This window comes from Neoarius graeffei, chromosome 13, assembly GCF_027579695.1.
Source record: "Neoarius graeffei isolate fNeoGra1 chromosome 13, fNeoGra1.pri, whole genome shotgun sequence".
Taxonomy (NCBI): domain Eukaryota; kingdom Metazoa; phylum Chordata; class Actinopteri; order Siluriformes; family Ariidae; genus Neoarius; species Neoarius graeffei.
This window is the reverse complement of record NC_083581.1, coordinates 36,015,302-36,087,390: the sequence shown is the minus strand read 5'-3', so window position 1 is coordinate 36,087,390 and position 72,089 is coordinate 36,015,302. Positions and strand designations below refer to the sequence as shown.

Below are 72,089 nucleotides of genomic sequence, written 5' to 3'. Positions count from 1 at the left end.
ATATTCCAACTAAAAACATTAATATAGAACAATATATGTAATCAATCACTTTAATATAAAAGCACCAATTGATTTATAATTAATTCTCGCCTTGGAATCTGCCTGTTTTCAAAATACATCGATGGTAAAATCAAAGGATCGCTGTCTGTCAGAAAATAACGTACACAAGACTGTATCGTATATCTCCGACCGGCATAGCACCGCATGATACACAAACCTCCAGGAAATCCACACTACCACAAGTTTTGATGACATCATCGCTTTCCGAGAAGATGGAGAAACTGGCCGCCTGAGCAGCGTGTGTTTGCAGTCTGTCAAGAAAGCTAACGTGCATAATACGTAACGCACGTAAGTATAGATTTGTTCTTCACTCACTAAAAATGAACCGTAGCGATCGGGGAACTGGCTGAAATACTTCATAATGGATGTAAACAAAAATTGACGCCAGTGCAACTGAAAGAATTTGCCGGGAGGGTGAATGATCGTGTGGAATGTGTTGGTCCCTGACGGAAGCAGGAAGTCGCACGTTGCAATCTGACGGACATTTCTTATGCACGTTATATTTTGACGTCCCCCAATTGAAGATAAATAAAATTTGTTTTGGGTGTACTTGTCACCATGTCAGACAGGTCTCCTTCTGGAGTCAGAGAGCTTTAAGTGGACTTGTTGGAAAAAGGAAGAGATTGATGGCCCAGAAATATGTTTCCATGGCTGTAATCCAAATTTTAAGTCTCATTTATTACTTTATGGTGCATGCATATTACTATCAGACAGTTCCGGCTGTGTGCAATACTCATGTTGTAGTCTTCATTTATGAATTTTACTATATAATTTTAGTCTTAGTCGTGGTGAAGAAGGAGCTGAGCCAAAAGGCAAAGCTCTCAATTTACCGGTCGATCTACGTTCCGACTCTCACCTATGGTCATGAGCTTTGGGTAATGACAGAAAGAACAAGATTGCGGATACAAGCGGCTGAAATGAGTTTCCTTCGCAGGGTGGCTGGGCGCTCCCTTAGAGATAGGGTGAGAAGCACAGTCACTCAGGAGGAGCTCGGAGTAGAGCCGCTGCTCCTCCACATCGAGAGGAACCAGCCGAGGTGGCTCGGGCATCTTTTTCGGATGCCTCCTGGACGCCTCCCTGGGGAGGTGTTCCAGGCATGTCCCCCCGGGAGGAGGCCCCGGGGAAGACCCAGGGCACGCTGGAGGGACTATGTCTCTCGGCTGGCCTGGGAACGCCTCGGTGTTCTTCCCGAGGAGCTGGCCGAGGTGTCTGGGGAAAGGGAAGTTTGGGCTTCCATGCTTAGACTGCTGCCTCCGCGACCCGGTCCCGGATAAGCGGAAGAAGACGAGACGAGACGAGAATTTTAGTCTTAGATTTCTCCTGTTACTTAAATATTCATATTCCCCTTTCCCTAGTCAGATCTTATAGTGCAACTAGAGTACATTTCAATGAATTCATCTTTGGTAATTTATGTCCGTCAAAAGTAACATGCATAAGTATACTAACCCACATGTGTTTTAATATTGTATTGTTCCACAGAGTCCTGTTTCCAATCCTTAATGTTAATAGTAAGTTACTACTGTTATGTTATGAGGATTTCTTCACAATGAATTCTTGTGTTATGTCGGTTCATAAGTGATAACAGAAAAGTTATCACCTTGGCTCTTGGTCGTGAATCTTTTCACCTGTTTCTTGAATAATTATATTCTCATTTTCTGGAAAGATCTTTGATATTTTCCATTAAGTATTGTAAAAACCTGATTTTTTCATTCTTATATGCATGGAGTTTTGTAAAATAAGGAGAAAAAAACTAAAAATACTTCATTTTTTTCCGTCAAAAAATAACATGCATAAGCGTAGATTTGATAACTTCGCAGATGATTTTTTTGAAAATCCAGTGTGATTACTATCTTTTCAATTGTTAATATGTTTAATAAAATAATAAAAGTTTAATATGATGTAGTTTAATTTTTCAATAAAAGAATATGAATTTTGACATGATTTGTTACATATTATTACCCATTAGCAGATTTTCATCCATATATATATATATATATATATATATATATATATATATATATATATATATATATATATATATATCTTGAAACCTGTTGTCTCAGGTCCGTTGGACGAGGCCACACCCGATGTCGAGCCCCCACCTCTGGTGTACGTAGAAGGTACCCTGGTGTATGCTGTCTGCCAGTTGCTGGACTCCAGGAGGAGAGCAGGGACTCCGCAGTACCTTGTGGACTGGGAGGGCTACGGGCCCGAGGAGCATAGCTGGGTTCCCGCACAAGATATCTTGGATGTGGGGTTGGTGGAGGATTTCCATCAGCATCATCCAGAGAAGTCCACGCCTCGGCCTAGGGGCTGTCCCAGGTGCTGTGTGTCCAGCCCTCCCGGCAGTCTGTGCAGCAGTGGTACCAGAGGTCGTCTGCGGGGATGACACTCTGTCCAGCACAGCGGCAGTTCTGATGGCTCACTCAGGAGTGTTCCTGGCAGCATAGATGGTGGTCATCCTCAGCCTTCTTGGACTCCTTGGGGGGGGACTGTCATGCTCCTGGGCTCACCCAACACTCAGGACTCCACTTCCCACAATCCCCCTCACACACCAGTCACTATCATGTGCACTCCATCAGCCAACCCGGAGCCACTTCCTAGGAGTGGCTCCCCTGAGTTCTAATCACCATCACCTGTACCTTTTTTTTGTTTTGTTTCCATTTGTATTTATATCCCTTTGTTTTTGTTCATCGCACAGTATTGTCTCTACAGTTCGTGAGCCTACTGAGCATTATTATTCTGATTGTATGTATTCCTGTGTATGACCCTTTTTACCTTCCGTTTTTTTCCCCCGTTTTGCCTAGCCTGTGTGTGTTTGCGCATCTGTTTCGACCTCACTCTGACCGTCACTATGGTCTAAAAAAGAAATGATCACCTTCATTCTGCCTATCACCAAAACCATATGTCAACAAAGTCATGTCCATGACCTCCGGAAGCAGAACGACTCGCGTTATAAATAGCAGAGATTGCTCCCGGTTCAGTCTCTCACCTTGATCGCCTCGTATGAGACCGTAAGAAGCCCGTAAGGTAAGAAATCCTGATTTCTTTGCTTCACATTCCACTAATTCGTTACCTGCGTGGTACGGGTGCCTTGTGTCCCCAAGGATTGTTGTGGTTTATATATTTCTGAGCTACGTGCTTAGCTTAATTTGCCGGTAGGCTGTAAGCTTGTTTTTTCAGGTATCCTTTTTTTTTTTTTACATTATATGTGCTAGATTTCCGGGTAATCTGAGTTTGTTACCACTGTGTGCCTATACCGCTGTTCGCAGCTGTGGGCTTAGTGCGAGCCCACTAAGTGCGTTCGCGCGCTGGTGTGGGCTGCTGTAATACCTATATTCTGTGTTTTTTTTACTGCTGTTGTCACATCCAGAAATTGTGTGAGCCTGTCAGACTGCTGTTACAGGCCACCTAGCACTATATTTGTTTGAATTGTCCTATATCGCCACGGTAAGTGGATTTCTTATTTGAGTTTCATACTGTGTTTTGGTGTGCACCTGCTATTGTGTTTGTGCCTTTTTTTGTTGTTGTTCACTGGTGTAGCCTGCTAGGTGCGTTTGCACGCTGTGCAGGCCTCGGCAGTGTTCCCGTGTCACACCCTATACCCCTGTCTGCAGCTGGTGGGGCTAGTGTGCACCCGCTAAGTGCATTGGTGCACTGGTGTGGGTCTTCATAATACTGTGTGCTGTGTTTTTTCCTCTTTTCATCAGGTGCATCCAGGTGCAGGCCACAACAGTGCACCTCGGCGACGCCCTTCTCTGCCACGCCACTATACCCCTGTTCGCAGCTGGTGGGGCTAGTGTGCACCCGCTAAGTACATTCGTACGCTGGTGCGGGCCACTATCATGATCCTGTGGCATACCCTATACCACTGTTCGCAGCTGGTGGGGCTAGTGTGCGCCCACTAAGTGTATTCGTGCGCTGGTGCGGGCCATCATAACACTGTGGGCAGTGCTTTTCCTATTTTCATCAGGTGCATTCAGGTGCAGGCTGCGACAGTGCTCCTCTGCGACGCCCTCCTCTGCCATGCCCTATACCCCTGTTCGCAGCTGGTGGGGCTAGTGTGCGCCCGCTAAGTGCATTCGTGCACTGGTGCGGGCCACCATCATGATCCTGTGGCATACCCTATACCGCTGTTCGCAGCCGGTGGGGATAGTGTGCACCCGGTAAGTGCGTTCGCACGCTGGTGCGGGCCACCATAATACCTTGGTGGACTACTCGAGGAGGACTCCAGACTTCAGACTGCCTAGGCCTCTGTGTGGCTACGATGGCTTCCCACTACTGCAGTATTTGCAGGGCCTCAGTGAGTTCCAGAGATGGGCACAGGGAGTGCATAATGTGCTGGAGGACGTGGACAACCCCTGGAGCACGGCCTGCGACCTCTCCAGGGGGGAAGACAGCGCCGGGCCAGCCAGGTGGGCGGCCATGTGCGCGAGAGCCGGAGAGAGAGGCGACGCTCCCCTGACCAGCCGTCCCTCTCCAGTAAGCACAAATGCAAGCATTCACCTGACTGGCAGCGGGAGTCCCCCCACAGGCCTGCCCAGGGAGAGGCGCCCAGACCTGCTAAGCGCCCTGCCTCAGCTACGGTGACGGAGAGTGGTAATGCGGAGTCGCTCCAGATCCTCTCGGTTCTCCAGGCTCTGTCACAGAGGATGGACAGGCTGGAAGGTCACCAGGGCTCGTCATCTACTCCCCTGCCCCCGGGCCAGGGGGATACCCTCAGAGGCCTGAGAGCTATGGTGAGGAGGATGGGCGGGGTGATGTGGATGTGCTATCCCTCTACACTCCCCACACAGCGACAGACAACACAACAGATAGGGACGGCCTCGGGGGAGACCTGCATTCTGGCTCTGCAGAGCCAGCTGATGGCTCCATGGGGATGGAAGAGGCCCCTGTCAGCTCCCTGGTGTCACGGGTGCTGAGTGCTGCCAAGGTCCTGGGCCTTCAGGCGCCTGCACCTGCCCCGGCTCCTTTGGGAGGAGTTTGGGAGGGCGTCTCTTGCGCTACCCCGCCACCTCCTATTGAGGTATTTCACCCACGTGACCAAGTCATGTGATGCTGCCATTTTGGACGGCACGGCTCGAATCAGTTTGAATGTGAGGAAGGCAACAAACGAAAAACATAAAAGAAAAAGGAGCGAGATGCAGAAAACACCTTCACTATCCAGCGATGTAGGGCATTTACAGGGCGAGCAGAGGGAGAGGTATTTGCAAAAATTGAGGTTAGCAGGCTTAGAGAACGACGTTTACCTGCTTCCACCAGGATTGTTCACTGAAGTACGGAAGTTCACAAAGCCCTCGTCTTTACCTGACTTCGGCCCACATGATCTGTATACCTATGTCGTTAAAAACCCATCGCCATACATAGGTATTGATCTGAAAGCGTATAAGAGTTTGGATACCTACAAATATTTTGTGTCAGGCTGGGTAACATGCCTACATCAGCGGGTCGTCCCTGGAGCCGGTGGTCGCCATCTTATTACAGCTAAGGTTTGTTCACATTTTCATTTACTTTTGGTCCTCAGGATAAACAAAATGTTATTAGATGTCATTGAAATAACTTCTTAGTCTGTTGAGACATGGCCCGTTATAAATTTGCTGTTACCAGACAATGACCAAGAACTGTATTATTAGGGTCGGTGTAGTTGTAGCAGTGTATTAGCAACTAGCTGTTACCACTAGCTAATGTCAGCAACATCATAGCTGGTATGTTACTGTAGCAATGTTTACGTTCAATCATTTGGATGACTGTTAAAACCTTTCAGTCTCAAGTTTTTCCTTTACTGTATTTAATAGTTTACTGAGCTAGCACGCTCGGGCAAGCTGGGAGCTAGCGCGCGCTAGCCTGCCAGCGGCCGGCATGCTAGCTCAGTAAACTAGTAAATCCAGTAAAGGAAAAACTTGAGACTGAAAGGTTTTAACAGTCATCCAAATGACTGAACGTAAACATTGCTACAGTAACATACCAGCTACTGTTGTTGACATTAGCTAGCTTGACGTTCAAAATGGCGGACACCGGGGCGTCACGTGACCCTGTGATGTCAGGTGAAATACCTCGATACCTGTGGTGGATGATTATGCAGGAATGCTCAAGTCAACAGGGGGTGTCATCGCAACGTCCCCCGTTCCATGAAGGCTGCTGCCAGCTGGCAACAGCTGGTTACCTGGTTGAGACTGGACTGGGGGATATGCCATCAGTTGAGCCATCAATGGCCGCATTGACCTTGTCCGTGTATCCTCCAATCCACGTTGCCCTCGTAAGGAGTGTGCCAAGATGAACCGCCTGGCCACTCGCTCTTTTAATGCATCGGCACGAGCGGCACGAATGGGTAATGCTCTAGCCATCACCCTGGTGGCTCTATGGAAGACACTGAACCCAGACGATCAGGACGCCAGGGCCCTGGTGGATGCACCTCTTTCTTCCCACTCCCAGCTGACACAAGACGTGGGGGATGCTATGGCCTCTGCGGTGCTGTGCCGCAGACAGGTTTGGCTGGCGCAAACCTCCCTGCCAGAAGCCATCAAGCAGGAGCTGCTGAGCCTCCCCATGGCATCTGGGCACGTCTTTCACCCAGGATCCCAGGAGGTGCTTGATCGTGCTGAGCACACTGCATCATCTAGGGAAGCTGTCCACTGTGTGTGCTGTAAGTTGGCTTCAACTGCTAGCCGGGCGCCTATGGGTAGGTATAGGCTGCGGCAGCCCACCCAGCCTCCGCCGGCAGGCAATGACCCGGTGGCCCCACAGGACTGGCGATTTCGTGCACCCGACCGAAGTACAGCCCCAAATCCCCAACCCAGGGGAAGAAGAGGACTGCAGCGGGGCACAGGCAGGGGTGCAGGCCACGGCGGCGGTCCTGCATAGGAGTCTTGGGTCACCCGATTGTCCTTCCCAGCTGTCACGGACCTCCTGGGAGGGGATTGCGCCAGACCCTTGGGTTGTGGCTACGGTGGCACGCAGCTACTGATTGCAATTTTGACGGCAACCCCCTACGTTTTCAGGGGTCAGGGCAACATCCATAAAAGACCCGGCTTTGATGTCCGTACTCATTAAGGAGGTTCAAGAGTTACTTATAAAAGGGGCCATCTCAGAAGTACTGCCCAGTGCACAGCTCACTGGGTTCTAGTCCAAGTATTTTATTGTTCCCAAAAAATACGGCGGTCATCGGCCTGTTCTTGACCTCAGGCCCTTGAACCGATATCTCAAGGTACTGCCTTTCAAGATGGTCCACACAAGAGTGGTGATGCAGTCGATCCGGCAGGGGGAGTGGTTCACATCTCTGGACCTAAAGGACGCGTATTTCCACGTCCCAATCTACCCAGAACACAGGCCCTTACTGCGCTTTGCCTTCCAGGGCAGGGTGTTCCAGTTCCAGGTCCTTCCTTTTGGCCTTTCCCTGGCCCCAAGAGTTTTTACTCGCGTGATGTCAGCCGCGATGTCCCCCCTCCAGGCTCGAGGTCTGAAAATCCTACCCTACCTGGATGATTGGCTCATCTACACCCTTTCCCGAGAGCAGGTAGTGCGCAACACAGACACAGTTCTGGCCCACATCCAATCCTTGGGCTTCACTGTCAACCACAAGAAGAGCAACCTGCAACCCCGCCAACAGGTGGAATTCCTTGGCCTCTTCCTCGACTCAGTTGGCATGACAGCATCTCTCACTCCACAGAGAGTGGACAGCTTGATCGAAATGCTGAAGTATTTCCACTTGGGCTCTTGGCCTGCTGAGGGCACGCCCCCTGCAGTGCTGGTTCAATGTGTTCCATCTCCATCCGAAGGACGACAGGCAGGTGAGGCTGCGTATGTCTCAGGCTTGCATCCAAGCTCTACGTCCTTGGAGGGACTGGGAGTTCCTGCTCTGAGGTGTCCCACTGGGGGCCTTCCCCACAGGAGACAGGTCATCTCGATGGATGCATCCCTGACAGGCTGGGGAGCTGTCTGGGAAGGACGGTTGGTGAGGGGCATGTGGCAACCCCCATGGATGTTGGAGCACATAAACGTCCTTGAACTGAAGGCCATCCATCTCACTCTTCGAAGATTCCTGACGGTGTTGCAATACCAACATGTTCTTGTGAGAACAGACAGCACCTCGGTGGTGTATCCTGTGAATCACCAAGGGGGCACGAGGTCCCGGTGGTGCCTCCAGGTGGCGGAGGAGTTGCTGACATGGGCATGGCCACGACTCTCTTCACTGAGGGCAGTGCACATCCCGAGTGTGGAGAACAGAGTGGCCGACATTCTCTCCAGGACGGGGCCAGGACGGGGGAGAATGGAGACTGAACACGGACGCCATCAGCCAGATCTGGATGCGGTACGGTGTTGCACAAGTGGATCTCTTTGCGTCAGCAGAGAAAACACACTGCCTGGAATGGTACTCCCTCACAGGGCAGGGGGGCAGTCTGGGCCTGGATGCTCTGTCACAAGAATGGCCAACAAGCTTGTTGTATGCTTTTCCTCCACTCCCTCTCTGGTCCTCTGGAGGATCGGAGAGGGCCAACACTCAGTCCTGCTGGTTGCTCCATGGTGGCTGTCGAGGCCTTGGTTCCCGGACCTGCTCCGGCTGCTGCAGGGTCAGCCATGGCAGTTACCATGCAGAGCGGATCTTCTGTCACAGGCGGACAGAACCCAGTTGCCCTACATCTATGGGTTTGGCCCCCGCAGAGTCCATTGCTGAACTGCTAGATGAGTCCGTTCAAGAGACACTCGATAACGCCAGGGCTCCATCTTCTAGAGCTTGCTATGCACTCAGATGGAGAATCTTTCCAGATCGGTGTGCCGGCATGGGTCTTGAGCCAGCAGTTTGCCCTGTGCCACATGTTTTACGCTTCTTGCAGTCCCATTTGGATCAAGGCAAGGCAGTCAGTACAATAAAGGTCTATGCTTCGGCCATTTCAGCCTTTCACCAGGGCACAGACAACAGACCCCTGGGTAGGCATCCATTGATTGGCCAGTTCTTGAAGGGAGCCCACCGGTTGCGTCCAGGTCGCACCTTGCGGGCACCGAGCTAGGGATCTGCCCACAGTCTTAACATCGCCCACTGAAGGTACGTATGAGCCTATTTCAGATGCAGATTTGCAATCTTTGTCCCTTAAGACTGCTTTTCTCTTGGCACTCTGTTTAGCAAAGCAGGTCAGAGAGCTGTGTGCTCTCTCCATTAGCGACAACTGTCTAAGGTGGCAGGCAAGAGGCACTGGCATGTCGCTTTGGCCAAATCCAGACTTTCTGCCAAAGGTTCTTAATCAGCAGTCCATCAACCAGGTTCTGGAGGTGTCCCAATTCCAGCCTTCCTCTGCCTCACAGGCAGAGCAGGACAAGTTGCTCACTTTGTGCCCAGTCAGGGCCTTGAGGGCTTATTTGGCCCATATAAAGTCCTTGAGGAGAACACACTCTCAACTTTTCGTCCGTTATGGGGCGGCAAAGCGCGGGCTGCCACTTTCCAAACAGAGGCTGTCTCATTGGCTGGTGGAGGTTATTTCCCTACACTTACAGGGCTCAGGGGATACTGTTCCCTTCGGGTATGAGGGCTCACTCTACCAGAAGTGTAGCTACGTCTTGGGCTGCCCTTAGGGGTGTGGCAGCAGGCGATATCTGTGCAGCGGCTTCATGAGCTACGCCATGCACTTTTACCAGATTTTACAGGGTGGATGTAACTCGCCCAGCTCCGGTCGGCGACACTGCCCTCATGCCCGTGACCAAGCGAGGTTCTAATGATTAATTCTGGGTTCCTCGCGACTCTTTTGGTATGTGTCATCCCTTTTTTAGACCGTAGTGACGGTCAGAGCGAGCTCGAAACAGATCATAAGTTACGAAGATAACTATGGATCTGTGAGACCGAGAGATGACCGTCACTATCCTTGTCACTTGGACCATCCTGAGGCACTCAAGGTAGGAGACTGAACCGGGAGCAATCTCTGTTATTTATAACGCGAGTCGTTCTGCTTCCAGAGGTCATGGACATGACTTTGTTGACATATGATCTCAGTGATAGGCAGAACGAACGTGATCATTCCTTTTTTAGACTGTAGTGATGGTCATCCCTCAGTCTCACAGATCCATAGTTACCTTCATAACTTACGATTTCTCTTGCTTTCTGTTTTCTCGATCCTTGCCTGTTTTCCAATTACAATTTACCTAGACCTTGTGTTTAGATTGCCTGTGTTTTTCTGATTCCTGGTTCTTGGACTATTGCCTGTTTCCTGACCACGATTTTTCTAGCCCTCGTTACTGTTTTGGCTCTCTTGGTATTGACCTGGCCTGGCTTTTGTACATTGTCTTTTCCCATTGTGTTCATTATAACCTTGTTCATTCATAATCCACAAGCATCTGGTTTGTTACAGCCTCATTACAATAACACAAGTGTTGCCAGGCAAAACAAGCCTTGCCCAGTAGGACTTATGATGAACATGAAGGAAGATATCATGAAAAAAATATGTACCCTACGGGTACATGTGGCTAATGCTTATAAATAAAATTGTTTTCTGATCCCATGTCCTGTGTGTGTGTGTGTGTGTGTGTGTGTGTGTTTATTTTTTAACTCTGAGGCAGTAGCCACAAAAATGAAGCGTAATCCAAAAATGATCAAATTAAAAATCACAGAAGTAAAATATACCAGGCGTCTGTACTTTATATTATTCTATTCTTACCTCTTACAGTTTTTGAAACTGAAACCTCTGAACCAAGGTTGACATACATACGCTCTTGCCATGGCCGAGATTCTTATTTCCTGGAAATGGCCCGGCACTAGAGCTCAGTGGAACGCACTTTCCCTCTGTAACAGTGGTCTCAAAGTTTAGGGGAATAAAAGGGTATGAGGCAGAGAATAGGAGGGTACAATTAAAAAAGCTAAAGCCTTTCACCGTGAACCATAGGCGAGAAAAATGGAAAACTGGGGTTATCTGAGGGACAGTTTCGAGGCTTTTGGGGAGGAATTTCCAATTTATTGTAAGCAGCAAAACCGTCCGTTTCTATTCGAGTTATTGAATAGACCGGGGTCTCAGTCCAGTTTTCCTGAGGCTTGTATTTTTTTAAGGGAGATTGGCATAGAAAGATAGGCGAGGTTATATCTAACTTTACAATAAATAATATCACCCACACACATTCACAGGTTATGACATCTTTATCACTGATTTTTGCACTGCTCTTTTTAAATTTGTCTTTCACTTCAGTTTCTGACACTATTAGTAAGTTATCAACACCCATAATGTCTCAGGAAACTGAGGCACACGTCCACTGACTTATTGTCACTAGTAAAATTAATCGTCAGTTTAATAAAAATAAATTTCTCACTCAGATCTCTCTCCTTTAGGATCATAAAGACACCCATTCTAAGCTACGTTATTATAACATTCAAATCCCAGATGACATCCAAGTCAGTTGTTTTCCATAAATATCCTACGTTTTTTGAGGATGACACACAATCGTCACTGTGACAACTGCTAGTAATTTTCACTTCATCACTGATGGATTATGTTCGTCAGTGATGAGTGCGACGAGTGCTAGCGGGAACCCTGGCTATTATTTAGTTGAATGAAACTTAGTTTCACATCATGTGCTGCTCAGTTTTGTACAGATATGTAAACAAAAATTTTTTTTGTTACTCAGTGAAAAATAGACCATGGCAAATCCTACTACAGACAGCGATTTGCCGCCACTGACCGGCTACTTTTGAGACCTCTGCTGTAATAAGCATAAACATGTCTGAAAGCGATTTATTTCATCTAGTCCATATCGGGTGAGGTAGTAATAATAATAATAAATCAACAGAGCAGGGAAGTTTTTATCAATGGCAGTTTAAAAGTGGGTGCGGCCAGAAACCCCTTCCTTTGCGTATGTAAACGAACCAAGAAACCAAAGGTGCTGCTTGCTTTGGCCAGTCTGCTGTCAATTTCCTTGTCCAGCTTTGTATCTGATGAAATGGTACTCCCCAGGTAGGTGAACTGGTGGACTGTTTTCAGCTCTGTCTGACCGATGGTGATGTGTGGGGCATGGTATGCTTCTGGGGGTGGGGGTTGGTACAAAACTTCAGTTTTTTTCAAGCTGACTTCCAGACCATAGAGTTGTGAGGACTCTGCGAAGTAGGTTGTTATGCGTTGCAGAGCAGCCTCAGTGTGGGCTCCAAGCGCTGCATCATCGGCAAACAGTAACTCTCAGATTAGTTGTTCCATTGTCTTTGTGTAGGCCTGTAGTTGTCTTAGATTAAATAGACTGCCATCAGTACGATACCGGATGTAGACGCAGTCCTCATCATCCAGATCCTCTGTGGCCTGCTGGAGCATCATACTGAAGAAGATGGTGAAGAGAGTGGGAGTGAGGATGCAGCCCTGCTTGACACCATTGGCAATGGGGAAAGGCTCTGAGAAGTTGTTGCTGTGTCTAATTTGGCCACGCTGGTCCTCATGGAGTTAGATGACCATGTTGAGAAACTTTGGGGGGCAGCCAAGTCATTCCATGATTTTCCAGAGACTTTTCCTGCTGACAGTATCGAATGGTTTGGTGAGGTCGACAAACATTACGTACAGTCCCTTGTTCTGTTCTCGACATTTCTCTTGGAGTTGTCTGAGAACAAAGACCATGTCAGTGGTACTCCTGTTATCTCTGAACCCGCACTGACTCTCAGGCAGATGTTGTTCTGCAACTGCGGGCACTAGCCTGTTTAGCAATATCTTTGCAAGGATTTTGCCGGCTATGGACAATAGGGTGATCCCACGGTAGTTGGAACAGTCAGACCTCTCCCCCTTGTTCTTGTATAAGGTGATGATTATTGCATCTCCAAGAGCCTGAGGTAGTTTTCCCTGTTTCCAGCAGCAGACAAGGAGTTCGTGGAGTTTGGTGTGCAGCGCCGGTCCCTCGTATTTCCATACTTCTGGTGGAATGCCGTCAACTCCTGCAGCCTTTCCACTTTTCAGCTGGCCTATTGCCTTGATGGTCTCTTGGAGTGTTGGTATGTCATTCAGTTCTGTCTTCAGTGGCTGTTGTGGAATGCGGAGGATTACGGAGTTCTGAACTGTTCGGTTGGTCCTGAAAAGTGTCTGGAAGTATTGTGGCCAGCGAGTCAGGATAGATGCCATGTCTGTGAGCAGTGACTGTCCATCAGTGTTGCACAGAGGGCTTTGGACATGATGTGTAGGGCTGTATACTGCTTTGAGGGCTTCATAGAATCCTCTGTAGTCCCCTGTATCTGCACAGAGCTGTGTTTTCTCTGCGATGTTTGTCCACCATTCGTTTTTGATCTCTTGAAGCTTGCACTGTAGGTTTCTGTATGCGAGATGGAAAATTGCTTTTGTTGTGGGACAAGATGGCTGTGGTAAGTGAGCCTGGTGTGCAGCTCTTTTCTTTGCTAGAAATTCCTGGATTTCTACATTGTTCTCATCAAACCAGTCTCTGTTGTTCTTTGTACTGAACCCAAGTATTTCCTCTGAGGTCTGTAGGATGAAAGTTTTCAGATGTTCCCACAGCACTTCTCCCCAGTCAGTTTGACAGTGTGTTTCCTCAAGTCTCAATTGTAGGCTTGCCTGAAAGTTTGCCTTTACTTTGGCAGACTGAAGGCTCTGAACATTTATTTTTTTCCTTGGGGCTCCCCCTCTTTTTGATTCTGGCTTAAAGGGCATATTCTGGACCAATTTCGTTTTTTTTTATATAAAAGTATGTCACTTTACACACTCATCCAGAAGGCTAATTTTGCACAAGGCCATCTGTCTACAGCAGAAAAAAATAAAATAACAAAACACATCTGGAAAAATCCCAAGGGAGTCTGGAGCCAGAATCTTGATGTTATCTGCGGAAGTGCCAGCAGGCTGCGTGAGCTTTGCACAGTTTCAGTGCACAGCCTATGTAGACCAAGCACTCCCATTTTTCTCTCATTGTCCGGTCTTTTGGAAAATGATGAGTACTAATCCCATCATGATTGGTGTTGCTACACTCTCCTACGATACATCTGTTAACCATTGTAATAATTACATGATAACGTTGAAGAAATGTGCAGAAAACCACCAGGTTGTTTTCTCATAAACAAACCAGCGCTGACGTAGGATTCAGATGGAGGCGTCCCGCAGATGATGTCACGAAAATCAATGTTTCCTGGGAAATTCAAATGGCAAGATTTTTCAGAGGCGGACCAATTCGCGTCAAATGGCTTGAATTCAACTGAATTTTTCTGGTATTGCGCAAGGTAAAAAAATTGCCCAGACTGCAGAATGTTACAGATATTTGACCAAAGTTTAATATAAAATAGGAGAATTGCATTGATCTTGCTCCTGAATTTACCCGTGACATGCCCTTTAAACTACAGGTGAAGACTGCAGCAAACTCAGCTGTGATCAGTATGGCACTCTGCACTTGGCATCACTCTGGTGTATTTGTTGTTATTGTTCAAGTCTTTCTTTAATAAGTTGATGAATGTTGAGGTTTTTCTCACTGCATTGCTGATTACTGTATTTACTGTGTTTTCTATTAAATTGTCACAGCCAAACAAACAAACAAACAAACAAACAAAAAAAAACACTTAATGGATTTCTTGCAGTGCACCATGTAATCTTCTTCTATCAATTAATAGTTATTCATCAACCTCAAAATGCAGTTCTTATTTATTCTTTGTTCTGTTCCCTCTCTGCTGTGAGGGAGCTTTCAACCAACACCAACCACACTTGTAACACCAACCCCACTCCCCAGCTTCTGAGAAAGAGGCTGTGAAAAGTCAACATACACAGTGTGTATGTTGCAGGTTAAATCTGTTCTCAGGTTAAACCTGTGTTCAGCCTAGGTTGAATTGGCGAACCACATTTTACCTGGGTTAAATATATAGACAGCATTCAATCCAAGTTAAATTTATAATTTTTGTATGTTTTGAGACAGTTATCTTTTTGTTAGGGTTTGAGTGAGTTTTATTTTAGAGTTTGGGTTAGCTTGTTGTTAGGGTATGGGAGAACTTGCAGTGTTAACCTTTTGTAGTGTAGTGGTAAACAGTGTGGACTGCAGAGTGTGAGTTCCAATCCTGATTAGTTCAATAAAATTCTTTATTTCATTGTGATTTGTTGAGTGTTTGTAGCAGGGCTTTGAACCGGTTCAAAGAACGAAAACGAAAACCGGGAACTTTTCTATTTCACATGGAACAGAAACGAAACCAGAAACTTTATTATTTTTTATGTTCCGGAACAGAAACGCTTATTAAAAATAATGGTAACCGGTTAATACCGGTTTTTATTTCGTTCCTCAAAGTTTCTGTAGCCTACAAATAGTCATTCTTCTCCTGCGCAAGTTTCTATGACCTGCTGGGGTTCACTTCCTGTGTGACGTTCGCTGATTGAATGGAGAGCGCGGGAAGGTGGACTACTAGTGAGTAAATGCATTACTGAGTGTCTCTGAGCAAAGAAGAGCCTGAACGATGTAACCTCCCTATTGGCTGTTTATTGGCTGTTTGTAAAAATGTATCAATTGTTGCCCTTCCCACGGGAATCATCGCGGGCTCGAGAGACGAGACCTGACGAGTTAGTTCGTTGGTAGCAGAACAAAATGTCTGGACACAAATCGGGTTTTCAGAAAAGGAAAGAAAATAAACGGAGGGTCGAAAATACAAAAAAGGAGGCAGAAAATGCAAAACGAGTTTTAAGGTAGGACAAATGGTTACTTTTCTGAGGCAGCCCGCCGTGGCTGCCTGCAGGCTTATTTATTATAGCCCATTTAGTTAAAATAGTTGATATAAAATGTTTATAGTTATAGTTATGTGATGGTTGTCCTGATTTAGACTGGTGTTTTTTTTTTGGGGGGGGGTTGCGCGATGTTGCACCCGGGTCCAGATTAGGGCAGAACCGGCCCTGGCTACATTTCAGGTGTAGTTTGTTTTATGTATGTATGTACTTGCATAGATGTGTACTTGGTCTTCCAATATGGCGCCTAACAAAATCTTGCGGCGCGGTGACGTCATGCGGTAGCCCTCTATAGGGCCTGACTAGCCTTTGGTAACACACTAAACGAATTCTCTTTCATTTTTGGCACTTTTTCTGTTTGTGTAGATGGGAAGACATACTGAGAATCCAAATCACCAACATTTGAAATAATAATTGTTTTGAATTATTTCTTGTCTTATTTAATGAAGGTTGTAATAGAATTAGCCTACATTTGACTTAAGCTGGATGAGACAGAGACATAATTTTATAGCCATTTGTTAAACAGCTGACAGGGAACGTAATTAACCGTTCCGGGAACGAAATTTTTTTGTTCTAACCGGTTCGGGAACGTCTATTTAATGGTGGAACCCAAAACCGGAAACGTTAAAATTCCGTTTCTGTTCGGAACGAACCAATAGGAAAAAAAATTCCGGTTCAAAGCCCTGGTTTGTAGAGAAGGTATGACATCAAGGGAAGGGAGTCCAGGTGATGAGGACCAGAGAAGGGAGGTTAGAGAGAGTGTGTGAGAGATGATGATGATTTCCATTTTCTTCTCTTTTTTAAAAATTATTTCACCCCCCCCAAAAAAAAATGCCCCTATTTTTTTATGACACCCCATAAAAAATCCCTTTTCAGACAATTGAACCTAGGTTGAATATACATTTTACCTAGATAAAATGTGGTTCACCAATTCTATCTAGGTTGAATACAGGTTTACTGTCACGGAACAGACAGGAGAGGAGATCAAATGCGCTCAAACCACAGTTTATTAATAATAGGGGAAAAGGGAGTTGGGAGAATGTGAAGTCCAGAGGCAGGAGAACTGAGAGGCAGGGATGGCTGGTGGTGACGTCTGAGGTCTTCCATCCAAGTACTAACCAGGCCTGACCCTGCTTAGCAGCTGCAATCTGACAGGATCTGGCATAGTCAGAGAGCTGTGGGTGTAGGCTAACAGAACTTGGGTTTCAGGCAGTCTCCAAGCGAGCAGTCCCTCAGCAGGCAGGAGTTAGAGAGCAAACTGGAACACAGAGTCAACGGGACAGAAGGCAGATCAGGTTACCGGGGCTGGAGAGCAGACAGAGTCAAACGGAACAGAAGGCACGTCAGGGTACCGGGGCTGGAGAGCAGACAGAGTCAAACGGAACAGAACAATTTCAGGAGTCAGAGTGGTAGGAACACAGAGCAGGTTATCAGGCTGAGAGTTGCAGACGATCTGACACTGAGGCTAGGGAGAACTGCAGCTTAAATACACCCAGGGGGAAGCAGGTGATCGGCAACAGCCAATGACAGTCACTGAAAGTTAATAAGAGGAAGTGAGTGCGGGCGTGGCCGGTAATGCTGAGTGGAGATGTTACCTGAAGAGAGAAGCCCACAGGTAGGACCATGACAGTTTACCCTAAGACCGGATTTAACCTGCAACATGTAGGCTCCCCCTGTCTGATCTACACACACATTTCCTGCTCTGGACACCAGTAACTCCACAACAGAACAGACTGATTTAGCATACTTACGTATTGACTTCCCTTACATTAGACATAATATATTCATACTTAGTAATTATCAGTGTTCATTATAACAATGATATAAAAAGAAAATAGACATTGATTGTGTTGTTATAATAACATTACGTCATTCATTGACGACAATCCGTTCTCATGGCCTTCTTCTGATCTATGATTGTGATAATAATTTTAAAAAAAATCGCTCAAATGCTGTTTCTTTACAGCCCATTGATTTGACAGAAGGTGTAGCAGAGTTTGTTTAATCTGTTATGTTTCTGTCTGGTGTCTGCCCCTTTCCTGCTCCACTCCTGCCCTGTTCCTACACGGTTCTCTACACACACACTAAGTGATGATGGGGCTGGAAAACCATCAGTCTCCGAAACTCATGAAGTGCAAGAGAATTGGGGACGATAATCAGAGGTTCACAAAATACTTATAAATCAACGTTGAAATTTTAACAAAATCTGTATGTTGAATCGAAATAATATTTTCAACAGCATACAAAACATCTGTCTTTTAAATTATTATTATTATTATTATTATAATTATTATTATTATTATGTTACATTTTCATCATAAGTCCACTTCAAACATCTAATTTATACGTCAGAATTATCGGTCTAATTATTATTATCAGCATCACTGACTCATGGTGAAAACAACATCGCGGGATCAACGTTGACTGCCTTTTCAAAGTCAAAAGTTTGTTCAGCACTGATTCAGCCTCGGGCCATGACACTGACTCACCCGTCAACAAACACTGAGATTCCAGCTGGATCTCTTTAAACAAGAACCAAGTCAGACTTATTTTCCCCAAGTGGAATCCACTAAAGCTTGGGAGTCGTCTTAAACCTGATTCAGATGACAAACAAAGCCTGATCTGTAAAGTCTGCATGCACTTGGTGTCACCAACAGAGCTTACATCAACATTTGTTTTCACAGATTTTATGGATTTTTGGCCCAGAAAATATAACCAGACAAAATAGCCTTATAGTTAAAATCAACATGACATTAGATTTCCGGGTCGCACCACATAGATTTTAGCAGCATATAAAAAAGTGTAGATTTTATATATATTTAGCAGTATATAAAAAGTATATATTTTATACACAGATTTTAGCAGTATATAAAAGCTGCTGCTGACTCGTGCTTTAGGAGAATTCAGTAACTGTCGTAAGCCGAAAAATGCGTCAATTGTGAGACGAATGCATTTCTTCCATTCTATATCCAATAAATTATTTAAACTGATGAGTGCTTGAAGAATGAATATGACCTGACCCACTTAGCACATCTGTGACGGTAAGATAAATCTTCTTGGTTCTTAAAAATCACACACATGGATAAATGATGCAGCAGGTTTGTGTTTATACACACACACACACACATGCCGTTAAAATGATAGGTTTTTCTGATGTAAAAAAAATTAAACCACGATAAATAATATCAAAACTTTCCTACCTTTAATATGACCTATAAACTGTACAATTCAATTGAAGAACAAACAAATCTGTTAGGGGGAAAAACATAAAAAAATAACATACAATAACCTGGTAGCTTACATTACATAGTTATGTCAGTACACACACACACACACACACACACACAAAATTATTGCTAAGATATACAGTAGGCTGTCCCACTATCATGATATTTATGTTGCCAGATTCCAGACTATCCACACAAGTATGAAAAGATATTTCGGTTGCCATGCTTCCTGGGGTGGCATCAGGATTGGGATCCCTACACGGACACAGAGACACACAATATAAGACTGGTGATTAAAAGTTCAGTAGAAATCTACAGTAAATAAATAGCAAATTTATAATTTATTTAGAGAGAGATGATCTCATTATGTGTCATGACCGAGGAGGTGTCTCATGGATCTGTGGAGAAGAAAGGACACACTGAGCTTTGGGTCCCTGCTGGTTCAGTCTCCACCACTGAAAGTCCAACACCTAGAAACAGAGAATTTCTTATTGCCACACACCAAAGGCACCATTTTACATTTACTGCTCCAAAATAGAAACTGATGTGTTTTATACCTGACAGTCACATGGTTAGAAAAAGGGAAGTGCTGAAAGATATTTGTGTTAAAACAGAGACCATAATTTATCTGACCACCACACATCTCATTATCTCTAGCCGCTTTATCCTGTTCTACAGGGTCGCAGGCAAGCTGGAGCCTATCCCAGCTGACTACAGGCGAAAGGCAGGGTACACCCTGGACAAGTCGCCAGGTCATCACAGGGCTGACACATAGACACAGACAACCATTCACACTCACTTTAGAGTCACCAGTTAACCTAACCTGCATGTCTTTGGACTGTGGGGGAAACCCACACAGACAACATGCAAACTCCACACAGAAAGGCCCTCACCGGCCACGGGGCTCGAACCCAGACCTTCTTGCTGTGAGGCAACAGCGCTAACCACTACACCACCGTGCCACCACACATCTTATATTTCAAATCTCTGCATTTTTCTATGTTTGTTTTAAGATAAGGAAAATAAATGAGAAATCAGACAGACAGATGATTCACCTCCCACAGCTTGAACAAAATAGCATATATATAGAATATATAATAGTGAATAATCTGAATTGAAAATACATAATTGCCACAGGTGTTTATTCAGCGCATGCTCTTAATGACCAAGACACGGGGTTTTCTCTCCCAAATGCAAGGGCTGGGCAATGTGGTTCTCTCTCCGGTTGAAGTTCTTTCCACTTGACTTGCAGAATGGCCAAACTTTGAAAAGGTAAGTTTTTTACCAGGCTGTAAGCATGTATATAACATTGTCCTACTCAAGAAATAATTTAAAAGGTCTGTGTGCGTTTTTATGAATGACAAGATTTCGATACATGTGCTAGTTTTGACCCAGTGTTTGCTATTGGGGTAGCTAATATGGTATTCACGTAAGCTAAATTTCGGACCGAATTCCTGCAGGAATGTTACGGACCATATTGACTGTTTGTTTATCTCATATATAAACCGTCAGTGCATCTGTGGTACAGTATACGGCCCTCTTATTTAACCAGCGTGGTATTTCTAATTTCGGTGTGTACAATGACCATGCGTCATGTAATGTTTGTTAGCTGAGCGCAGTGTTCCAGTGCCAAGCTGTCTGTCCATCTAGCACTAGTCGTATCATTAACTAGTAAAGCTAACATTAAATGACTCAAAGTTGTTCATGTTGTCATAGTCTATGTTTTTAGCTGTTATATGGATAGTAGCGTGTCTGTAAGGCTGTATTGCCCACGTTTGTCTATTGGTTTTATTCATACATTGATTTCTAATTTGTGCATATCAAATGAGCAAGCTATAAAATAGTAACCTTAAGTGTAATGCAATTTTATTTTGGTATACTATGTGGTTCCTTGCACGAGGCTTTTTCTTATGGATACCAAACTTATTTTGAATATTCTGATTATATGTTTCAGATAGGAACACCAAATCCCATGTTCTGCAAGTACTGCAGTTTCTCTTCAGACCAGGACAATCTTGTCAGACACCAACAGCTTCACCACAGGAGACCCCACCATTGGCCGTGTGTTCACTCCAACTGTGCTTGTGTGTTTAAAACTCGAGGAGCTTTAAAGTCACACCTTTCAAGATATCATCACAAACATGGCCGTAACTACCATTGAGGACACCGAGGTCATGTCCTCGGTATTTTTTTCAGAAATTTCAAATTGGTCTACGCTGAATTCAAGCAGTGATCAATGTAAAACGCAGCGTCCGCATCCACATGTCATCTGTATTTCCCCCCAATAAAATTCACATTAGTCTAATGTCATCTGAAATCTCTCAGCCTCTATCTCCATCATTGCCGTGTCTAACGCAGTGTCACGTGACGTAGCCTATACTAGTGTCGGCCGGGGAAGTTGGGTTTTGGATAAAACAGGCAGGGTGTAGTCTACGCTCTATCACATATGCCTACCTAACCTAACGTAGGCTAATAGTCACATAGCATTATAGAGCTTTACCTGAGTGCAAAATGAAAACATTGCAACAAACTAAATTAAGGTTTGGACAGCCAACAGAAGAGCAGGGAAAGAGAAGGAGGGAAGGTGAGAAAATATTGTCAGTGCAGTGGCAGACCGTTCAGCGGTGTCATGCCAACTTTCCAAGGGGAAACGTTTCATTGTCATTGCCTATTACATTTTAGTTAGCATTTCGAGAAACATTCAAAACTATGTTGTCACAGGCAGCCCTGTGCAGGGCTGACTAAACGGGCTTGTTTGAGTAACTCTCTCTCTTTTTCTCTCATAACTCTCTCTCTCACACACACAAATAATACACTCTCACACACTCTCTCTAATACGTAGTCTTCACACAGAACTAATAGCTCTACATTCTAATGTAATTTAAGATAATGAAATGTAAATAATGCCAATACTTCAGGTAGCTGAGCAATACACTCAGTTCAGTTTTGACTTTTATGTCAGACAAAACTCCACAGTTATGATGGCACAGTTTTAGAATTGTTAAAGTAAATGTGTTGTGAGCCAAACTTACATTACAGGCAATGGTGAGAACACTCTGTTTCAGAGAATGCATGCAAATGGATCTCAATTCAAGACAGCCAGATAGACTGATGCATTTACATTACTGCTCAGAATGTCTCTACACATACACACACCCACAAATGACACACAAACTCACTCTCTCTCACACACACACTCACTCACACTATTATTATAAGGTGTAATACTAAAGCTTACAATTCAGCAGTTCACACCCTTTCTGTCATGTGTATGCTGCAATGTAAATAATGCCAATACTTTAGGTAACTGGTACTTTAGGTATGTATACTCAGTTCAAGAGTTCACTACTTTTCTACTTTTATGTCAGATAAAACACCACAGTTATGGTGCCACAGTTTTAGAATTGTTAAAATAAATGTGTCCTCCACCAAATCTATCCTTATTTATTTAAGTTGTGCCGGGGGGCTTCGGTGCTGTCAGCCATGTTTGACCTCGGTATTTGAAAAATCCTGGCTACGGCCCTGATCACAAAGGTGCACTTATTCATGATCAGTCTAATTTCACCTTCAAATGTGAATGTTGTGATTTTCAAGAAATATGTTCTGAAAGGGATTTTTTTAAACACCTGGGAAATCATCTTAAAATTCAGGAAACTGTTCAATGCCCTTTTTTAGGCTGTGACTTTAAAACAAACGCATACAAAACATTCAGTTCACATAAAAGCAGAAAACAAGCAATATAGTACAAATGACTTTAGAACTGTGATTCAGCCTTTTGCTGTAACTGTAGCTGGAAGTATTGATGATAGTGCTGCTTCAACTTCCATTCAACAAGAATTGAGTCATGTGTTGGAAGAACATGCAGCAGATAATTTTGAGGGTACAACAGTTGAGCACAAACTTGCAAGTCTTTTTCTCTCTATGCAAACCATCTTGCATGTCTCACGAAGTGCAGTTCAAACAATAATTGAGGGATTACATGATGTATTTTTTTGTATTTACATGATGTATTTTTTTGTATTTGCTCAAAATCCAGTGCTTTTCAGGTAGTTTCAGAGGTTCTTGCAAAACACAATCTTACATCAGAGAACACACTAGTTCAGGAGATGGTTGATTCTGTTTTTGCATGCAATCCATTACTGTCGACAATTTCTGAAAAGGGCTGCCTATCTACTGACTACAGAAGAAACTTGTATTTTGCACAAATTTTCCTTCGATTGAGGCAGTAGAATATCGATACGCACAAGATAGTAGAAACACCTTTGTTTATGTACCATTGACTTTGGTGCTTGAAAACTTGTTGAGATGCTCTGATTATTCAGGTGCATTAGTTCTGAGTCAAGAGCACTTGCCTGGTGTTTACAGGACTTTCCAGGATAGCCATTACTTTAGGCAGCGCGATGTTTCCCTCAGTGAAGACACAGAAATCAGTATAGCCCTGTACATTGATGAATTTGAGTTGTGCAACCCTTTGGGCACATCACGCAAGATCCACAAAATAGTTGGAGTATATTGGATTATCCTAAACTTACCAGCGAAGTTCAGGGCAGGTTTGACATCCATTCAGTTGGGAGCTTAAGGAAAAAGTATTGATAAGTTTGGTTATGAGCGTTTTTTAGAGCCCCTGATAAAAGATCTAAAGCTGGTTGGTCAACATGGGATCTTTGTGGAGAACTTGAAGAGGTCTGTTAATGTAAAGCTGTTCTGTGTCTGTGCAGATAATCTCGGAGCACATAGTTCGGCAGGATTCCAGGAAAGTTTTACTGTGGATAAGTTTTGTCGTTTTTGCTTAGTGAGTCATAGAGAAATAGCAACTGTTAAACCAGGGGATTTCGTTTTGAGAACTGTTGAACAGCACAATGAGTTTGTGGAAGAGCTTAAGCAAAATGAAACCCTTCAGAGTGTAAATGGTGTTAAACGTGAGTGTGTGTTGAGAAAGCATTTGTCCTCCTTTCATCCTGTGACGGGGTTCCCCCCTGATGTCTTGCACAACACTTTTGAAGGCATTGTTCTGGTCGAATTAGCATTGTGCCTTTCAGGATTTGATTTCTAAAGGATTTTTCACATTGGACCGACTTAACCACAGCATCAGATCATTCCCCTATAAATACACAGATAAAGTCAACAAGCCTAAGGTCATTGCTAAATCAGCCCTTTCAAAGAGGTCTATAGAGAGCGTGCACGTGATGTCACAAGGTCATGTGATATTTGTTTATCCGCCATTTTGGACGGCAAGATCGCGCATAGAACTTAGACAAACCCGTTCTACTTATCAAGTGTGTGGGAGTAGATCTTTCGAGAATGGTTATATCTTGTTCAGCATTTGGTTGTACCAATAGACAGGACCAAAAGGAGGGGCTGTCATTTTATAGATTCCCCACAGACGAGGAGAGACGCGCAAAATGGGTGTCCGCTGTGCGAAGAGAAAACTGGAACCCCAGTTCTACCAGCCGAATTTGTAGTGAACACTTCATATCAGGTAGGTGTAATCTTCTAATTCAATACTCCTAGTACATCTGTTAAGTTGATTTTCGGATTGAATGATAACTGCATACTTAGAAACTAGACAGTCTCTAACGTTTAAAATGGCTATGCCTAGCCCTACTACCCTGGCCTAGTCTATGACAATGTTTTATCTTTTTGGCTCATATATGCCTTTGAAAGGCCAATCCATAGTAGGGATGGCGAAAACTAAAAAAAAATCTTGACCGACCACCGAGCCTCATTAGCCGGTTAAAGTCGGTTAACCTGTGAGTTTAAACAGGGATGCAAACGGCGGATGCCGCCTTTTTCACAGCTGAATCGCGCAGATCCGATTTTTTTTTTTTTGGGGGGGGGGGGGGGGGGGGCGTTGGAGTGTCTGAATAATTTCATCAAAGTAAATTATGTATTAAAATTACTAAATGAGCAAATGCTGTTACAGTCCATGAAACATAGGAAGTATTAGTATGAGAAGAAGGCAGTTGGTTAGAAAGCTGTGCACATTTGCGCAGCTTCCGCGCAGGCATACGCGGCTTTCTGATTTTCTGTTTTTCAGACAAAAATATACATATTTACAACCCTGTCATTATCTGGAACTGAGTTTAGATTATGAACATTCTTAAGATAAAACGTCCTGCATAGTCTCTTTATGATAAACGTCTTAATGCCACTTACCCGTGAGGTTATCAAGTAGACTTCCTTCTTTGGAACCTTCCAGAGGTATAGTTGAGATCCATCCCGCAACAAAATATTTATAAGCTTCCAGGCTCTTGTAAGCTTTGAGGGCTTTGCCAGTGTAACACGATTCACGATTAACGAGAAAATTGTAAATGTCATGGTAGGCCAGATCGGGCAAATCGCCGGCACCGCAGCTCCGAATTTCCCTGAACAAGGATTGCGGCAAGTTGTATGGATCTGCAATCCCCAACCTGGAACACTTTTCCATGTAATGCTGCCTCACGTCACCTTCAAGATGCTGAACAAACTTAGACAAGTAATCGCGCGATGTAGATGGGGTATTTTCCGAATTTTCTTGGGGATTATCAATTATCCATTACGCTCGCGCAAGGTAAACTATCCTGATGCTGTCCAATGTGGCAGAGTGGGCGGAGTACACACGTGCGGGTCACGTAACTGCACATCCTCTATAGGGGGCAATGGTCATGAAAACTGGGCGCTGCTGCAACTGCTTCCTCTCATGGTTGGTAGGCTCGTCCCAGAGAATGAACCATCATGGGAAACATTAATGGACTTAAAGGAGATTGTTCAAATAGTAGTTTCTGACAAATTCACAGAAGAAACATTAAGTTTTCTGGCAACTAAGTTATCAGATCATCGCTTACTACTTAGAGCCACGTCTTAAAACCAAAACATCACATAATTGAGCATTATCCACACCTCATACGCTGTTATGGTCTGTTAGTGGAACTATGGACCATGAGGTTCGAATCAAAGCACAGCATCTTTAAGACAGTTGCTCGGGATGTACATAACACAAAGAATGTACTGCTTTCCTTAGCTACAAAGCATCAGCAGTTAATGGCTTACAATTTGGCTGGACAAAGCCTCTTTAAGGCTACATCCACATGACAACGGCAACGAGATGTTATTTAAAAATATATCGCGTCCAAATGGGCAACGATCAGTAAAATATCAGGTCCATATGTCAACGCAATGCTTGCTGAAAACGATGCAATACACATGCCACACCTCTAGGGGCACTGTAAGACGGTCCCTTTGGAGACCCCAGAACAATAGAAGAAGTAAGGACGCATGCGCATAAACTATTATGCATGAGACTTCATATTAGCCACAAAGTCAGGAAAATCTGTTCATTAAATTACATTATAATGACCAAATACAATGAAAAGTATTTTTCCAGTCTCACCTGTGAAAGGTAATCCCATGTGATCTCGTTTGGACGGTAAACCTGTTGGTACAGTTAAACGCAGCACATGAATGAGGCATCTTTATTCTCCGCTTTGACCTATCCAATATGGCGGCAAGGATGACGTATGATTCTACGCGGAAGGCGGCGTCTTTAATGGTCCGGAATAAATTGAATGCTACATGTTGATGGATTAATTTGTTGTTCTACGCCCTTTTTGAGGAATGTATTGTAGGACTTAAACCAACATCTGAAGAGGTGAGATCACTTCTTTTTTTCCCTATTTTTGCTGGCGGGATTGACTCTGCCCTAAGGGCTATTTTCTCTCTCTCTCTCTCTCTCTCTCTCTCTCACTTTGCACCATTACACAATAAATATTCACAGTGAAAATATTTTGTAAGCGAGTTTCATGAACCAAGTTATAGGATTTGTTGACAACTCACATCGAGTTCGTTACACTTCTACCCGGCGTGAAGCACTCACAGTCATGTGGTTGTGACGTCATCATAAACAAATCCGTTCTACTCATCCAGACGACTTCGCAACGGCAACGTTGCCAGATCTTTCCACTCTGGAACCCGTTCTCAAAAAGATTGCGTTTTGGGCACCCAAAACGCCGGTGCCGTGTGGACGCCAGGCCTAAACGATAAGCAATTGTATCGGAGTCACCTGAATCCGTTGCATTGTGGACAGGGCCTAAGTCTGACTTGTACATTGACAAAGTTGTAGCTGTTCAGGTGGGAACTTTGGACAGTGCACAGAGATCTGCAGTGTTAAGAAAATTGCCACATGTTGACACTGTGTCTATTACTCGTAAACTCGAACTGTTTGGAACATAATATTCTCAAGGCATGGTTGTCACAGCTGGGCATTGCTATGGCCAGCCAGAGTTTTTCAAAATTTTGAGCATCATTATCCATGGTGACAAAGTATTATTCTTGTCAAAGAAGCTTGTCGCCTGGTACTTTGAGCATTATAGGTCTTTTCAAGTAGAGGACAGTGTCTATGGTGAAATCACGGTTGTTGACGTCAATCAATTGAATCATTACTATCCTTTGGCAGCTTACCTTGTTGGGGGAAGGCTCTGGGTGATGCTGAGAACACATTGTTAGGGGGATCATGGTGAGTCTTATAACGTTATTCCAAAACTAATCTCATAAATTCCAATTCCATTAATGTGTTTGTACTGTATTGTGTATAATGTACAACCCCGATTCCAAAAAAGTTGGGACAAAGTACAAATTGTAAATAAAAACGGAATGCAATGATGTGGAAGTTTCAAAATTCCATATTTTATTCAGAATAGAACATAGATGACATATCAAATGTTTAAACTGAGAAAATGTATCATTTAAAGAGAAAAATTAGGTGATTTTAAATTTCATGACAACAACACATCTCAAAAAAGTTGGGACAAGGCCATGTTTACCACTGTGAGACATCCCCTTTTCTCTTTACAACAGTCTGTAAACGTCTGGGGACTGAGGAGACAAGTTGCTCAAGTTTAGGGATAGGAATGTTAACCCATTCTTGTCTAATGTAGGATTCTAGTTGCTCAACTGTCTCAGGTCTTTTTTGTCGTATCTTCCGTTTTATGATGCGCCAAATGTTTTCTATGGGTGAAAGATCTGGACTGCAGGCTGGCCAATTCAGTACCCGGACCCTTCTTCTATGCAGCCATGATGCTGTAATTGATGCAGTATGTGGTTTGGCATTGTCATGTTGGAAAATGCAAGGTCTTCCTTGAAAGAGATGTTGTCTGGACGGGAACATATGTTGCTCTAGAACCTGGATATACCTTTCAGCATTGATGGCATCTTTCCAGATGTGTAAGCTGCTCATGCCACACGCACTAATGTAACTCCATACCATCAGAGTGTTAGGGTTTTGCTGGGATTCGAACCTGGTTCGTTGGTGTGATAATCCAGCAAACCCCCACTAGGCCACCAGGGGGATGACTCAAATGCAGAGGCGTGAGGCGGAAGTAGAAAAAGTAGCAAAAGGTTTATTTGTACTATATACACTATATACAGGGCAAAACAAAAAAACAAAAACAAAAAGAGTATAATCTAATACTGGGAAGACAAAGGGAAAAATAAAATATCAAAAGTTCAAAGTCCAAAAAGGAAAAGGCAAAAATGCAAAAGCTCAGAAGATCACAAAAATAAAAATATCCAAAGGTACAAAACAAAAGCCAAAAAACCAGAAAAGCAAAGTCCAAAACAAAGAACACGGTACAGAGGAAACTGGAGATAAACATAACAGCATAAAGACTCCGTGACAAGAGGACTGAACTCAGGGGTATAAATACACAAACTAATTAAGGACACAGGTGAAGATAATTAGGACTAACAGGCAATTAACAAAAAACACAAAACACAGGAACAGTGGCGGCCTCTAGAGGCCAAAATAAACAAGACACGAAAAGGAAATAACAGCGGCCTCTAGAGGCCAAAACAGTCCAAGTCCTAACAGGACCCCCCCCCTCTAGGAGCGTCTCCTGACGTTCCCAGGGCGATCCGGATGGGCCGAATGGAAGTCCCGACACAGTTCTTTATCTAGGACATCCCGAGCAGGAACCCAGCAGCGCTCCTCAGGACCATAGCCCTCCCAGTCCACCAGATATTGCAACCCGCCGCGGACCCGGCGGGAGTCAAGCAGGCGATGCACAGTGAACACAGTCTGCCCCTGGAAGATGCGGGGGGGTGGGGGGTTCCTAGGGGCAGGGGCAGACGTAGACATCAGTACAGGCTGCAACAGGGAAACATGGAAAGTGGGGTTGATCCTCAGAGTCCGGGGCAACTGGAGCCGGTAGGAGACAGGGTTCACCCTGCGCACCACCTTGAAGGGGCCAATGTAGCGAGGAGCAAGCTTGCGGTTCTCCACCCGCAGCGGAAGGTCCTTAGTGGACAGCCAAACCCGCTGCCCAGGGCGGAAAGTGTGTGCAGGTCTTCTGTGGCGGTTGGCCTGAGTCTGGTTGGTTCTGGAGGTCTGTATGAGGGTCTTCCTGACCTTGCTCCAGGTCTTGCGACACCGTCTCACATATTGGTTGACCGAGGGCACCCCCGCGTCCTCCTCCTGGTCCGGGAACAGAGGTGGCTGGAACCCGAATTGGCACTGGAATGGCGACAGCTTGGTGGCCGATGACTGCAGGGTGTTGTGGGCGTACTCTGCCCATGGCAGCCAGGTGCTCCATGATGTCGGGTTATCCATAGCCAGGCCTCGCAGGGTGGTTTCCAGGTCCTGGTTGAGCCTCTCCGTCTGACCATTGGACTGTGGGTGAAACCCAGAGGAGAGGCTGGCAGTGGCTCCGATGACCTTGCAGAACCCGTGCCACACTCGGGAGGAGAACTGGGGCCCTCGGTCTGAGACAATGTCCTGTGGAAGACCAAAGACTCGGAAGACATGATTAAATATAAGTTTCGCTGTTTCAAGAGCAGAGGGGAGTTTGCACAGAGGTATGAAGCGGCAGGCCTTGGAGAATCTGTCAACAATGACTAAAATGACCATGTTACCTTGTGACTCAGGGAGACCCGTGATGAAGTCGACTGCCACGTGGGACCAGGGACGCCGGGGAATGGTCAGAGGATGCAGGAGACCCTGGGGACGCTGTCGTGGGTTCTTGGTTCTGGTGCAAACCTCACAGGACAGGACAAATGACCTTACTTCCTGCTCCATGTTAGGCCACCAGAAGCGTCTTTTCAGGAAGTCCAGGGTCCTCCGAGCTCCCGGGTGGGCGGTGAGAGGGGAAGAGTGACCCCACTGGAGAACCTTGGCCCGGGCTTGATGTGGGACGTACAAGAGGCCCGGTGGCCCCGTCCCAGGACCGGGGTCCTGGCGTTGGGCTCGTCGAACAGCCTCCTCAATACCCCAGCGGACAGGGGCCACAATCCGGGACACCGGGATAATAGGCCCGACTTCATTCTCCCTGTTAGTGGCAGAGAACAGCCTGGACAGTGCGTCAGGTTTGGTGTTCTTGGAGCCGGGACGGTACGAGAGGGTGAAGTCAAACCGACTGAAAAACAGGGCCCACCTAGCCTGTCGAGGGTTCAGTCTCTTGGCTTGCTGGAGGTACTCCAGGTTCTTGTGGTCAGTCCAAACCAGGAATGGATGTTGCGCTCCCTCCAGCCAGTGCCTCCACTCCTCAAGGGCCAGTTTGACCGCTAACAGTTCTCGATCCCCCACATCGTACCGGGACTCCGCAGGACTCAGGCGGTGGGAGAAGTAAGCGCAGGGGTGCAGCTTTCCTTCCGAACGTTGAGAGAGTACCGCGCCGACACCACTGTCCGAGGCGTCCACCTCCACAATGAATGGTTGGGAGGTGTCCGGGAGGACCAGAATGGGTGCCGTGCAGAAGCGGGCCTTGAGGTCTTTGAACGCCTTTTCTGCCTGAGGAGACCAGCCATAAGATCCACCTGTCCCTTTGGTGAGGTCTGACATGGGTGCTGCCACAGAACTGAAGTTCCTGATGAACTTGCGGTAGAAGTTAGCGAATCCTAAGAACCGCTGAACCTCCTTAACGGACTTGGGAGTAGGCCAGTCCCGGACGGCCAGGGTCTTGGAAGGGTCCATTTGGAGTTGGCCTGTCCGTACAATAAATCCCAGAAAGGAGAACTCGGGAACATGAAATTCGCATTTCTGGGCCTTGGCGAACAGATTGTTCTGTAGCAGCCTCTGGAGAACCTGGCGGACATGGTGGTGGTGCTCCTGCATGGTCTTGGAAAAGATAAGGATGTCATCAAGATAGACAAAGACGTACAGGTTAATCATGTCCCTTAAGACGTCGTTGATTAGGGCCTGAAAAACAGCTGGTGCGTTGGTGAGTCCGAAGGGCATCACCTGGTATTCGTAGTGCCCAGACGGGGTGTTAAAGGCAGTCTTCCACTCGTCTCCCTGTCGGATACGTATGAGGTGGTATGCGTTCCGTAGGTCCAACTTGGTGAAGACGGTGGCGCCTTGGAGCAGGTCGAAAGCAGTGGACATCAGCGGAAGGGGATATCGGTTGCGCACAGTGATCTTGTTCAGGCCCCTGTAGTCAATACATGGTCGAAGCCCCCCATCCTTCTTGCCGACAAAGAAGAAGCCGGCACCAGCAGGTGAGGTGGAGGGTCGAATGAACCCAGAGACCAGGGCGTCTTTGAGGTATTCCTCCATAGCCTTGCGTTCTGGCTGAGAGAGGGAAAACAGTCTGCCATGAGGAGGGGTAGTCCCAGGGAGCAAGTCGATGGCACAGTCGTAGGCCCGGTGCGGAGGAAGAACGGCGGCCCTGCTCTTGCTGAATACTTCCTTGAGATCCCAGTACTCTGTGGGAACTTGAGATAACTCGGTGAGATCAGGGGGCTCGGCAGGAGACACAGGAGAGCTAGAGAGCAGACAAGAGGCATGGCATGCAGGGCCCCATTCCACAACCTGGCTTGTTACCCAGTCTATGCGAGGGTTGTGGCGAATAAGCCAAGGAAGGCCTAGAATAACTGGGAACTCAGGTGAAGGAATCAGGTGCAGGGATATTTCTTCCTTGTGACCTTGAGACTGGAGGAAGACTGGAGAAGTAACTTGGGTGACTCTTCCATCACCTAACGCTTGGCCATCGAGGGCAGACACAGACAGAGGGACTTCAAGAGGTGCAGTAGGTATATTGATGCTTTGGGCGAAGTGAATATCCATAAAGTTCCCAGCCGCCCCTGAGTCTATCAAAGCTTGACAAGAGTGGACAGACTCACCCCAGGAGATGGAGACCGGGATGTAGATTCCTTGACCAGGGAGTCCGGGAGAGAGGGTAGGCCCCGTCACAACCCTCCCTCGGCTGGACGGGGCAGTCCTTTTCCCAAGAGTTCGGGACATGATGCTCAGAAGTGACCAGGCTTGCCACAGTAGATGCAGCACTTGTCCCTCCTTCTGCGCTCCCTCTCAGATGCGGAGAGGCGAGTACGACCCACTTGCATGGGTTCTGGACAGTCACTGAAGGAGGTAGATGGTCTCCAGGTAGAGGTAGGGAGGCTGGGGGGGCTCAAGGCTTGGTGGTGTTCTCTCATCCTGTTGTCCAGACGAATAGCATGTGAGATGAGGGTTTCGAGGTCACTTGGGCATCCAATAGAGGCCAGACTGTCCTTGATGGGGTCAGACAGACCATGGTGGAAGGCTGACACCAGGGCAGTCTCGTTCCATCCACTTACTGCTGCGAGTGTTCGGAACGAGATGGCGTAATCTGCGACGCTTCCTCCTTGCCGGATGGACATGAGCTTTCGGGCTGCGTCGGTACTGATGTCTGCCTGATCGAAGACCCGAAGCATCTCTTCAGAAAACAGCTGGAAATCAAAGCACTCAGGTCCCTGTCTTTGCCAGATAGCAGTAGCCCAGGCTCGCGCCTTACCAGCTAATAAGGTGATCACAAAGGCAATCTTGCGGCGATCCGTAGTGTAGGTGGTAGGCTGAAGCTCAAAGGTGAGTTGACACTGGGTAAGGAACTCTCGGCACTCACTGTGCTTGCCGTCATACCTCTGTGGTGCAGGAAGGCTGGGTTCGCGAGGTGAAGAAGGCAGCATGGCAGGAGGCACTGGAGCGGGAGTGGGAGCTGGATCAGGAGCAGGAGATGCAGGCAGAGATGTCAGCTGTGCCAGGGTTTTCCCAATTTGCTGAAGCAGTTCCTCGTGGCGAGCAAGGGCCTCACGTTGGCTGGTGAGCGTACGTCCATGAGCGTCCATGGTCGCTCCGAAGCGTGTCAAAGCTGCCATAATTCCCTGAAGGTTGGCCGGGTAGACAGTTGAAGCAGCCTCTGCTGAGTCGGTCATGACGGAGTCTTTCTGTTAGGGTTTTGCTGGGATTCGAACCTGGTTCGTTGGTGTGATAATCCAGCAAACCCCCACTAGGCCACCAGGGGGATGACTCAAATGCAGAGGCGTGAGGCGGAAGTAGAAAAAGTAGCAAAAGGTTTATTTGTACTATATACACTATATACAGGGCAAAACAAAAAAACAAAAACAAAGAGTATAATCTAATACTGGGAAGACAAAGGGAAAAATAAAATATCAAAAGTTCAAAGTCCAAAAAGGAAAAGGCAAAAATGCAAAAGCTCAGAAGATCACAAAAATAAAAATATCCAAAGGTACAAAACAAAAGCCAAAAAACCAGAAAAGCAAAGTGCAAAACAAAGAACACGGTACAGAGGAAACTGGAGATAAACATAACAGCATAAAGACTCCGTGACAAGAGGACTGAACTCAGGGGTATAAATACACAAACTAATTAAGGACACAGGTGAAGATAATTAGGACTAACAGGCAATTAACAAAAAACACAAAACACAGGAACAGTGGCGGCCTCTAGAGGCCAAAATAAACAAGACACGAAAAGGAAATAACAGCGGCCTCTAGAGGCCAAAACAGTCCAAGTCCTAACACAGAGATGCAGGCTTCTGAACTGAGCGCTGATAACAACTTGGGTCGTCCTTCTCCTCTTTAGTCTGAATGACACGGCGTCCCTGATTTCCATAAAAAACTTCAAATTTTGATTCGTCTGACCACAGAACAGTTTTCCACTTTGTCACAGTCCATTTTAAATGAGCCTTGGCCCAGAGAAGACGCCTCCGCTTCTGGATCATGTTTAGATACGGCTTCTTCTTTGAACTATAGAGTTTTAGCTGGCAACGGCGGATGGCACGGTGAATTGTGTTCACAGATAATGTTCTCTGGAAATATTCCTGAGCCCATTTTGTGATTTCCAATACAGAAGCATGCCTGTATGTGATACAGTGCTGTCTAAGTGTCCGAAGATCACGGGCACCAGGTATGGTTTTCCGGCCTTGACCCTTACGCACAGAGATTCTTCCAGATTCTCGGAATCTTTTGATGATATTATGCACTGTAGATGATGATATGTTCAAACTCTTTGCAATTTTACACTGTCGAACTCCTTTCTGATATTGCTCCACTATTTGTCGGCGCAGAATTAGGGGGATTGGTGATCCTCTTCCCATCTTTAATTCTGAGAGCCACTGCCACTCCAAGATGCTCTTTTTATACCCAGTCATGTTAATGACCTATTGCCAATTGACCTAATGAGTTGCAATTTGGTCCTCCAGCTGTTCCTTTTTTGTACCTTTAACTTTTCCAGCCTCTTACTGCCCCTGTCCCAACTTTTTTGAGATGTGTTGCTGTCATGAAATTTCAAATGAGCTAATATTTGGCATGAAATTTCAAAATGTCTCACTTTCGACATTTGATATGTTGTCTATGCTCTATTGTGAATACAATATCAGTTTTTGAGATTTGTAAATGATTGCATTCCATTTTTATTTACAATTTGTACTTTGTCCCAACTTTTTTGGAATCAGGGTTGTATTACACTGCTCCAAAAAATAAAGGGAACACCAAAACAATGCAATGCAACTCCAAGTCAATCATACTTCTGTGATACCAGCCTGTCCAGTTACGAAGCAACACTCTTTGTGAATCCATTTTGCCTACTGTTGTGCAAATTTAACAAGCAATGGGTAGAAATTAGAGGTAATAACCAAAAAACGCCCTAGACATAGAGTTATTCTGCAGGTGGTGTCCACAGACCATTTCTCTTTTTTTCATCCTTTGTCTGATTTTTTGGTCACGTGCATTTTGACAGGTTCACACCCCTGTAGGTACCGTGAGGTGGTGTCTATCACCCACTGAAGTTGCTCAGCTAGTGGTACTCATCCAAGATGGCACATCAATGTGTGCTGTGGCAAGAAGGTTTGCTGTGTCCACCAGCACAGTGTCCAGAGCATGGAGGAGATGCCAGGAGACATGCCAGTACACCAGGGGACGTGGAGGAGGCCATAGGACGGTTTACAATGAAGCAGCGGGATCGCCATCTCCTTCCTTGTGCCAGGTGGGTTGTAAACAGTCCTATTGCCTCCTCCACGTCCCCTGGTGTACTGGCATGTCTCCTGGCATCTCCTCCATGCTCTGGACACTGTGCTGGGGGGACACAGCAAACCTTCTTGCCACAGCACACATTGATGTGCCATCTTGGATGAGTGGCACTCACTGAGCAAATTCAGTCGGAGATAGACACCACCTCATGGTACCTCCAGGGGTGGGACACTGTCAAAATGCATGTGATCAAAAAAATCAGCCAGAAAGGTTGCCTTGAAATTTCAAGCATTCTCAACTATTCTTTTTTTACAGTGTAATGTTATGACACGTTTTGCAGTATTAAGTGTCTCAGTACCGTTTTCTTATGTCACTCTATTGATACTTTAGGAGTCAGTCGTATGGTGTGTGTGAGCAGAGTGGGCTGAGGTGTGTCGGCCTACAGCTGCTCTAAAAGTTGTTGTTGCATGGTCCAATTAGACTTCTGCATGTGGTTTGAGCAGTACTGATTAAAGAAGTTTTCAAATGGCTATGTTTTGATAAATGACGTTTAGATAATGTCTACGTTCCCGGTTAATGGAACTGGAAATAGTTAAAGTTAGGTTTACACAATTCAAATGCTGTTATGAAATAAGTCATTTTACACTTACCTTTAAAAAGAGAGCAACTGGTCTCTTTATTTGTTTTACTTGTGCAATATTTAACTTTAGATAAGTGTTCTCTTTAATTTACAAAATTAAATTTACTTTTAAAAATCAAATGCAAATTTTTGCCAAATGTCTCATCTCATCTCATTATCTCAAGCCACTTTATCCTTCTACAGGGTCGCAGGCAAGCTGGAGCCTATCCCAGCTGACTACGGGCGAAAGGCGGGGTACACCCTGGACAAGTCGCCAGGTCATCACAGGGCTGACACATAGACAACCATTCACACCTACAGTCAATTTAGAGTCACCAGTTAACCTAACCTGCATGTCTTTGGACTGTGGGGGAAACCGGAGCACCCGGAGGAAACCCACACGGACACGGGGAGAACATGCAAACTCCACACAGAAAGGCCCTCGCCGGCCCCAGGGCTCGAACCCAGGACCTTCTTGCTGTGAGGCGACAGCACTAACCACTACACCACTGTGCCGCCCTTTTTGCCAAATGTTTAAAATTAAAATGTTACTATTTTGCCCTGTGATGACCTGGTGACTTGTCCAGGGTGTACCCCGCCTTTCGCCCGTAGTCAGCTGGGATAGGCTCCAGCTTGCCTGCGACCCTGTAGAAGGATAAAGCGGCTAGAGATAATGAGATGAGATGAGATGTTACTATTTTTAGTTATATTTTAGTCAAGGTTTTCTAATAATACTGAATTTCTTTTATTGTGAAAAAGTTAGAAATCGTTACAGTGGTGCTTGAAACTTTGTGAACCCTTAAGAATTTTCTATTTTTCTGCATGTTGAAAGATACATCTTACTGATGCGCTAGGACACATCATCAGTGATGTAACCTGGGGTCACTGGGTGTTTCGGGTCTTTCAACATCAGACACCCTCGCCCAGGCGACCCGACCGGAGGTGATCAGACTCCGGCCTGTATCCCAGCAGCATTTGTCCACGGATCAGCCCTCTTGATCCAAAGCCATCTAGTGGCTCTTTCTGCGGCTTCAGTTGCAGACCTGATGGCCTTCCTCTTTGCCTCACCAGTGAGGCCCAGCATGGTGAGGACTTTGCAGAGGGACCGCCCTGCAAATCCTCGGCATCCAACCTCCAGGGGTTCGCAGTAGGTCTTCCAGCCTTGGCTCCTGCACTCCTCCACCAGCTCCTGGTACTTGGCATGCTTCCTCTCATTTGCCTCCTCCATGCGTTCTTCCCAGGGAACTGTGAGTTCCAGAATGATCAATTGTTTGGTGGCATCTGAAACAATGATCATGTCTGGTCGGAGCCGTGTTGATGTTATTCTAGCTGGGATCTTCAGCTGTTTGCCCAGATCCACTTCCAGCTGCCAGTCTGTGGCAGTGGTAAGGAGACCTGACCTGGCCCCTGCTTGGATGGTGGGCTTCTCTCTGGCTTTGTGGAACCTAATGGACTTAGGCTTGCTGTGGCCCTTGGTGGTGTTAATGGCCTTGGCTATACTCTCAGCAATCACTTTCAGCACTTGGTCGTGGCGCCAGCGATAACGCCCCTCTCCAAGGGCTTTTGGGCAGCTGCTGAGGAGGTGTTCCAGGGATCCCCGTCCTGGACACTGGGGGCAGGATGGTGACTCTGCTTTGCCCCAGACATGAAGGTTGGATGGACTAGGTAGAACATCATAAACAGCTTGGACTAGGAACCTGATGTTAAGGGAGTCTGCTCTCCAGATGTTGGGCCAGGTTATCTTCCGTTGCAGAACATTCTCCCATTTAGTCCATGCTCCTTGTTGTCCCATTCCCGCCATCCTGCTGGCTCGTTTCAAATTCAATTCAAATGCTGTTATGAAATAAGTCATTTTACACTTACCTTTAAAAAGAGAGCAACTGGTCTCTTTATTTGTTTTACTTGTGCAATATTTAACTTTAGATAAGTGTTCTCTTTAATTTACAAAATTAAATTTACTTTTAAAAATCAAATGCAAATTTTTGCCAAATGTTTAAAATTAAAATGTTACTATTTTTAGTGCAGAAGCAGAGCAGTGTTTTGAAGAGATGAATCAATATTGCTGTATTGTATGGCTCATGATACTCACAGCCTGAACTGCACATAAACCATCTTAAAGAAGCAGATAAAACAGATTCATTACTATTGCTATTGGGCTTCATTGGCTGTTAAATAACTCAATGCAACATTTATAAAAGCAGTCAAGGTTTTCTAATAATACTGAATTTCTTTTATTGTGAAAAAGTTAGAAATCGTTACAGTGGTGCTTGAAACTTTGTGAACCCTTAAGAATTTTCTATTTTTCTGCATAAATATGACCTAAAACAACATCAGATTTTCACACAAATCCTAAAAGTATAGATAAAGAGAACCCAGTAAAACAAAAAAGACAAATATTATACTTGGTCATTTATTTATTGAGGAAAATTATCCAATATTACATATCTGTGAGTGGCAAAAGTATGTGAACCCTTGCTTTCAGTATCTGGTGTGCAGCAATAACTGCGACTAAACATTTCCGGTAACTGTTGATCAGTCCTGCACACCGGCTTCATGGGGACTATTTCTGAAAACCATGATGTGTTTCTCGTAATCTAACCGACTTGGCTGTTTACTCGAGCATGAGTTTTATCTGCTCCTCCCAAATCGAAAGCTGCAGCAGCACTATATCAGCAGACTTTCTCATTTTATCCGCAATCACAGTCCTGTCTGTATAATTGATGGGCTGTGAACATGTGACTGTAAACCGCCGCACGGCTACAAATGCGCCGACCATCTTCAGACAAACTAAAAAACATAATTTTAATAAGAGATTATTTCAAAAAGGAAACCTGCCGGCTGTTTTCGGATTAAATTATGACTCCAGCTCAACACATCTGTGACAGTAAGATCGATCTGCTTCTTTAATATGGTTTATCTGTAGTTTAGGCTGAGAGTATCATGAGCCATACAGTATAGCAATATTGATTAATCTCTTCAAAACACTCTTGTGCTTCTGCACGGGAAAAATAGGAAAATTTATTTTAACATTTTTTATAACAACTCCACTCTTCTGGAAGGCTTTGCAATAGATTTCAGTGTGGGGATTTGTGCTCATTCGGTCACAACTCATCTCATTATCTCAAGCCGCTTTATCCTTCTACAGGGTCGCAGGCAAGCTGGAGCCTATCCCAGCTGACTACGGGCGAAAGGCGGGGTACACCCTGGACAAGTCGCCAGGTCATCACAGGGCTGACACATAGACACAGACAACCATTCACACCTACGCTCAATTTAGAGTCACCAGTTAACCTAACCTGCATGTCTTTGGACTGTGGGGGAAACCGGAGCACACCCACGCGGGGAGAGCATGCAAACTCCACACAGAAGGGCCCTCGCCGGCCCCGGGGCTCGAACCCAGGACCTTCTTGCTGTGAGGCGACAGCGCTAACCACTACACCACCGTGCCGCCCCTCGGTCACAACTGTATGAGTGAAAAAGTGACCTTGTGTGCAGTCAGTGTTCCAGTTCATCTGAAATGTGTTCAGTGGGACTGATGTGGACACGAGAGTTCTTCCACTCAAACCTTGGCAAACCATGTCTTCATGGAACTTGCTTTGTGCACAGGGCAGTGGTGTAGTCTACGTGATACGCAGGTATACGCCGTATGCCCACTGGAAAAGCTCAGCGATTTCCGTATACTCACTGAAGAGCTCAGTGATTTGCGTATGCGCATACGCCTACCGAAAAATATATTCGTTATTTGAACTGGCCAAACCAACGTCAACATTGTCAGATGAATGTTCCACAGTTCCATTCCTAGATGCCTGTGTCCACCAAACGCGCTTTAGCGCTACAAGCACCTATTCAATTCAAATCCTATGGGGTTCATTTATTAGACGCTGACAGAGCCCGACTCAGCACTCAAGGCGTTGCGAGTTGATCCAAGAGCAGAGAATTGACCCTTCCGGGAGCTCCGCCCCCCATAGCAACTGTTGCTATGTTAGTCAAGCCAGCCGTCCCCCTTCGCACTAAACGTCATTCATACGTAAGAGGAAATTGCGCACGCAGCCTGGACCCAAAAATATGGAAGCGTAATAGGGCCACTTGGAGAAAATATTTTTTTCTAAATTCCGAGATTAAAAGTCGGAAATTTCAAGAAAAAACTCGAAATTCCGAGATTAAAAGTCGAAATTTTCGAGAAAGAAAGTCGAAATTTTCGAGATTAAAAGTCGAAATTTTCGAGATTAAAAGTCGAAATCTTCGAGATTAAAAGTCGAAATTTTCGAGATTAAAAGTCGAAATTTTCGAGAAAAAAAGTCGAAATTATGACATACAAAGAACGCATGCTCTAACTGCTGCCATGGCAACGAATGGCCACCGGAAAGGGAAGTCGTGGAAAGTGGCTGCCAACCAGCCTGGCCCTGAACATGTGAACTTAGCGACGTTGACTCTGAATGCAAGACACAAGGGATGCAGTTGAAAGGTAAGATTATCATTCTGTTCTGTTTGATGTTACATTGCATTGCGGATATGGTTAAGGGTACGTAATATCAATTAGGATCAGAAGTGACACTTACTACCATGCAGGCTGCATGCTACAACCACAAGGCGTACTGCTAGTTTAGAAACCTGGACATGACACTACCCTTAGTAGCCGATCATGTCTGAGTGCTAAACGTTTGTGCGTACAGTGAAACGACACACTTGGTGTCCGTATAATGACTGCAGAAACCCGTTTAATCTAGCTAGTATTGCTAATATTATGCTAACGCCACTACAGTAGGCCTAAGCCTCGTCTGTAGAGCAGAAGGGTTTCCAAGTCACCTCTAATATTTCAATCTAGAGACATCAAACATATAATTTGCCTCGGCAGGCTAGATGAATAATTCCACTTGTACCTACCTGAAGTGTCATGAGTCCAGGAGTTAAATTCCTATTAAACGTTTTCTGGTGAGATTAGCCCACTGAATTGTTTTCGTTTTGGATTAATTGGCTATGAAAGTAGTTTAATCAAGGAAGATAACGTTAGCCTAAATTTGGGCTCAGCATGGGATGACTTTTGATGTTATCAGGGAAGCCTGTGGGGATAAGATGGAACAGGCATATCTGTCCATACAATGTGATAGTAAAATATTGTGATTTCTACAGAAAGTATCATGTGAACGTTCTGTCATGACTTTTCTCAGTTTAACGCACTGATTTTCATATTTTCCTGTATGAAGTAGTGTTATCACACATGAAAATTAAATACATGATGTCAGAAGCACTTTGCAAATATTATCTGGTGCTACTCAAATTCTTCAGTGTTATAATTTAATGCACTTGATCTGAGAATTAATAATGTATATATTTATTGTAGATTGATTCCAGCATCATAAACCTAATGACAGATGACCAGCTAAGGGAATATCTGCCTTCCTATGGTGACCGACTGGCTGTTTTTGGATACTGCAGATGGAAGGGAAAAGAACCCAGAAGTCACAAGTCAAAGGTCTTTGAGCGGCTTAAAGCAAAGATTGCAGGGAAAAAAGCTGATCGTGTGTCTGAGAGTGAGTGTCAAACCACAGCAAGAAATGCTCAGAAGAATGAGAAAAAAATTGAATTGGGATGGTTGTATTTTAGGAAAGGGGAATTTGTGCAGGTACGAACCAAAAAAGGAGGTGGAACCAGAAAAATGAGTGTTCAGAAGGAAAGTAAAAAATCAGACTTGATTGATAAAGCTGTGCAGTTGTTTTTTCCAGGTGGAAGAAATGCAGAGGGGAAGCTTGATGATTTTGACTGTGAGTTAACTGACTTTCAGCAGCATTCACTAGATGTTAGTGTCACCGCCTTGTTCACCACTTTTTTTTTTGTATTTTGTTTTTGAGTTTACTTTACACACTAAGTGGCATGAACTTTAAGTGGTATGCTGCAGAGAATTGTGAATACCTGTTGTGTGCTTTAAGGACAACAAAATGCCTTCTAATAATGGATTAGGCCTACTGTTGTTGTTTTGTCTGCCTGGGAAGAGTTATTATCAGCAGAAAATTCCAGTTATCTTTATAAATAATTTCAGATGAGATGTCATGGATTTTAGTCGGAATTACCAATGTATGACTACTTGTTTACATTTCTCATGGCAACCACTGTTTTACTCCATACAGTTGCTGTTTACAAAAAAAAATCTTACTTTTGAAGGCTTCCTTCTGTAAAGATTTTAAGATGGCATTACAGTTCCAATGAAATTATATAGTTTTGCATTCTTTGTATTGTGATCTTTTAAATATCTGAATAAATAATTCAGTTAAAACTTGTTAGGATTTTGCATTTTTATTCATATTTGCAAATGTTGAATGGTAGAACAAAATAACTTGACTGCTAATACATTTGATGTGAAAATAAGAAGCTACATCTTTTAAAGCAGGTATTACAAGTAAAAAAAAACCATTTTAATTGGCAATCAGTTAAACTGCAATATTTCAAATTGTGAATAAAATGGGCAAAGGAAAAAACAAAAAGACATCTCTGAAATGGCCTGTGCCTGTTGAGGTGTCCACGACCATGGCAACCTTGACATCATGTGTATCTTGTTGTGGATGTTACGGGATGCTTGAATACAGTACTATCTCATCTTACAACGGGTGACAAGACCGCGTCCAATAAAATTAATGATTTACACCAAGATCATTGTTTATCAGCTGTCTGAGTGTGAGATACAGGTTAACTGTTTCAAACACATTTGTTAATGACAGATTATGCTCTGACATTAGGTCCACACAAATGTGAAACACATCCTCATCACATGGAAAGTCTTTGAACATACACTCTTCAAGGCAGACTTCAACTTTCTCCAGGTCCACATTCTGCAAATAGTCTCTGCCTCCGTACAGCTGAGGGACTGCATGTAATATGGAGGGACGTCCATGAGGTGAACAAGAGTTGTGGACTTGACGGACTCTGTGGTCATTCCAAGTCGATACAACCCCATCAACTTCTTCCTAGAGATCAGACATAATATTCAGTATATAAATTCTGTATTACAGTTTCAGTAACAGTATCCTGATTATTTAAGATGGAGTGGTTGAAATGGTTTCATTTGGGTGGGAGAGGGGGTGGGCACAATACAAACAAACCAGGAGCAGGGGTGTTGAAGTGGGAGGCAAAGTGGGATTCATTATCCAGGACCCACTAGTAGGGGCCCTGGGCTAGGGATGGGACGGTTTTTTAGGCCGAGTCACTATTGTGTAATGCCATGTGTAACAAATTCTCAGATCAAGTGCATTAAATTATAACACTGAAGAATGAGTAGCACCAGATAATATTTGCAAAGTGCTTCTGACATCATGTATTTAATTTTCATGTGTGATAACACTACTTCATACAGGAAAATATGAAAATCAGTGTGTTAAACTGAGAAAAGTCATAACAGAACGTTCACACATGATACTTTCTGTAGAAATCACAATATTTTACTATCACATTGTATGGACAGATATGCCTGTTCCATCTTATCCCCACAGGCTTCCCTGATAACATCAAAAGTCATCCCATGCTGAGCCCAAATTTAGGCTAACGTTATCTTCCTTGATTAAACTACTTTCATAGCCAATTAATCCAAAACGAAAACAATTCAGTGGGCTAATCTCACCAGAAAACGTTTAATAGGAATTTAACTCCTGGACTCATGACACTTCAGGTAGGTACAAGTGGAATTATTCATCTAGCCTGCCGAGGCAAATTATATGTTTGATGTCTCTAGATTGAAATATTAGAGGTGACTTGGAAACCCTTCTGCTCTGCAGACGAGGCTTAGGCCTACTGTAGTGGCGTTAGCATAATATTAGCAATACTAGCTAGATTAAACGGGTTTCTGCAGTCATTATACGGACACCAAGTGTGTCGTTTCACTGTACGCACAAACGTTTAGCACTCGGACATGATCGGCTACTAAGGGTAGTGTCATGTCCAGGTTTCTAAACTAGCAGTACACCGGGACATCCTAAAACGCTTAACGTGAAAAAGCTTAACGTAGCTTAATGTTCCAAAACAATGATCAATCATCACCAAACTTCTCATGCACATCTCTTGTCATACACACTACGACCACACTAAATATCAAAACAGAAATCCAAATATTATGGACGTAGCCTGCGTTAAGCTTTTTCATTTACACGGGCGTCTATGGGGAGGAAAAAGCTTAACGTAGGTTAATGTCAGATAATGTCCCCATAGACGCCCATGTAAATGAAAAAGCTTAACGCAGGCTACGTCCATAATATTTGGATTTCTGTTTTGATATTTAGTGTGGTCGTAGTGTGTATGACAAGAGATGTGCATGAGAAGTTTGGTGATGATTGATCATTGTTTTGGAACATTAAGCTACGTTAAGCTTTTTCACGTTAAGCGTTTTAGGATGTCCCGTCACACGTTCACAGCCCATCGATTATACGTACAGGACTGTGACTGCGGAGAAACTGAGTTTGTTTATTCCGCTGCTGCGGTCGATTTGGGGGCGACACATAAACCAATATACACTTTGGTTGATTCTCACGAACAGTGTACTTGTTCGTGATATCTTTCTGACAAATTTCCACTGATACTATTGAAAACGAAATTAAAAACAAAAGGAGCAGATACACCGGTAGCTCCCCCCAGTCGGTTAGATTCCGCGAAAAATGCACAGTCTTATTGTCACTCAGACACAGGGGCGCCGCTAGGGGGAGAAAGTTAGGACGATTCTAAGGGCCTGGCAGGCGATCCTTCTGCAGGGTCGCAGGCAAGCTGGAGCCTGTCCCAGCTGACTACGGGCGAAAGGCGGGGTACACCCTGGACAAGTCGCCAGGTCATCACAGGGCTGACACGTAGACACAGACAACCATTCACACCTACGGTCAATTTAGAGTCACCAGTTAACCTAACTTGCATGTCTTTGGACTGTGGGGGAAACCGGAGTACCCGGAGGAAACCCACGCGGACATGGGGAGAACATGCAAACTCCACACAGAAGGGCCCTCGCCGGCCCCAGGGCTCGAACCCAGGACCTTCTTGCTGTGAGGCGACAGCGCTAACCACTACACCACCGTGCCGCCCCCTGTGAGGGATATTAATATTATTTTAATAGTATTGCCTTGTGTAAGTTTTTGAAATAAAATATTTCATTTCATCTGTTAAAATATCCAAATTATACATGGTTATGATTTGCTATAAGTTTTTCCTTTAATTATTTATGATATTGTCATTTCACCCCTCCATCCTTTTTTACTAATGGTACAGTCTGATTCTGGGAGCGGGACCCGTGAAATGTGTAGCTCCGTGTATGCGCAGACCTATTAGCGCAGCTTAGATCAGCTGGCAGTTTTTCTATGTGTGCAACAGAGATGTACATTCTAGAAGTTGCTAAGCAGGAGCAGGTGTGATAAATTTGTGAAAAATTTTTATCACACTGTGTGTGAAAAAAATCACCTTTTTTCATAGGTATCTTTATTGTATAATTAAGTCTAGATGTTTTGCCATTGTTCATGTGTAGATTTGTTGATATTGTTAAGTATTTAACTTTAATATTTTGCACATTAGCTGTGGTCATAGATATCATTGCTATTGTTCATGTGTGGATTTATTGATACTGTTGCTAAGTATTTAAATTGAATATTTGAACATTTGCTGTGTTTTCTAATAAATGTGTGATGCCTAAAAGAAACCAAAAACACTTAGCAGATTTCTTGCAGTGCATTATGTAATTGTATCAAGTGTAGTTATTCATCAAGGCATACATTTGATCACATACAATAAGTCAATAAATGGAGGAAACAAAGGAATGCATTTTGTAATCCTGATTATTGATGATGTTTGCTGGAGGGCTCTGGAGTATCCATAATCTGCATACAGAATGTTATAAATCCATACTGATACAGTGATGCATGCAATTTCTCTCAACACAAACATTTGGATTGAATGAACTCCATAGGCTACTGAGTGGACTAATAATAGTTGCTCATAAAAGGAAAAAATATGTTTATATATATATATATATATATATATATATATATATATATATATATATATATATATATATATATAAAATGTAATCTTTATTTTAAGGCAACAGTCTATTCAGTCTAATTCTGACAGTTCTGCATTTAAAATTTTCATATACCAAATATCTACTCATTTAAAGAACACAGAATATTCAGCTTACTTGTTGCCATATCCGTTTCCAGCGTGACTAACTTAAAAACATTATTCAACATTATGCGTACAGATTTTTGAGTAAACAGAACTTTTCGTCAGCAACTCAGATTATTGAGTTCAAACTTAAGTGGACCAAACACACTAAACTCAGTAACTACAACAGAGACTGTTATGTTCCCTGTACTCAATACTTGAAGTTAATGGAACACTTTCTGAAACTCAGATTATTGAGTTTCAAACTTCAACTTAAAAAAATGATTCAACATTATGCATACAGATTTTTGAGTAAACAGAACTTTTTGTCTGTAACTCAGATTGAGTTCAAACATAAGTGGACCAAACACATAAAACCCAGTAACTACAAAGATGCTAATGTTGCCTGAACTCAATAATTGAACTTACTGTAACACTAAAAATGTGTTGTCCTGTAACACTAAAATCGTTAAATGTTTGACTTCTTTTGCAGGTTTTGTTACTTGCTGAAGCAATTTAGACTAGGGATGGGCATGATTAACCGATTAATCGATAATTGATCATTAAGGATTTCATTGATCACATGCAATCACTTAATTTGTGAATTCCTATTTTCTCAACTGGTGTACTTACAAATGACGGTACATTTTTTTAGTCAGAGAGAACTTTATTTGAAGAGCTGAGCTTCGGCACCTTCAAGTAATGCACAGTGAGGCAAAAAGATTACAAAAGACAAATGGGTACATCTCTGGTTACTGATACACAAATAGCCACGGTCACATGACAGACGTGACCCCTGTTTCAACATCAAAGATTGCCATTTGAAAACAGTTAACTAGGCAAAAATAATGCAAAGCACAAACAAAAAAATAAACCCTGTAAATTTAAAGGAACAGTGCGCTTTTTTACACTTAAAGCCCCGTTTTCAGTCATCTTGTCATCAAGTACAACAAGCAAATGTGATTTTTGTTCAAATACACCTGTTTGAAGACTTTGTACTTGGTAGCAGCCAGACCACATTGACAATCACTCCAAAAACTGATTAAACTTCCATTTACAAAGACGTGAAACTCACCGAGTGGCCAGGGGTGCTCACTGATACTCTTACAAAAAAATTGCGGCGAAATAGCAGCTTTCCAAAAGGTTTAATCCAAGTTCTTGTGCAGCAACCATAAGAACAGCAACTTGCAGGAAAACCAAAGACTCTTGAGCAAAACAAGCTACAGTACAGCCAGAACTTGTAAAAAATGGCACCCGTGGAACAGTACTTCCATTCTTCCTCATTGTCGGTTTGTTTTCACGGAAGCGACTCTTCTCTTTCTGCTGAAGGGTCTTGAGTTTACTCCCGCCACTGTCAGAATTGTTCAAGAATGCCTTTGTAGTCTTTTGCTGCGGAAATATCTTCTGCGACACTTACCAGAGTTCACTAGACATCCATTTCTATCATCCAGAGTCTTAACAGCGAACACCCCTGACCACTCGGTGAGTTTCACAACTTTGTAAATGAAAGTTTAATCCGTTTTTGGAGTGATTGTCCATATGGTCCGGCTGCTACCAAGTAGCACAAAATCTTCAAACAGGTGCATTTGAACAGAAATCACATTTGCTCGTTGTACTTGATGACGCGATGACTGAAAAAAGGGCTTTAAGTGTAAAAAAAGTGCACCGTCCCTTTAAAAGGGTACATCTTTGGTTACTGATACAAAAACAGCCACTGTCACATGACCGAGGTGTCCCATTTCATCTCAGCATCACAAATTGCCATATGAAAAAACACGTTCACAGCAACAGGCTGCACAGGAAAAAATATATAGTGTATAAAACATAAAACTTCAAACATACAATCCACAGTGAACAAGGCAATTAACTACACACCAGGCAATGAATTTTACAAATTCAGCCAGTAGCTACCGTAACAGTTTGTCTTTGAATGATTGAGCTCTGGTAGAGCAGTTATCCCCAAGACCAAGAAAGACTTTGAATTATTTCACAAGTGTAATTTAATTTCCAGTACCCCAAGGAATTGAGCACATAACAATCCGAAAAATAAGGAAAACGCAGAAGGCAAATTCTTAATGTTGTGGATTACCACACATTCTTCAAGCACTATTGCGAAGTCCTCCATTGCACACCAGGCAATGAATTTTACAAATTCAGCCAGTAGCTACCGTAACAGTTTGTTTTTGAATGATTGAGCTCTGGCAGAGCAGTCATCCCCAAGACCAAGAAAGACTTTCTGAATTATTTCACACGTGTACTTCAATTCCTTGGGGTACTGGAAATTTAGCACATATAACAATCCAAAAAATAAGGAAAACGCAGAAGGCAAATTCTTAATATTGTGGATTACCACACATTCTTCAAGCACTATTGCGAAGTCCTCCACGTGAGGTGAAGCTGTAGCCCCGCCATCGTCCTCGACCACAGTCAGGACTGCCATTCTCACACTTTTGGTGTGTTGTTCTTCTGGATCAGTGTTCTGTTGAGCAACAAGGCAAAAAAAAAAAAAAGTTTAGTTGTAGGCATCTGGACTTCTTCACTCTATTCCAAGGAGCATTTTCTTTTCTGGTTGGTATGAGGGAATCTAGTGGTTGTATATACTTCTCTAGACCCTTTCTTCACCAGTTGACCAAGGAGTCACATGTCAAGGTGTTCGAGAACCCTTAGCAAAGACCATAGATCCTAAGACGGCTTACTGGCCAGGAAATGCATTGCCAAACGTGTAGTACGGAATGCTGTTCCATGGGCCCCTCCATTGGGCCATAGGGGTGCATTGGATGCCATTTTAGGGGGATTATGGTGACAGGTAGTCATAGATATAATAAAACACCTCACCTCAGGTAGCTGTTCTGAAAAATGGCTTCCGAAATAAGTCACCATATATGGTCAAATCTGGCCGAACATCTGGATTATGGAGACCCAAAAACTTAATTTTCGTTCATTTCATGAACCATGTGACCAAATTCATGGCGAGATCAATGTGTCTGGGTCATAGACATGTATCTACGGTCTGGGTCACTTTTCCCTTAAAAAGAGTGTCCATGGCCGTACCAAATAGGTTGTATAAAACACGAGTGGACATGTCATTGCCTGACAGTACCGGAAGGTGGCCAGTGTCGCCGCCATCTTCTGTAGGTAGACCTGTGCTGGGCTGTCAGAGTAAATCAATGGAGAGAGGGCCCACCTCTGTCAAAAAGTGACTGACTCAAAACTGTGGAAATATCCTTTGACACAATAAAACACACAACTATTTGAAATACCTGGCTAAATATCTACCTAAATCATATGACTTATTATATTTTTTTCTTAAAAAACAAACAAAAAAAAAACAGTTATTTAGTCAGGCATTTCAAATACTGTCCTTGTTTAATGGATTTTTTTTTACAGTATTAAGCCAACTCTTGAAAGAGACAGGTCGTTTCTCCATTGATTTACATGGACTGCAGAGCAACTGTCTACATACAAAAGATGGCTGCCAGGATTACCGCGACGACTGGAGGTGTGGCCACTCTAGTGAGCTTTGGGCCGTACTACATGTTTTGATGTGAATGACCTGTCCTAGTATCAATAGTCCTTGCCGTTAGTATCACATCTCTCAGTAGATGTTCAAGTGATGTGAGTTGCAGATGGGCATAGAGTGCAACTCTAGCAGGTGATGGTGATGAAAGTGCATATCAGCGGGAGTTTGAGAGACTGGTGCTCTGGTACAGTCAACATAACCTGGAGCTTAACACTTCAGATTGTGGAGATGGTTGTGGACTTCAGTAAGCACCCCAAAGTACTGCCTCCCCTCACAATATGAAACAGCCCAGTATCAATGGTGAACTCAATCAAGTTCATGGGAAACACCATCCTCAAAAAAGCTCAGCAGAGGATGTACATTGTGAGCCAACTGAGTAAATATGGTCTACCAAGAGAGCTGTGAGTCATCTTCTACACTGCTACAGTCAAATCCATCCTTGGCACATCTATCACCGTCTGGGTTGGGTCAGCCACTAAAAAGGACAGATGCAGAATACAGCGCACTAGCCAGGCTGCGCCACCTAGTGCTCCATTTCAATTTCATTTCACTTTGCGACTACGTCAGGGATTCCTAGAACACCGTGACCCGGAAGTCCAAGTAACACATAAGCGAAACTCAAGCGTCTTTTGCTGTTCAGCACAGCAGTAAACAAAGCAGTAGATTAGAGAACGGACAAAGCCATGCATTGTGTTGGCAACGATTCCCAACATCGAGAATTTAAATCCAGAACAAACCTAGGCTATGCCCGAGCGAATCCCAGTGCTGTGCGCTCAGACGGTTTCCACAAAGTGTCAAGGGTGATGCATCAGGCTAACAGCGCACAGTCAGGACAGCTGAAAAGATAATTGGGGCCCCCTGCCCTCCTTACAGGACCTGTACTCTGCCAGGATCAGGAAGAGAGCAGACAACATTGTCAAAGACCCCACACACCCTGCACATACACTCTTCAACCTCATACCCTCTGGTAGATGCTACAGATCCCTGCAGACTAAACTACCAGGCGCAGGAACAGTTTCTTTCCCACTTCCATCACTCTCCTGAAGAGCCAATAAGTTGGTCACCACCATCTGACCACAAGATTCTGCACCACTGAACGTACTTTTGTTGTTTCACTAGTTCACCATCCGAATTTTGGATAGACATATATGCATACATTCTAAGAGCTTCTCTTGATCGAGCGGTCTCAGAGGAGAACTACCTGCGCGCGCCGGGCGATCAGAAAGTGCTACACGGGTCACAGCGGGACATGAGCACCCGAGAAGCGCGAAAGCTCGATCTCGGAGAATATGCAATATGGGCATAATAGGGCTAAGCGCGCTTCTCTGGATCAGCCAGGTCTTGCTGGAGAGCCACCTGTGCTGGCTGGAGTGATCACTAGTGCTAAACAGGGTATCAAGCTCGCATGGCGGGAATTGTGAAGTCTAAGCTAATGCATAGTAGTACCCTTCTCTACTGGGGCATAGCAGAGAAGGGTCCAGGAGCACGGACAGCACGGTGACAACCATGGGGTAGACCTTGAACGCCGCCGAGGAAGCCACATCCGGGGGCAGGTTGGTGAGCTCGAGGGGCCATGAGCCGGTGAACCAGTGACTGTCGTAAAAGCCACTGAACCCGTCTGAGGGTGTGGCATCAACGAAAAGGCAGAGCTCCACGGAGAAACGCGATCATCGTAAAACATGGACAAGCCATTCCATTGTAGGAGAAACAGGTGCCACATCTCCAGATCCCGAAAGCACTGACCGTCGAGCGAAACGGAATCTTCCAGGGCCAGAATGGAGTGTGCGGCTGTCAAAAGATGGGAAATGATAGCCCTGCCCTGGGGGGTGACCCGGATAGCAAAGTTGACATGGCCGAGTAAAGACAGGAGGTTGTGCTTAGTCTGAGTTGGACAAGCCAAGAAGCCGTAAATAATCATGATGATGCGGTCAACTTTTTCCTTGGGGACCGTTATGGGGAGCGGAGAGGTCAACGATGAGCCTCTTTCCTGAATACTTTCGAGTAGCGACCCCAATGGGGTTAATGCAATACACCGGGAAGGGGGGGTTTGGAGAACGCCACTGCTGAAACTAGGCAGGGGGTGGTGGCACGGCTCCATTGAAGGGGGGAAAGGTAACGCGGGTGCCGCGGGCATCTGCGTGGGTGGGGGTCAGGGGCAAATGTGGTCCAAGACTGAGGGATGGAGAGGGGGAGGGTAGGGAGCAGCGAGGTGGTCGCCGCGGAGGGAGGCAGCGGCACAGCACCCTGGTTCAGCAAGGAGAGCAGCGTTGGGGGATCAAGGGCGGGCACTTGGGATGCCACCGCAAACGAGGAAGCAGGAGACCGGCGGGCCCCAGACAGCTGCGCGGGAGGGTCGAGACCAGGCACGGTCGGCACGGAGGAATCGCAGGCAGGAGAGAGCAGGAGGCAGCCTTAGCCTGGCCCTCAGTCATCCCTGGAGAAGGGGAGGAGCAGAGGAGAAAAAACCAACAGTGGATGGCAGAAGCAGGCAGCCAGAATCATCCCTCTGGAGCAGGTGGACAAGGGTATCCTTCCGTGCAGATGAGGAGAAGCAAATCCCCCGACACCTCAACTCACCCCAGAGCTAAGTGACTGTGTCGGCGATGTGGACCTGCGAGGCGGGGCTCCAACAAGACGCCGAGGAGTGCACCGACCCGCGGAATGGGGCAGGAGAAGAAGCGTGGCAAGACCTGGCACACCGCTACGCTTAGCTGGAACCGTGGCTCGGACGCTCGCAGTGCTGAGGCAGCGGGAAGCCGCCAGGGTGACTTCCACGCACGTGAGGTGGAGCCGCGGCGAGGGGAAGCTGGAGGGGCAGTTGCCCGGTCGGCGCGGTCCTGGCGAGAGGGAGGCGAGTCCTTGGCAGGGACGTCCGCGGGGTGGAGGAGCAGCAGAGCTTGGCTGGGAAGCGGAGCCCTGGTGAGTGGGTGAGTAGAGGTGGGGGAGCCAGCAGGGAGGCTCACTGGGCAGAGAAGACGGAGGACCAGGCTGGGAAGCGGGGATGAAGTCATCGAGGTCGGAGTCCAACGCATGGAGGTAGAGCTCCACGGTAGCCAGCAGAGACCAGATTTGCCGGAGCAGAAACCAGTTCGTGCGAGCAGAGGACACGAGATCCAAAGAATGACAGGTGAGCGCTGATTAAATTGCTCAGCGGCCAAAAGGAAAGGTGTGTCAAATTTCATCACGCTCCAAGTTCCGTTTTGTAGAAACCCCATTTGTTTTTAGAGAGACCTCAGCTGAAGACCAATTCCTTGTATACGAAAGTATACTTGGCCAATAAAGTCTGATTCTGAAATGGCTTGTGTAGGCCAGTTGTATGCCTCTTCTCTTGGTAGTTTATTCCCTTGTAAATTTAAAGTGTGCTAAAGTAATTCTATTTTTCTACAATGTCATATTTAATCTGGCTTGTAGTGTAAAATGTAATTTCATACAAGTCTATTTCTGCATTAATATTTTAAAGGCGTATTTGTACATTGGCATAGTATATTTTGTACATGCATATTTGCACAAGACCATTGCATTTTCGCACATTAACTAAATAATTGTTGTGTTTTCTCTCTATATTTATATTTCTTGAAGGTTTTTCACATAAATAAAAGATCTAAAGTAAAGACCTTGACTGCACCAACCACAACTGTTTCCTGCTGCTAACATCTTCCTGCCATTGCAACTCTATGGATGTGCCCTAAACTTTAATCCATCCACCCATTCAAAAGTTATCGCATTAACACGAAAAATATACGAGTCGGCCATCTTGAAAGTCGGCCATCTTGAAAGCGTAGGCCTCCAAAATCAAATTAGTCCATGTCCCTATTGCTGAGTGTCAGCATACAAAATCTGAGCCACATCCGTCCACCTGTTCAAAAGTTATCGTGTTAATACGAAAAATATACGGCAGCGGTCGGACCAAAACTATAATATCCCCGATGCTCCATGTTTCAAGGACATAAAAAAAAACCAGGCGAATGAGAATATCCATACACCTGTAAAACATGTACTTACCAAGCATGTTTTCAGGATCTTCTCTGCTCCATAATCCCTGACAAAGAGCGGAAGTCCTCTGAGGGCTACAGCTTTTCTGTGTCCAGAGATGTCAGATGTCTGGAGAGGGTGGCAGATAGAGACAGAGACCATCAGCATTCATCAGTGAAAGAGGCGAAACTGATTTGCATACTGTTTGTGCATGTCAGTGAGTCAAGAGAAAGGGATTGGGTGAGTGAGTACATGAATGAGTGTGTATGAAAGTCAAGAGTGACTGTGTAAGTGTGTGAGTGAGAGAGAAAGTGAATGAATGTGTGTATGAGTGGATATGTGACAGCATGTGCCCCACCCACAAACAAAACTGCACTTCACATACTTTACTGCTATCACAACATGCCACCAAGACACACTCACCCCCGTGCCCCTCTCCACCAAGACACACTCACCCCCGTGCCCCTCTCACCAAACATATTACACTTACATACACTCTGTTACACATACAGCTACACAGTGTCGTCTTTGACTTGAAACATCTACATTCGTCCACCAGTATAGGCTCAGAGGCAAGGATTTCTGTGGAGTCGGAAGAAGTGCATTTATGGCCTAGCAGATGCCTCTCTATATTGGTACTGTACAATAAAATGAAAGACACTATGCATCAGTTGGGAGCAATTGTCTCACAAGCTTACCAAGTTGGATGCGAAGAGCACAACACCTTCAGCTACGTTAGAATGTTTTTTTGTTGAGTGACTGAGTAAAGTTTCATGTTTGTTATAATCCGTTGTCTTTGACTGTTGTCATCTTTGACCATTAACACTACCCTCCCAAAAGCACTAACATCATTCACAAAGCGGGGGAGATTGAGAGAGACAAGAAAAACTACATTGACTACATGTCTTCCTTCTTACCTCCTTATCCAACGAGTCAAGGAGTTTCTGCATCTCCTCACCGAAGTCTGTTCTTCTGGTTCGATACATCTTCAGGATTTTAGGGGTGTGAGTTTCCAGGAAACCAAGGAATTTTCTTTGCAGGTCAACCATAGTGATTCTGTGAAATTCACAATTCACCTGTAGAGGAATACAGTGAAAACAACAAGGTTAGTAAAGATTTTGTGAATGTGAATGAAAGTGTGTGTGAGATCTTGAAAGAAACATTACTAAGTTGGACAGTATGTGCATGTCAAGATGGATGGTTTTGAAAAAAGGTTTTGGAAGCAGTGTAACTGGCAAAGGGAGAGGAGGTCACCTCACTCGGCTTTGTACCAGGGTGTCTAGCATACCAAATATGTGTTCTGACCGCCATATTAATAAGCTTGGCTCTTTGGCATTGCAGTCAGAGCACATGTTTGGCACCCTTGAGACCAGGGTTCGAAGCTTGATTGGGTGACTTCTCTTCCCTTCTCTCCAGTAACATTTAACATGCGACACAGACTAACCTGGTATTCCATGAAAAGTGCTGGCCATCTGCGCTTCACCAGATCAACACCGGGTTCCTGGTCAACTATTTCCTTCCTCCTCAAGGGAAACGTACGATCCATAGCGTCATTAATAAACGTCATGTTCGGACTCCTTTTTTCCATCTCTGCTGTCAGTGCCTCTCTGTCTTTTTCCATAGCGTCTTGAGTTTGTCCAGCGGGCTGGTCAGGGAGGAAATGAACTTCAGCTCTCCTTGCTTTTTTTAAGCCGGGCCTACCTTCTTCACGGCTTCCCCTCCTTTCATTTACTTTAACTTCTTCACAGCCGGCATTCCGCAGCTTTTGACGGTAATTGCCAATCTTGAACGCAATACTCATTCTCCATCCATTCCACCCATTTCCACTGCCTGGTTCACGGAGACAGGGATATTTGTTGACCAGAGCCATTGCTACAGAATCTATTTCTGACCTGTCTGGATATGCAGTCAACTCAAACATGGCTTGTGCAATTTTATCAAGGATTTCACTCTTGATGTCTCTGGTGACGTCGAGCAGAGTACCATTGTCGTTGTAGATACCATTTGCCTTTTGAAGGCGCAATTCAACATCATAAGAGAAGCTTGGTATTGGAAAAGGAGAAGGCCATGCAGAGGACCGCCTACCAGCTCTTACAGTTGTTCTGGGGGATTCAGATGAGCTTGGAGGTGATGCAGTATCCAGTGAAGACAATGACACATCTGATCCCTCTGGGTCAGGGCTTGAAGCATCAATGACTTTTAACGTTGCCTTCTCTGGTGGGAGCTCTGACATATCTTCTAAGTCACATAGTTCGTTTCCGAACTCTGGATCCTCATACTGCAAACGGAATCTTTCTTTCAGCCGAAGTTCTTCCTGGAGAATTTCTTTTAAACGTTGCACAGAGTCGGGGAGCTCTGGTAATCGCAACTTCTTCACTCTGTTTTCTGGTAGTTTCACACGCAGAATCATTTTCTAAAAATAATAAAAGAAGAATTGGTGAGGTGATAATTTGAATGATGACTACTTAAAGGGATAGTTTGGACATTCTGGTGCTATTTATGCATGATAAATACAACATTGCAGTATGAGGATTAAGTTCTAAGGATACCCACACTCTTCAATACCATTTCCCCAATGAACAAAAGCAAGAGGCAAAGATGGCACCAGTTTAAATGATCATGAATCAAAAATGCATTCCGTCATAATACACAGTATCCCAAAAATACATCCAAACTTTAAATCTTCATGAAGTAGGTGTTTATCAAAATTCATGCAATTTTCAAAACGTAATAGACTTTACAAACATTATTCTATTGTTTTGTTACCACCTGTTCTCAAACTGACATCTAAAGTCTACGTTATGATACCTACAACAGCCACTGAATTGATAGCACCCCAATGAAAATGAATGCAAGCAAATACAAAGACAATTGTGTGTGATTTGCATTGTAAGCAGCATCTGGACCAGAACGAACATCAGTTTGAGAACAGGAGGTGACAAAACAATAAATGGATGTCTGTAAAGTCTGCTTCATTTTGAAAAATAAATGAATTTTAAGAAACACCTACTTTACAATGGTTTAAAGTGTGTGTACATTTTTTGATACACCCTGTAGTTACCAATGACCAAATCAGAGCATTAGAAATTTCTTTGGCAACACAAGGAGTTTCCCCCTGACAGAGTAGGCTATCAAAGGATAAAAGTCATTCAAGTCCTCAAGCATCAAAATGTCAGTTTCAGCATAACTTGTTACATCCAACTCAAATGATCGAACATGTTCAATGTACCAAGATGGGTGCTTTATGCACAAAAACCCAATGTTTTCTGCAACAAGAATTCTATGTATTCTATAGAATTCTGGTAGGCCACCACACTGACCTGCAGAGATAATCATGCCCTCTCTGTATCTAATTCCATCCACTTGAACATCAGATGACAAAGACACTGTGGTGAGATGTGAACACCTTCTCTGTACAGTATCCCTCCATGTTGCATCTAAAGATGTAACCTGAACAACTCTGACATTCTCCACATGGATACGCTGTCTGAATAAATTTGAATCCAGGTGATATGCTACCATCAATTGGTGTTTGGATGCTAGGGTAACAAGAATGTTCTTAAAATTTTGGACATCATGGACAACTGTCTTAAAAAAAACTGTGTTTCGCCTCAAAACGCATTGTCCATAGCTCAACCAAGGGACCAAAACACCTAACCAGATGTGGATAATGTTCCAAGTAATGATGCTTGGGACGTAAACGGATGTCAGGGAACGTCTGAATTAGCAAGCTACGATGGTCTGCTATTTTACTTTCCAAATAGTTCAGTGATGTCTCAGAGAATTTTGTGCTGACTACAATTTCAGTGATGTCTTTGAGATCCATAAGAATTTCCCACGCTGGCTCGTTTTCCGGTACACAACTACCAATCATAAGAGGCAATAGCCTCAACAAAGTCCAATTTTCATGGCCATTGCCCCAGCCAGTGCCTCTCAAGAAACTTGATTTTGGGATTTTGTGAGGTTTATTAACCTTGTCGTAATGCATGTACGGGAATGACATTATCGTACTGTTGAGATAATCAAAGGAAATGAATTCTTTTCTGATTAGTTCTTTCAGGCACAAGGATAACTCTACTGGCACAATTCCCTCAAAGAGATCATGAAGGAGGTCAGGAGGAAAGCCGGTGATGGGGTGGAAATAGGCTAGCTGTTTGCTTAAAGCACACTCACCTTTCACACCATAAAGAATGTTGTTGCCGTCGATATTTGCCAGCAGGTTGTTGTGCTGCTCAGTTGTTCTCATCTGAAAATTAGAAGGAGGAGTTTGTTGTAGTGTCTCGCGGTTGATCAGACAAAATCTGCAGAAATTGGACACTGAAAAACTCTCTTTAAAGCCAGCCAAGCCATGTGCTGCCAGGTTATCAGCACAGACACAAAAAATGCTGCCTTTCACACTGTGTCGTTTTGCCTCAACATATATCCCTTCCTTTTCCAAGATTGAAATGTCTCTCAACAAAGGTGCAAAGAATCTGTCAAATCCATACTGCTTCACATCATCACTCCTACCAAGAGCAGCCAGCTGAATAGATGACAAAGATGACCGGAACTTTGCAGGTAAGTTCAGTGGTACCCAATAAACTGCTGTGATTTTATGTTTTTTTCTGGAAGTACCCAATGGATTGCAAACTTCAAAATCATCGGTGTAAAAAGCTAAAGCCAAGCTAGACTCTTCCTCTCCAAACAGTTTATTGCATTGAAAGTATCGCCCATCTCTGAATGACTGAAAAAACCCAGGAGTCGTCTCTCCAGTGAAATGAATGTTTCCAACCACATCCTGGCAACAAAGTAGACGTTCAAGCATCTGCAAAACTGGTACATAGACAAAGCATTTCTTTGACGCACCATCATAAAGATACTCTACTGGTTGTACTACTGGAAAGTTTTGTAAATAGTAACTGTTCCTACGATAATCAGTGGATAGAGCACCCTTTGCTTTAGTACTCTCATAAAATGGGTTAGCTCTAAGCACGGCTTCAGTCACCTCCTCGACAACACGGTCATCAACTTCCTGGCTGTGTTTAAGAAGTACCCCTCTCACATTTTGCTGTGCACGTAATCTTAAATAATGAACTATGTCATTCAACTCCTCTATAATTTTCTGTGTGGCCTGTCTTGAAATATGCAATGTTGCCTGCATACAAAGAAAAAGTGAAGCAAGTCTATGCTCTAGAGAAGGTGCATCTACTCTATCTTCACAATCACTTACTGCTGATGAAGAGGGAATATGTTCACAGACATGTTCACTAGCTGACTGTCCAACTCGGTCTTCATCTACAGGCTCTGTTTCAACAACATCACTTTCAGCTGCCCTTATATCTTTCACAGTGTGGTGTTTATGCAACCTACTTCTGTGACTACTGAAAGTAGACACCACATTGCTTCTGAAATCACAATTTACAAATGGGCATCTAACTGTCTGACGACTCCTTAAATGCAATCCTAAATGACTGAAAATCTGCTTTTCATCACACACATCCTTGAAATCACATAGTTCACATGTAAATGTTGTGTTTTGTACATGTGTTTGTGATGAGTGGAAGTTAGACAGATGACATCTTAATGAACCAGATGTTTTAAAAGAACAGACACAATCATTGAAAAAACATGACCAGCGGGCACCTACATGACCGTGGTGAATTCTGTGGTGTCTCAGAAGAGTCTCTGTGCTGTGGTGTGAAAATGTACAGAATTTGCACTGCATCACCATTCACTAAGATGAAGAGAGATAAACAGAATAAACACTTCTGATAAGGAAAATGCCATGAATAACCTACATGAAAAAATAGCAAGCAGCCTATCACATGCTAACACCAGCAGAGGGGTAAGCTGGTGTGCTCACAAGTAATGTAGGGTAACACCATGAATAAACCTCTAAACTGTGACAAGCTTAACTAAACATGCATACTGTACATGCATGCATACTGTATAGGGCAACTACAGAGTCTATTTACAATTTATGAAATGTATTACAACAGCAAAAAGGCACAATTACACTGTAAAAAAAAAATCTTGTCAAATTTACAGTGAAAAACTGGCAGCTGTGGTTGCCATTTTTTCACCGTAAAAAATACAGTGACAGTGTATATGGTTTTACGGTAAGGTATATCAACACTTGTATAAACAACAGTTTGAAAATGTTCAATTTTACAGGTATTCAATGTACAATAATCAATACATAACTGTTAATTTTACGGATATTCATTGTACAATAAACAATGATTCAAAACGATGGTTACAAGCAATGATCTACTAGACAGATATATATATTTTTTAGGCTTTTTTCACCTTTATTGGATAGGACAGTGCAGAGACAGGAAATGAGCTGGAGAGAGAGACGGGGAGGGATCGGGAAATGACCTCAGGTCGGAATCGAACCCATGTCCCCGGATTCATGGTATGACGCCTTAGTCGACTGAGCCACGATGGTGGGCATTTTTTTATTTTTTTAACAGGGCAATGATGTAATTTTAACTATCACATTCTGTTTTAGTATTACAGTTTGTCTGTGTTTAAACTACAACAATTTGTAAATTCTACAAAATAATATGATCAATTCAACATATTCTTACTGTTAAATTAACAGTGGTATTTGGTTAGGAGTTTTACAGTATATTGATGTAAATTACACACTGCTTCATTGTTTTTGTATTTACAGTTTTTTTATGTCATGATTTTACATAAATTCACTGTTAATTCTACGGACATTTTTTACAGTGTAGTCTGAATCACATGCATACAAGACCATATTCAATTTAAACTGTACAACTACTCGGGCTCGATGACAAATTGGTGTTTTGATTTAAATTTCTTTGACTAATCAGCCAACATGTGCCATGTGTTTCTAATACTTCGATTCACCTCGCGGGCAAAAGCAGGCTATCACGTGACACCAGCAGAAGAGCAAGCTGGTGTGCTCACCCATTACAAGTAATGTTAGGTACCATGAAACATCTAAACTGGTGAACGTAACTTAACATGCATATAGGGCAACCACAAAGTCTATTTACAATGTATAAAATGTATTACAAAAGGCGCAATTAGTCCGAATCACATCCATGCAACACATTTAAATTGGGCTCACTGACAAAATGGTGTTTTAGCTCTGGTGTAACTTTCTTGGACTAACCAGCCAACATGTGACACATGTTTCTATAGGCTAGCCTACTTAAATTCACCTCCTATGTGCACTGAAATCTCTCGGTAAAATGTTAAGGACAAACCAGTTACTCCAAGCGAACATTGGGTAACATGTGGAGAGACAACACTTTTGTGGCGTGTTTTAGCTGGCGAACGTGCGCTAAATAGTTAGACAAAGCTGAACGCACAATATAAGGGCTAACAGTTGGTTAAACTAGCAAACGTGCTCGACAGCCCACAGCAAACACAGTTGAATGCATGGGCGAAGCTAGCGTGCCCCAGCTTAATTAAATCGACTGCTTCTCAGAAAACCTCCCTTGGTCTTTACAAAAACAACTGCTTTCGTTGGTATATTGTCTTGGGTAGAGACACTTAAAGTACTTCAACCATATCAGACAACAAAGCAAAAATTCTTGAACAGACACTTCCACTCACCAACGAAGTTACAAGAGGTGTGGATTGCAATGGCGCTGCGGTGGATTCATTGCTCTTCTGACCTCTTGGACGTTGCCTCCTACTGAGCATGCTCAGTCATATTTCAAAAAAGTTGCGTCAACTTGGCAAAGACGTTGCTGCAATTTACGTACATATTTTATTTTTCCAGACTTTCAAGCTCAATTTTTCTCAACATTGACTTAAAACAGACATGCAAAACACATTTGTGAGTTACGGCAACTTCCATGACATATAAGTTTCTTTGTTAATTAGTTATTTGAGTTAAGGCAACTAATTTCCGAGTTGGATTTTTTTACAGTGCACGGTCTCTTATTTGTTTTGCAGTTTGACTGATGTGCAGTGGTGCACTGTCTCCCTGAGTGAACACTGATCGCTGAGAATGGTGCACATTATATCAGCTCCTCCTTTCGCCCGTAGTCAGCTGGGATAGGCTCCAGCTTACCTGCGACCCTGTAGAACAGGATAAAGCGGCTAGAGATAATGAGATGAGATGAGTTTGACTGATGTGCAGTGGTGCACTGTCTCCCTGAGTGAACACTGATCGCTGAGAATGGTGCACATTACCGGTATATCAGCTCCTCCTTTCGCACCAAAGGTTGCCAACCCTCTGGAAGATGTGCGTTAAACTGACGTAGATGACCATAAAAGGGCCGACATAAAAGGTAGTTGGCTCCGCCCGCTCGCTGAATCTATTTCTAAACCGACCTGTCCGCCCTGCTCCATTTCTGGCAGTTGCTGAGTAACTTTTCTCTTTCTGAGCCCGGACTGGAAGCGGATGAGGACATTTCGGATCTGCCGCTAGAAAGACACTGCGGCAGCTGATCAGTCCGCCATCGCCATGAGGAAGTGAATGAGAAGCGAACTGATTTCCACTGGACCGCTTTTTTTCGGAGATAGACTACAACTATTTTCGGGATATTTTTCGGATTATGAAAAAAAAGGGATTCAATGTAAATTATACATGATACTCCCTGATCTGAGGTATTTTGTCCCTCCGCACTGTCTGGGAGAAACTCCAGTCACTGAGAGCCACTTCTTCCTCTGGGTCGCGATTTAGTGCACTGGAGAGGCGGATTTACCATTAGACAAAGGGAGGTCACTGTTTCGAGTCCCAAGCGACTAAAGGCCCATAAAACGCCTCATAAATGTACAGTTCAGAAATTATAGTTAGTTTTTTTGTTTGTTTTTTGCTTGTTTTTTGTAGTTTACGCTAATTAATTATTCCTTTCTAAAAGTCGCTATGCTAAAATGACATCAGGATGCTTCATTTATGGGCGTCTCAGTCCCCACTACACTGGATTAGTACAGATCTAACCTCACTTCAGGGAAAGTATTTCTGAAAACCAAGACGTGTGTTTTTCAGAATGGGCTGAGCTTACACCATCGTGCGGGTTATGCCACTCCCAGCTCGACAGGAACTGCACAGCACATAGCAGCAGACTTTCTCATTTTATCTGCAATCACAGTCCTGTCTGTATAATAGATGGATTTGTTGTAACTTCACCTCCTCTGCTCTGAGCGGGTGAACTCGTTTGAAGAAATGTTGAGACAATGCGCTTAGATTCCTCGTGTTGTGGCACAAATACTCCATGTCCACCTTATACAGCGCCTCTCATTTGCATTTTAAACTATTTGAGTTGTACATAATAAACAAATATTGCAACACGTGACTGTGCGCGACCAGGAGCGACGACGCGCAAAAGGAGCAGCAACTTCGACTATTCTGCGCTCACAACATGAGACACTCACTGCTTGGAGCCTCATCTCGGGCCGGAATATAAAGACCCAGGAGACCATAATGACCGAGAAAAGACGGTTATCCTTCACCTTTCGACAGCACTGTTACACAAACCGTTTCCCCCCGCGGCATCAGCCCTTTATATTCAGGACTCAATGTTCCACTGTTTTGTATTTTTTATTTTATTTTGTCACATAGAGAAATCAAACATTAGACAACATACGCAGGCATATTTCCCGTTACCGAAACAGAAACATGTACAAAAAGACAAGATACTGAAATCATATCAGGATAAATACAATATAATAGCTTATAATGATAATACGGCTGTTTATGTTTTTCTCACATGCAATATGATTTGGAAAATAACGATCGATTGAACAAAAATCAACAGAATTCTAAAATAAAAGGTGATTATATATGGTGAACATAACTTAGCTGAATAAAATCATCTGTTCATTACGACAGGCTTCACATCCGCTTTCCAACGACGGTGTCATATTTCCAAATGGCGATGTCGAAAAACTCAGGAACCATTGAGAGAGAGAGAGAGAGCAAAACTGTAGAAAGAAAGAAAGAAAGACTATCCTATAAATGATTGAAGTGAAAACCATCGGGGTTTTGAATCTTTCGACGGCGGTGTTGAACTAATCTCTGTCCAGCGGGGAAGTTTTCCAGCAGTAGGACAATCCGCCTGTGATCGATGGCATTACAATGGACACTTTCCAGCCGGTGGTGCTTTTTGCCTTTCAGATGTTGGTGTAGCACTTCCGGAAAGACCCCTCGGAGCGTACAATCTGTAACAACCGAAAACCACCAATCGTGACTGTCCCTCCTCAGCATTTGGCCGGAGTGACAAAAGAGGAGGCGAGCAACTGGCAGAAACCCGCCTCCTCTGCTGTTTGAGGAGAGGCGGAGCCGGGGCGTGTGAACCGGCATCCAGATGTTCCTGACGGAAAGCCCCTGACGCTGCACGAACAGATGACTGAGTGCACCTTCCTTAGACATCTTCTAAATCATTGTCTCTCACCACGTATCCGTCCTTATTCTAAACCGAGGTGAATTAAATTAACTTGAACTAAAACCCGCCCCCTCCTGTATCAGGAGTTTATAAAGACCGGACCTATAACTTCTCCACTATCACTCCATTATTAAGTGTAAAGGCCTTGGCGTGGTGAACTGACTGTTTGTTCAAAAATGAAACGAAGCTACTGCAGCGGTGCTCAGAAAAAGAGGAAGCGTTTGGAAAACAAAACGATTTCATCAAAACTACCAAAGGGAACCACCGTTTTCATGGCTATTAGCCGATTAGGAAGAGTAAGCAAAACAAACTCGTCTAAAGTACAATACCAGTTAAAACTTTGGACACTCCTTTTAATTCAGTGTTTTTTCTTCTTTATTTTTTGAATTAAAAGTCTTTTAAAGTTATATGGATTACTACAGTTGTGGAATAGGGCTATTTACTGTACTTTATTATTATTATTATTATTATTATAATAACTGTTTGCTATAGGCCCCAAAGATGTCCAGATATTTTGGCTATAATATGTAATATATTTTTGGCCCAAAATAAAGTGCAACACAGGTGGAACATGCCTTCCCGCACAGCGGCAGTGACGTCGTTCAAAGGCAGCAAGCTTCTCCGCTTTCACATTCCATCCATAACCACTTATCCTGTGCAGGGTCAGGCTGGAGTCTGTCCCAGAGAGGCGAGGCACACCCTGGGCAAGATGCCAAATCATCACAGGGCTGACACGTAGAGACAAACAACCACTCACACTCATAGTGTGAAACCCACAGACACGGGGAGAGCATGCAGTCAGGCACTGGGCTCGAACTCAGAACCTTCTTGCTGTGAGGCGACAGTGCTAACCACAATACCACCGTGCCGCCTTTCACTGATAACAGGTGTATGAAAATTATATCTGAACATGAGTTTGAATGTGATCTGTTAATTCTGGGCACAGTCAAATGCTTCATTAAAGTTGGATTTGCATAATTATACAACCAGTCTAGTGTCAGTTTTTTTTTCTTAAACGATTCTTTTTTCTTTTAAATTTTGTTGGTTCCTATAGTGTGTGTGTGTGTGTGTGTGTGTGTGTGTGTGTGTGTGTGTGTGTGTGTGTGTGTGTTTAACTATGAATCATTTTCACTCAAATATTTAAGCCAGGTGTTTGTTGGATGTGTCTAAAATTATAGTATTGAAGTAAATATTAATTATAAAGGTTTGCATAAGGTCAGTGTGAGAAAATACATTTCCAAGATATAAAATAGTCGATGAAACACAATGTTTTTATTGTCATCTGAAAGTAAAAGTTAACGCGAAGTAATTCGTTTCTTTATTGTCCGGCTATTCAACATATAGCCAATTAATATCTATGAATATGCGCCACGCCTCCGACTCTGGGTTGCTGTGTGTGAAATGACTGACGAGGAATCGGCTGCTGCTTCAACCGGGATCTATTGTGGAAGATCTGAATAAAGCATTTAAATACAGCACGTTATCGTCATCCAGCACACACAGAGATACACACCCGTGAAGACATGCAAGAAAAGTTTTAACCAAGTGGTCACAGGAGACTGTTTAAGTATTTTAACACATTTTAACTGCACTAATTAAAAAATAAATATCATGCAACTGATAAACATTACAATATTTTAAAAAATATATATGTAATAGGGTTTTGTAACAAGGCACTTTCCAGACAGGTTTTCACTTTGTTTATGCTCCATGAACTGTCATTAGCTGGACATGATGCAGACTGAAGAAACTCCGCCCTCCATTATGAGGACAATACAGATGTTACAACCACTGGATTACAATTCCCCGCTCAAGAAAATCAATAAACAAATAAAATAAAATAAAATAAATGTACGCATACATAAATAATGGTATTCAAATGTTTGTCTCTATTTTATTGGTAAATAATGAAATAAATATTGCAGAAATAAGGATTTTGAGTCCGAAATAAAATATTAGGCTGATTAACATGTCACGAATTACGTCTGTTTTTTTTTTTTTTTATTCCAATACCCCAAACTGGGGACATGTTAAGGGGCAGAGACAGCAAAAGACGGCAGGTGGTTCACCGCCAATTGGATAGCCTCATTTATTGTTGCCGGTTGGTGGTGCTGAACCCAGTGGGCTGTCTGTTCTGGAAGCTGGTTAATAAACTGCTCCATTACCACCCGTTCCACAATCCTTCCAGGGTCATGATCCTCAGCCAGCAACCACTTCTCACAGTTGTCTTGGAGCTGTTGTGCAAGCACAAATAGGTGGCCGACGTCACTGAGGGTCAAGGAGCGGAACCTCTGGCGATGTTGCTCTGACCGCTGTAAGACAGCAAAAGGTTAATCAATATTTTTAAATTAAGAAGGAGGACATCTGGCTTAATGGTGTAGGTTTATATAGGTAATATTTTATTTAGTAATTATATGGCATTCTACATCGTTTAGCAAAACTAGTCCAATTTATATAGGAATTAATATCTTCATTGGTAAACTGTACCTTTGTTTCTATTTAGACATCTTTTGCTCATTTAGACATCTTTTGCAAAAACCGGCTACATTTGCATATATTTGCTTATCAAGCTGTAACATTTCCACATAAGAAAGTGCAAACAGGTAGCCTAGTAAACTAGACCCACCCGCCTAGCGGCCAAAAATATTTTTGCCTTCACATTTAGTCTGGCTTGCCAGGCTAGCAAACAGGTGTAATTCTGCATTTAACTAAAATGCAGCATTACTCCCCCACCCCACCCCGTGTAAAACCAGTGCACACAGCTCACCTTCACCCAGCGTGCGTGAAGCATTGCTTCACTCAGATAGATGTTGAAGGGGAGAGAGAGAGATCCCAGGTGATTCTCTGCCAATTGGATAGCCTCATTTAGTGTTGCTGGTTGTTGGTGCTGGACCCACTTGGCTGTTACTTCTGGAAGTTGGGCAACAAACTGCTCCATTACCACCCGCTCTACAATCCTTCTGGCATCTTGATCCTCAGCCAGCAACCACTTCTGACAGTTGTCATGGAGCTGTTGTGCAAATGCAAATGGGTTGCTGACATCACTGAGGATCAAGGAGCGAAACCGCTGACGATGTTGCTCCGACCACTGCAAGACGGCTTTCTTGCGAGCTTCAGATACCACTCTCTGTATGATGGTCTGGAACATCTGTTGGGTTTCTGCCTGTGCTTGCATCAGGGCCTCCAGAAGCTGCTTTTGCTCTAGTTGAACTTCACGAAGAATCCAAAGGTATGGTATCTTGGTGAGCTGTGAGGGCTCCATTGTGTATTGTTTCTCAATCAAAGGCCTTGGGGTGTTGCACTCTGTGTGTGTGTGTGTGTGTGTGTGTGTGTGTGTGTGTGTGTGTGTGTGTGTGTGTGTGTGTGTGTGGGGAGAGAGAGAGAGAGAGAGAGAGATTTTAGTTTTTGTTTAGCTTTTGAGATAAAGTGAGCCTTCTCATGTAAAACCTCATGGGTCAGGCTCATTATGAAAACATTTCCAATAGCATTAAAAGGACAAAATTCAAAATTTCAGATGTAAATAAACATTTATATTAATGTAAATTTGATCACCGCCGATGTGATTGGATGACTGAACGGTATGAACACTAAACCAGCCCTAGTATTTCATTATTAACTAGAACAGTTTAACTAAACAGTTGGTCCATTTACCGAGTGTCTTAGATGTAAATTCTGACGTCTGTCTTAATTTTATTAAACATTTTCAACATTATGGCGCTATTGGTGCATTATTTAGTACCATGTTGTGGTCTATATTGGTTGGTAATTTTATATCTACTATGTTAATCTTTACTTTTGTTGACATTCAGACTTATTTCTTCACTATTGCAGAATTAGGCTATGTGCGCGGGTTTGCTTGTAAACCACATCAAGCTACTAAACTATTTCCATTTGAAAAGGAGCTCAGAATAATGATCAGGTGGAAATAATACTGGCCACAGTTAACCACTTTATGCTGCTTTAGCCTTGCCGTGGTTAAAACTTGAGTGTTGCGCAATTATCACTTTTACGAAACAAACGAACAAAAAGATATAAAAGTTTTCGTTCATTTTCATAAAAGTTTCTTAACTTTCATGCGCTACATGATTAAAGTACCTCTCGAAAGCAATCCCTGCAGCTCCTTTCTTCCGTGGTGTTGAAATCGTCTTCTTCCAACGTCGTTATCGCTTTCCAGATACGCGAGTTGACCGTTCAGGAGGCAACCGAGCACCAGAGAAGTGAGACGACTGAGCCGGTATGACTCTATGTCTCCACTCATTTATATCCTGAGGTAGGATATATGATATATCATGTGGCTACAGTAAGGCCTTCCTGATGATCCTGATCCTGATGAGCCTGATCCTGATGATCCTGATGCTGATGATGTTTCTTAACTTTCATGCGCTACATGATTAAAGTACCTCTCTAAAGCAATCCCTGCAGCTCCTTTCTTCCGTGGTGTTGAAATCCGCCTGCGTCGGAGTCACTGAGCATTACCACTGTACTATCCAGCTGATAGCGTCCAAGAAAGAGTGTCAAGGCGACAGTGCTAACCACAATACCACCGTGCCGCCTTTAACTGATAACAGGTGTATGAAAATTATATCTGAACATGAGTTTGAATGTGATCTGTTAATTCTGGGCACAGTCAAATGCTTCATTAAAGTTGGATTTGCATAATTATACAACCAGTCTAGTGTCAGGTTTTTTTTCTTAAACGATTCTTTTTTCTTTTAAATTTTGTTGGTTCCTATAGTGTGTGTGTGTGTGTGTGTGTGTGTGTGTGTGTGTGTGTGTGTGTGTGTGTGTGTTTAACTATGAATCATTTTCACTCAAATATTTAACCCAGTTGTTTGTTGGATGTGTCTAAAATTATAGTATTGAAGTAAATATTAATTATAAAGGTTTGCATAAGGTCAGTGTGAGAAAATACATTTCCAAGATATAAAATAGCCTATAAAACACAATGTTTTTTATTATCATCTGAGGCCCACTTTACACGGGGACGGTCTGAAACAAAAACGCAAAAGTCCGTTTTCGTTCTCACTTTTTTCCACGTCTACACGACCGTTTTCAAGGAGGAAATCTGCGTCTATACGGTGACGCATAAATGTGTGGAATTCAACTGGATGTTGTAATAGAGTGTGCCGAGCGGATGGAGTAGTCAGTCAGAATGATGAGCAAAACAAGGAAAATTCTTGTACAAAAATAGTTTTCTTTTTATTCTTAAGCCGGCAGTTAACACAAACAGGACAAACAAAAAAAACACTGATGACCAAACAAAACCAAAAAAATTCTGGGACAAAATGCCCACGCAAGCTAGGCTACTCTGGCATTACTCACACAGAGCTCAAGTCATGCGTCCTCTCCCTGCCGAGGCCGTCTCCCCAATGAACAGTGCAGCGCATATTTAAAAGACTACGGCACAGTCTTAACACAATTAAAATCAATCAACACATCTAGACAGATTTTAACAGTTCTAAACATTTTCACTGCATGCATTACACTCCTACAACAATGTGCAGACCTTAAATATTACAACAAACACTTACGTAAGATTTTTAGACCATTTCTCTCCGCTCTAATGAGCTGCTTTCCCGCGCATCGCGGAAGAAACCTTGAAAAGCGCTTTCAGCCCTGCATTCTGGTTTGGTCCCGCACCCGGAAGACTACAGCAGGTAAATGGCTACAAACATTTCTGGCTGATGTTAGATAAACTCTAGCAGAAAAGGATTCAGATGTTAAACATGCGCACTTAATGAATCTTTACACGCTATTGTTTATAGTGAAAACTAATAAATGCTTGCGCTGTTTAAACCTGTGTCGCGTCTTTTACTATGAACACATGTACCAAACATTTCAGGTTTACATATCTAAAAGTTGTAACAAATGTACCCGTAACAAAACATACTTGTAAAGCCCCCATTACCAAACCCACAACAAACATACAACACAGATTGTATTTGGAATGTCTTTGCAACTGTGGTTTAGTCCATTGCACTTGACCATTGAAACATGACCAGCGGGAGGAACCGCTGTTTAGTGACAGACGCATTGCGCTCTGTCACAGATGTGCATGCCAGGCGGTGCTGTGAAAGACCTCCGCTATGTCTGCACGCATGCGCAACGTCTTCCATCTTGTCTGATCTGCACATCTGCGCCGCGAAAGCTTTGACTACTCTGGCTATGGTAAGTAAGAAAGTAAGTAAAAAAGTAAGAGCATACTATACCCGCCTCTGTTCATTAACGGTATATGTGCAGATTCAGTATAGATGTTCGAAGGACTCCTGGACGTTTATTAAAGCTGCCAGAGCAGCTTGAAGGTCCGTTGGATCGATGTAATCAGACATGCTCTTACTTTTTTACTTACTTTCTTACTTCCCGGGCTGGCATGTACAGTATATGACATATGTATGACGTAAACGCGTACCCGACGTGAGCAGATCCGAGCAGAGTTTCGCGTATTGGGTAGTTTAGACGGATATGCAACGGGGGCTGTTTTTAACTTATCCACTTTGGAAGGCGTTTTCAATTTTTTCCGTTTTTCAGCCTCGGAAACGCCGTCCCCGTGTAGGCACTTCCGATAAAATATTTAGTCGTTTTTACCCGACAGCGTCCTCGTGTAAACGGGCCCTGAAAGTAAAAGTTAACGCGAAGTAACTCGTTTCTTTATTGTCCGGCTATTCAACATATAGCCAATTAATGTCTATGAATATGCGCCACGCCTCCGACTCTGGGTTGCTGTGTGTGAAATGACTGATGAGGAGTCGGCTGCTGCTTCAACCGGGATTAATTGTGGAAGATCTGAATAAAGCATTTAAATACAGCACGTTATCGTCATCAGAGATACACACCAGTGAAGACATGCAAGAAAAGTTTTAAGCAAGTGGTTACAGGAGACTGTTTAAGTATTTTAACACCTTTTAACTGCGATAATTAAAAAATAAATATCATGCAACTTCATTCTTCTTTCAAGGCATTTTCCAGACAGGTTTTCACTTTGTTTATGCTCCATGAACTGTCATTAGCTGGACATGATGCAGACTGAAGAAACTCCGCCCTCCATTATGAGGACAATACAGATGTTACAACCACTGGATTACAATTCCCCGCTCAAGAAAATCAATAAACAAATAAAATAAAATAAATGCACGCATACATAAATAATTGTATTCAAATGTTTGTTTCTGTTTTATAGGTAAATAATAAAATAAATATTGTAGAAATAAGGATTTTGAGTCCGAAATAAAATATTAGGCTGATTAACATGTCACGAATTATGTCTTTTTTTTTTTTTTTTATTCCAATACCCCAAACTGGGGACATGTTAAGGGGCAGAGACAGCAAAAGACGGCAGGTGGTTCACCGCCAATTGGATAGCCTCATTTATTGTTGCCGGTTGGTGGTGCTGAACCCAGTGGGCTGTCTGTTCTGGAAGCTGGTTAATAAACTGCTCCATTACCACCCGTTCCACAATCCTTCCAGGGTCATGATCCTCAGCCAGCAACCACTTCTCTTTCACTTGAATGAATGATAGCTAAATCAAAAACGAATTAATTACTTGGTAATTAGCTGGTAATAATTACTTATTAATAATAAATTAATACATTGGTGATTATTTTATTAAGCACTTTAATATTGTTTAATTATGATTTAATCACAAACTAACTCATTATTTTATTAATTGACGAATTGATTAATGTTTTGTTGTATTACCACCACCGCCACCAACAACATTAATCATATATATATATATATATATATATATATATATATATATATATATAATCTCTCTCTCTCTCCCTCTCTCTCTCTCTCTCTCTCTCACACACACACACACACACACACACACACACACACACACACACAGGATATTAAAAAGTGTACACACCCCGTTAAAATGATAGGTTTTAACGGGGTGAATGAGAAAAAATGAGACCACGATAAATAATTTCAAAACTTTTTCCACCTTTAATGTGACCTATAACCTCATCTCATCTCATTATCTCTTGCCGCTTTATCCTGTTCTACAGGGTTGCAGGCAAGCTGGAGCCTATCCCAGCTGACTACGGGCGAAAGGCGGGGTACACCCTGGACAAGTCGCCAGGTCATCACAGGGCTGACACATAAATTGACCGTAGGGCGACAGCCAGCCAGCCAGAGAAATGTAAGCTACAGTGCAAGTAGCGTTGCACTGATCAGCACACAGATTTAACGCATCGCGCTTCTCTGGACCGTACCATTTCGCAAAAGGGGGAGGGTTAAATGACAATATGTTGAAGAACTCAAGAAATAGACAACTTTGTTCAATTAGCTCATTTTACCAGACGGAATATTGCATTGTTGTTATTTCAAGAGTCTTGGCCCATAAAATAAACAAACACA

General features: G+C 43.7%; 2 protein-coding genes across 3 annotated transcripts; both read right to left on the bottom strand.

The window, feature by feature from the left end:
• Positions 1–42,028: 42,028 nt before the first annotated feature.
• Positions 42,029–63,569, bottom strand: LOC132896662 (uncharacterized). Of its 2 annotated transcripts, XM_060937646.1 has the most exons (8): positions 60,946–63,569; positions 58,997–59,083; positions 57,544–57,616; positions 54,815–55,783; positions 54,288–54,446; positions 53,401–53,499; positions 48,229–48,357; positions 42,029–42,715 (listed from the first exon to the last, which is right to left on the bottom strand). In XM_060937646.1, the coding sequence occupies exons 4-8, from the start codon at positions 55,778–55,780 to the stop codon at positions 42,383–42,385; spliced, it is 1,686 nt and encodes a 561-aa protein (XP_060793629.1). In that variant the 5' UTR covers positions 55,781–55,783; positions 57,544–57,616; positions 58,997–59,083; positions 60,946–63,569; the 3' UTR covers positions 42,029–42,382. The 2 variants fall into 2 exon arrangements, with proteins under 2 accessions (XP_060793629.1, XP_060793630.1); XM_060937647.1 differs by lacking the exon at positions 48,229–48,357.
• Positions 63,570–65,687: 2,118 nt separating this feature from the next.
• LOC132896089 (zinc finger and SCAN domain-containing protein 31-like) lies at positions 65,688–67,009 on the bottom strand. The gene is made up of 2 exons (XM_060936809.1): positions 66,493–67,009; positions 65,688–66,037 (listed from the first exon to the last, which is right to left on the bottom strand). The coding sequence occupies exons 1-2, from the start codon at positions 66,985–66,987 to the stop codon at positions 65,756–65,758; spliced, it is 777 nt and encodes a 258-aa protein (XP_060792792.1). The 5' UTR covers positions 66,988–67,009; the 3' UTR covers positions 65,688–65,755.
• Between the last annotated feature and the right edge of the window lie 5,080 nt (positions 67,010–72,089).

Coding starts and splice junctions, on each gene's coding strand:
- LOC132896662 (XM_060937646.1), bottom strand. CDS start 55,780: ATGATTCTGCGTGTGAAACTACCAGAAAACAGAGTGAAGAAGTTGCGA. Junction 54,447..54,814: donor CACTTTTCATGGAATACCAG/GTTAGTCTGTGT, acceptor ATTCCTCTACAG/GTGAATTGTGAATTTCACAG. Junction 42,716..48,228: donor TAGTGCTTGAAGAATGTGTG/GTAATCCACAAT, acceptor TCTGATCTCTAG/GAAGAAGTTGATGGGGTTGT.
- LOC132896089 (XM_060936809.1), bottom strand. CDS start 66,987: ATGGAGCCCTCACAGCTCACCAAGATACCATACCTTTGGATTCTTCGT. Junction 66,038..66,492: donor TTCACGCACGCTGGGTGAAG/GTGAGCTGTGTG, acceptor GCTGTCTTACAG/CGGTCAGAGCAACATCGCCA.